Consider the following 72,089-nt stretch of genomic DNA (forward strand, 5'->3'; position numbering starts at 1 on the left):
TGAAGACCTTGCTCTTGATACCAAAAATGATAGAAGAATTAGGAGAAATGAAGATGTGAACTCCTCCAAGCTTCTTCTAGGCACGGATCTTCTTCAAAGGAGATGTAGACCGAATGGATGGAAGCTCAAAATGGATGAGAAGTTGCGGATTAGAAGACCTAATCCATAGAAGGAAGTATCCAAGCTCAAGCTACAAGGGATTGCACACTTCAAAGGGAAGGAAACTAGGTTTTCCTAAGGAATTTTGAAGGCACTCTCTAAAGCTCTCTCTCTTGGAATTTCGGTGACTCTTGAATGGCTGAATTCAATTCAGATATCTCATATATTCAAAAGTGTTTACAAAAGGTGGGAAAAGATACACTTATAGGAAGCAATTAGGTTAACTTTGGGCGGCAATTTCAAATCAACCAAATTGGCGCCTAGTTTGAATTTCAAGTTTGAATTTGAAATTCAAACTTTGGCTTCCAACGTGACTAATTCAGATGCTACCCTCATTTAGGAGTCATTTAGAAGTGATTTGAGGTGAATTTGGAGCTCACATGGCCGGATCCATCCCATGCAAACCATGTGACTCAAATTCAACTCAAATTACTTTTAAATGATGTCTAAATGAGACCTAATTCTCCTATTAATGTTTTCTTCATATAATCCTATTCTAATGACCGAAATACATTGGTCTAATGAATACAATGAATAGAAAAAAAATATAAGAAGAAGAATGAGCCCAATATTGGGTATCAAAAGCCCAAAGCTCAAGAAGCCCAAAATTAAGCCCAAAACACCTAAACCCTAATCTATGGTCAAAATACAAGACCAACATGAAAATAGATTCCTATACTAAGAAAGTACAATTAGACATGGTGTATAATCAATCAAGCCCAAGTGAGAAGCACCCTAGGCCCACCAAGCCCATTGGGCCCACTAAGCTCTGAAGCAGTCAAATCTTCAAGTAACCTCCTGGCCATAGCTCTAGTGGTTGGGCCTTTAGCCCATGCTCTTCCATCAATTTCACTTGTCATAGTTTCTTATATATCATGTCTCATTGTCATATATCATCGTGTTCCGGTCTCATATTCATTTTTCACATTGTCTCTGCATATTCACATGGTCTCATACAAGGAACTTTTCATTGCCATAACATCAGAGTAACATATAAATCGTGCCAGAAGATAGTCAACAACATACACATTTAAATTGCAATTCATTTCACATAAAACATAAAGGTACTAGGCAAGGTTTGTGCCTGACGCATCCTAGTGCGAACCTGCATTTCTCAACTTCGTGAAATCACATGTTTTCCACATTTAGACATGAAATCATTTAAATCAATCGGTCAAAATCCTCCAGATAACATCCATAACATGAATCCATACTTAATTTTGCAAAAATTACCTTAATTTTTATCACAAGATCATATTCCTAATTATTTCTCATAGGGTTTCGTATAAGAACCCACAAAGTACTCCAATTCATGTCAAAACTTATCTATTTTCGAAATGGAACATGTATCCGTACCTAGCAATCACCAAGGATCACAACAGGAAACTCAGAAGCCAAAATAGAAAACAAAATTTGTTTGTTCCTAAGAGCATGCATTAAGCAAGGGATTGGGGGCCAATTTCACTCTCAAACATATCCATTATTGAATTTGAACACATATTTGCACTTAAAATCATACAAGAAAAACAACAGAACAAGCAACAAGCAAAATAGAAAATATTCATTAAGTGTCTATTTCCATAGGCATACATTAGGCAAAGGATTGGAGGTCAATCTTGCTACCCACCGGTTACTCTCACACCTCGAGTGAGGTTTTTCACTCCCCTTTTATCTTGATGAGCAGAAGTCGAAGTATGAGCAGAATTTGGTTGTTCTTCTTCATGGAGCTTTCTTTGTTCTTCAAAAGCGTGAGAGAAAAGTGAAGTCAGAAAAGTGGTTACGTAAAAATGACTCCAACTCCTGGTAACTTCCCTTAACCCCTTTTCTCAATTAATAAATTAGATAATAAAAATACAATTTAGAAAATGTCCAAAGTGTCCTCCTTTCCCTCTCATAAACAATTAATATAATTAAACATACCTTATCCTTTTAATAAAATAACATAAAAATAATTTTTAATAAAATACATTTCTTAAAAATTGTCTTTATTTTGCTAATCAAAATAATGATTACAAATCATGTCTTATAAATAAAATATAACTTATATCATCAATTAAATAGTATCAAAACTCTAAAAGAATATATTAAAGTCTTCACAATTAAGTTTAATAAAAATTTTCATCTAGAAGAGATCATTGAGGGTGTGTTTGGAAACTAATTGAATTGAACTCAACTAAGAGTAGAAAAAACTACATTTACAATTTTTTTTTTACTTTTTTTTACATTGAAACTTGTATTTTTTTTCCATTGAACATAATTTTAAACTAATATTTATACATACATTAAATAGTGAAGTTGTACTTTATTGATGTGGTGTTATTTGGGAACATAACTAATATTAATGTAAGATTAATTAACTTAGACCTATTTAGAGGTTTGGTAGCCTTGAGAGCTAGATTCTAAATGCAAGTGTTCAGGCCCTAAAGGTTTTAGAATTTTTTTTAGTGAAATAACTCCAACCCATTGGATCATGCATGTAAGAATCACATAAAGATATTAGATTTACCTTTTGTAGCATACTCTAAAAGTAAGGTTATCTTACTTATTCTATTCAATAACTCATGTTCTATATCAAATTTCAACAATCTAACTATTCAATTTAAAGTTCTTAATGCATAGATCAAGTTTTTAAATATTTAAAAAAATTTGAAAATCATTTGATACTTTATTTCATTAATTCAAATGAACGTATAAAATGATTTTTTGATTATCTGTCAATTTGAATTAATGAAACGAAGTATCAAATAATTTTCAAATTTTTTAAAAATTTATAGACTTAATCTATGCATTAAGAACTTTAAATTGAATAGTTGGATCGTTGAAATTGGATATAGAACATGAGTTATTGAATAGAATAAGTCTAAGTAGACTTACTTCTATCTGTAGTAAACGGATCCCTCCTCATATATATATATATATATATATATATATATATGTGTGTGTGTGTCTGTGTGTGTGTGTATGTGTATACATATATACTTAAATATATTTTTAGTCCCTCATAAATTTAACAAACTTTTTTAGTTCTTGATTTATATTTCTATCAATAAGGTTAGTCCTTACAATTAAGTTTAATCGATATATCGTTGACGTGGTAATGACTATAACACATCAACACTTGCTACATGCCCTAGTATGGTGAGTTGATTGTCACATGTGTATGGTAATAAAATAATTATGAATTTTGAACTCAATTAAATAATATTTTTAAAATCAAAATTAGAAATATGAGAAACAAAAAGGAAACTGAGGAAGAGATTAAAATTAAGATCTAATTGAAAGAATTTAGGGATTTGAGGAAGTAACCATTGTGCTTTAGTGTGAAGAGATTGTTTGAATGGTGATTTTGTGTGTGTCCAAACATTTGAAAGATGTTATATTGAAGGCTTAAGAGATTATCCTCTAACCTTAGTAATGTCTCACTTCTTTTTGGAATCCTTCTAAAGATGAAAATTTTGTTTTGAATGTTGATGGAGGATGTTTTGCTACTACAAATAGAATGCTTAAGAAATTATCCCCTAACCTTGTTAATGTACATCCTTCCAAAGGTGAAGTAACTCTTTTGAATGTTTATGGGAGTAATTTTTTTAACATAGATAGAATTTTTCTCGTGGCCTTGCCCACTAAAGCATAATCCTTCTTTCTTTGAATTCCTAAATTCCTTCAATTGGATTACAATTTTAATCCCCTCAAAATTCATCCTTCTTCAATAACTGAATTCTTTTAATTCAATTGCATTTCTAATCTCTACAAAAACCTTCATTTTTCAAATTTCTAAATTTCTTCGATTAGATCTTAATTTCAATCTCTTTCTCACTTTCATTTTTCTTTTTCATATTAATAATTTGGATTTTAAAAGTATTATTTAATTAACTTCAAAATTCATAATCATTTTATTATTATACACATGGGACATAATAATCACCAAGACATATATAGGTGAAATATCTACTTATTCCAAAAGCAAGCATTGGTGAACTTACTCGATTAATAACTCATGTTCTACATTAAATTTCAATAATTTAATTATTAAATTAAAAATTCTTAATTTATTTATCAAATTTACAAATTTTTAAAAATTTGAAAATAATATGATACTTTTTTATATAAATTCAAATTGTACCGGGAGGACCTTATCGGTCACGTTGACCAACACGTGCCGTTCCGTCAGACACCCATGCGAACTGGACCATACCCAAGGCTTTGACGTTAGCATCGGCTCGGCTTATAGCCAAAGGCCGAGATTAGTCAACTGGCACATGTCAGCTCGGTTGAAGGCCGATGCAAACAGCATGAAGCATCCCCGCATACTATGTATCGGCTCGGTCCAATGCCGGTCCGATAGGAATACCAAAGTAAACGTTTATCGGCCCGATCAACAGCCGAAGACATGCAACCTCCCAAGCATTAGCCTGTCGGCTCGGCAATGTGCCGATAGGTTAAACGGGTTATAGCACAAATTACAGTTAACAAGGACAAGTGCATAATTAAGACATGATTAGCTGATTAGCATCGTATTACCTAATTTGGTAAGGATTAGAATAGGCCCACCACGCTCAGACCCATGTCAGGTATTATAAATAGGTCACACGTAACGAGGTACGTCACTGTTCATTAATTGCCTAGAATATCGTGCTTGTCCTAACTTGAGCGTCGGAGTGCCTTTTGCAGGTACCTCCCCCCTTTCTTGAAGAATCCGTTTCAAGCATCCGTTCGGCCCTTCAACACTAAGAAGACTACGAGTGTATCCTCAGGCAGGTACATTTTGGCGCCCACCGTGGGGCCCGAATCGATAGACGTGAAAGACTTTTTGAAGACATCATGGAAAAGACAAGAAGAAATAACGTTGAAGACCACCACTCCGAAGATGAGCACCCGTCCGGGGCAAACAACGCCGAAACGGTAGAGGAGACGAACTTGACCGACATGGTGCGCCAAATGAAAGAAGACATGGCCGCCATGAAACAACAACGGGAGAGAGACGCCGCCGAGATGGCCGCGTTGCGTGAAGAAAATGCTGCCCTCAAAAACCAATACCGTGATCCCACATGGAAATCCTCTGAGACGACCCACACTCAGGGGTCGTTCCACTCGCACGACCATCATACCTCCATCCCTCACACTTTTGTTGCTACCCCAGGCATTCATGCTTCAGTCGGTAGGCCGATGCAGCCAATGCCGGCCGGAGCACACCGACATCCCTTTACCCCAAACATCATGCAGTCTGCACTTCTTGACCATTGGAAGTCCTTGCCCCTCGACAAGTATGATGGTACCACCGACCCGGATGAGCACGTGGATGTGTTCTTGACTCAAGTTACTCTGAGCACAACTGATGATGCCGCCTTGTGCCGAATCTTCCCAACATCATTAAAAGGGCGAGCATTGAGTTGGTTTACTCGGCTTCCGACTAACTTGATTGATTCGTTCAGTACGTTAGCTTCCCAATTTACCATTCAATTCGCTACAAGCCGACCGCACCAGTTGACCTCTTTGGCGCTAGTTAGCATCCGTCAGGAGAAGAAGGAATCCCTTCGGGCGTTCATGAGCCGATTCAACAAAGCGGCACTGAAAATCCAAGACCTTAACCCGGCTGTCGCCCTGCACCACCTGACTACTGCCTTAAAGCCAGGTTCCTTTGCCAACAGCATCTGTAAGAAGCCACCAACCGACATGGATGACTTACGTCGGCGAGCCGACAAATACATGCAGATGGAAGAATTAGCTGAGTTCCGCAACCAAGCTAGAGCAGAAGTAACGACCAAGACTGAAAAGCCGGTTGAAAACAATTTTCGAAGCCGTCCGAAAGAACTGGTACCCCGAGAGAGACCCCCTCGTGGCCCAAAGTATTCCCAATATACACCACTCAACACCAGCCGATCAGCAATACTGGAACAAGCACTTGCTTCGGAAGTGCTGGCCGTTCCAAAACGAGCGTCGACCCCTCCCCGGGCCGACACGACCAAATCTTGCCGATATCACCGCAATCGCGGACATTCAACTGACGAATGTTCGGCCCTAAAGGATAAAATTGAAGATTTAATCAAGTAAGGACAGTTGCAAGGCTTCGTGGATCGTCCTAACCGTTCAAGATACACTGACCGGTCGCGGCAGCACGATCAAACCAAACAACGGAGGACAGAAGCACGTCCATACAGAGAACGCAGTCGGTCAAGAGATCGAAGAGAGGAAGAGCCTTCGACACAACCTCGGCGAGTCATCAACACGATAGCAGGAGGATTCGCTGGCGGAGGCTCATCCTCATCAGCTCAACGCAGGCACTTGCGCGCCGTTCGGCACGTGCATTCAGTAGAGACAGTTCGTCGTCCCCTACCCACCATCACTTTTACCAAGGACGACTTCAAAGGCATCAATCCGGACCAGGATGATCCGATGGTGATCAGTGTCGAAATTCACAACTGTATTGTGCGTAAGACGTTGGTTGATCAGGGAAGTTCAGCCGACGTTCTCTATTGGAACACATTCAAACAATTGGGTATTCCGGAGTCCGAGCTGTTCCCTTATGATGAACCTTTGGTTGGGTTCTCCGGTGAACGAGTCAAGACAAAAGGGTATATCAAGCTGTCCACCTGGTTTGGGTTCGATGGAGCTGAGTACCGAGACATTTCGGTTAAGTATGTGGTGGTGCATGCCAACACATCTTATAACATTCTACTCGGCCGACCATCTCTGAATCGGCTTGGAGCAATCGTGTCCACACCTCACCTGGCCATGAAGTTCCCGGCCGAATCAGGACGGATAGTCACTGTCCACGCTGACCAAAAAACTGCGCGAGAATGTTATTTTAGCAGCTTGCGATTGCCGAAAATGAAGAACGAAGCACCAAATGAACCGAGAGGGGTGCACTCGGTATCACAGCAATCGGCCATGGACCTCGATCCCCGGATTGATCAAGATGAGAGGGTCGAGCCCATTGAAGATAAACAACCATTCCAGGTGGGAGTGCCCGAATTCCAAGTCACTCACCTCGGAACTAATTTGTCCGAAGAAGAATGGCTGGCTATTAAACAAGTGGTCCTTGAAAACAAAGACTTGTTTGCTTAGCACCCGTCTGACATGCCCGGCATCGACCCCAATTTCCTTTGCCACAAGCTCTCCATTAGCAAGGAGGCTACGCCGATTGCTCAACGGCGCCAGAAGACCGGAGAAGAAAGAAAAGCTGCAATTGAAGTTGAAGTGAGCAAGTTGTTGGACGCTCGGTTCATCCGAGAAGTACACTACACGACCTGGCTAGCCAATGTCGTCATGGTCAGAAAACTGAATGGAAAGTGGCGCATGTGCACCGATTACACTAACTTAAATAAAGCCTGTCCAAAGGACGCCTACCCGCTACCAAACATCGATCGGCTCGTCGATGGGGCATCCGGCCACAAATTCTTGTCTTTCCTAGACGCATACTCCGGATACAACCAGATCCGGATGCATCCTCAAGATGAAGAAAAAACTGCCTTCATCACCGAAACGGCCAACTACTGTTACCGAGTGATGCCGTTCGGATTAAAGAACGCCGGGGCTACCTATCAGCGTTTAATGAACAAAATCTTTCATCATCAGATTGGCCGGAGCATGGAGGTGTATGTCGATGATATGGTCGTGAAGTCAAGCGATGTGTCGGCGCATACACAAGATTTGACCGACGTGTTCCAGGCGCTTCGGCAACACCAAATGAGACTTAACCCCGAGAAATGCGTGTTTGGAGTCTCGGGCGGCAAGTTTTTGGGGTTTATGTTATCCAACAGGGGCATTGAGGCAAACCCAGTCAAATGTCAGGCCATCCTGGATATGAAAAGCCCAACCACATTAAAGGAGGTTCAGAAGTTAGCCGGACGGCTTACCTCGCTGTCCTGATTCCTCCCTTGCTTAGCCGAGGTAGCTAAGCCAATTCTACTTCTACTCAAGAAAATGGAGCGATTCAAGTGGACCCAAGAGTGTGAAGAATCTTTTCGGCAGTTTAAAGAACGACTTAGCTTGCCCCCGATATTGTCTAAACCGGTCGGTGGCCTATACATGATTGTCTACCTGTCAGTTTCAAGTAGTTCAATCAGTGCCGTCATGATACAAGAAGACCGGGAAGGTCAACAACCTATCTATTTTATCAACTGGACGCTGCAAGATGCCGAGCGACGTTATCAGCTGTTGGAAAAAGTTGCCTTAGGGCTCATCTATACCGCTCGGCGGTTGAGACAATACTTTCAAAGCCACAAGATAGTGGTCAGAACTGACTGCCCGGTTGCAAAGGTCCTCCAGAAACCAGAAATCGCCGGCCGGATGATGGCATGGTCGGTTGATGATGGAAGAGCATGGGCTAAAGGCCCAACCACTAGAGCTATGGCCAGGAGGTTACTTGAAGATTTGACTGCTTTAGAGCTTAGTGGGCCCAATAGGCTTGGTGGGCCTAGGGTGCTTCTCACTTGGGCTTTGATTGATTGAACACCATGTTTAATTGTATTTTCTTAGTATAGGAATTTATTTTGATGTTGGTCTTGTATTTTGATCATAGATTAGGGTTTAGGTGTCTTGGGCTTAATTTTGGGCTTCTTGGGCTTTGGGCTTTTGATACCCAATATTAGGCTCATTCTTCTTCTTATAATTTTTCCTATTCATTGTATTCATTAGACCAATGTATTTCGGTCAATAGATTAGGTTTATAGATAGAATACATTAATAGGAGAAATAGGTTTCATTTATGCATCATTTAGAAGTAATTTGATTTGAATTTGAGTCACATGGATGGCATGGAGTGGTTCCGGCCATGTGAGCTCCAAATTCACTTCAAATGACTCCTAAATGACACTTAGATGAGGGTAGCATCCGTGTGAGCATATGAGTTGGCCAAAGTTTGAATTTCAAATTCAAATTTGAAATTCAAACTTGGCGCCAACTAGGTTTACCTAGGTGCCGCCCAAGTTAACCTAATTTTCCCTCCTATATATGTATCATTACTCACCTTGTAATGCACTTTTGAATATATGAGAATTTTTGAAATCATTCTTCAGCTAATTCCCTCAAGAGTCACCGAAATTCCAAGAGAGAAAACCAAAGAGAATGCCTTCAAAATCCTTAGGAAAACCTAATTTCCTTCCCTTTGAAGTGTGCAATCCTTTGATTGCTTGAGCTTGGATGCTTCCCTCTACTATTTCCGCGTGTGTTCTTCCTCCTAAAGGCGTCATCTACTTGAGTTATCTCCATTGAAGAAGGATCCGAGCCTAGAAGTAGCTTAGGAGAAGCTTGTTCATCACTTCTTCTACTCACTTCTATCAGTTGAGCTCTCAGAATTTGACATATCTTTCGAGCCAAGAGGGTCGGTTAAGTCGCAACATTTGGCTGATTTTGTTAACGAGCTCACTCCTCCGGGATGTTTTGAAGACGAACCGTGGACCATGCATGTTGATGGATCCTCTAATGCCCAAGGTAGTGGGGCTGGCGTAATTCTTGCTAGCCTTTTAGGAATCACAATCGAACAATCCCTTCGGTTCGGCTTCCGTACATCAAACAATCAGGCCGAGTACGAAGCCTTGATAGCTGGAATAAGACTAGCAACCGAGATGGGCGTCAAGAAAATCATATGCTGGACCGATTCGAAGATCGTGGCTGAACAAGTCAATGACAACTTCCAAGTCAAGGACTCCAATCTGTTGCAATACTACCACTTCTTCCAAAAGCTCAAGGACAACTTCACCGAGGTGCAGATTCGACACATATTGCGTAGCAACAATGAGCGAGCCTATCAGCTAGCTCGGCTCGCCAGCATCCGGAAGCCCGGGTAGTTGCGAACAACCATTCACCTTGAGATTCCTTCCCCAAGTGTGACGGTGGAGTGCATGGCAACTGATACTCAGGCACCGACCTGGATGACAGCCATCCAAAGCTTTATAGTCCGAGGGGAATTGCCAACCGACCCGATAGAAGCAAAAAAGATACGAACACAAGCGGCTCGGTACTCCATAGTAGCCCACGAGCTCTACAGGCGAGGATCTCCACCCCGTTGCTCAAATGCATTGACAACCTACAAGCGGATTATGTTATGCGGGAAGTCCATGAAGGTATTTGTGGTTCTCATTCCGGGGGGTGAACCTTGGTAGCCAAAGTCTTGCGTGCCGGATACTATTGGCCAACTTTGAAAGGAGATTATGCTGAATTCGTTAAAAAATGTGTACAATGTCAAAAGCATGGAAACCTCATCCACACTTCGGCCCGCTGAATTGCACAGTATCAGCTCCCCGTGGCCGTTTGCTTTATGGGATATAGACGTGCTCGGACCGTTCCCTGTAGCAAAAGGCCAGGTTAAATTCCTTCTCGTTGCGGTAGATTACTTTACAAAGTGGATCGAAGCTGAACCGCTCGCCTGCATCTCCGCAGGCAACGTTCAGAAGTTTGTGTGGAAAAATCTGGTTACCCGCTTTGGCATCCCGTATGCCATTGTGTCGGACAATGGCCTTCAATTCACCGACAAGAAGTTCAACGTTTTCCTTGAAAACATTGGCATTCGGCACCGATTCACATCAGTTGAGCATCCTCAGTCAAACGGGCAGGCCGAAGCAGCCAACAAGGTTATACTCACTGAGCTCAAGAAGAGACTCAGCTCGGCCAATGGAGCATGGGCCGAAGAGTTACCGGAAGTCTTTTGGGCATATCGATGCACACCGCAATCAACCACCAAGGAGACGCCTTTTCGCCTAACATACGGCGCGGACGCGATGATCCCAGTTAAAGTGGGGGAACCGTCCTTCAGGCGACAACACTTCCATGAAGAGTCTAATGATAGCTCACTCCAGGCCGAACTGGATGTTCTGGATGAAATGCGAGCGAAAACACAGATAGTGGCCGAGGCATGTAAACAACGCATGACCCGACGCTTTAATTCCAACCTAAAGCTGAGGACATTTCATGAGAGTGATCTCATTTGGAGAGCAACCGGCTCGGCAAGGTGCAATTCCTTTGAAGGAAAGCTTGCGGCCAACTGGGACGGACCGTTCCGGATACGACATGCCCTCCACAATGGAGCTTACAAGTTAGAAGAGCTATCGGGCAAGATCATACCGAGAACTTGGAACTCCACTCATCTGAAGACATATTACAACTGAACCAAACTTGTATTTACATTTCAACTACATGTAAAATGGTGCACTCTTTTCCTTGAACCGATCTTTTTTCCTCTTATAAAATTGTGAAAAGGGGTTTTTGGTCGGCAAGGTTTTTAACGAGGCATCAGTCTATTAATGAAAAAACATTCTGAGTATTCAAGCTTGTCATAATTTTTTTTCGTCTTTATGTTAATTTTACAAGTCTTCCCTCCCGAGATGTCTCTCGGCCAAGGATGTGGCTTTCATTAATTCTACAAGTCTTCCCTCCCGAGATGTCTCTCGGCCAAGGATGTGACTTTCATTGATTCTACAAGTCTTCCCTCCCGAGATGTCTCTCGACCAAGGATGTGACTTTCATTAATTCTACAAGTCTTCCCTCCCGAGATGTCTCTCGGCCAAGGATGTGACTTTCATTAATTCTACAAGTCTTCCCTCCCGAGATTTCTCTCGGCCAAGGATGTGACTTTCATTAATTCTACAAGTCTTCCCTCCCGAGATGTCTCTCGGCCAAGGATGTGGCTTTCATTAATTCTACAAGTCTTCCCTCCCGAGATGTCTCTCGGCCAAGGATGTGACTTTCATTAATTCTACAAGTCTTCCCACCCGAGATGTCTCTCGGCCAAGGATGTGACTTCCATTAATTTTACAAGTCTTCCCTCCCGAGTTCTCTCTCGGCTAAGGATGTGGATTAAGTTAATTTATACGTTTTCCCTCCCGGGATCTCTTTCGGCCAAGTATGCAACTTACGTAAAATTTTAAAACATATCATATTGCACCAGTATATGACAGTAAATAAGATTCAGATTCATTGACAAAGGTGCTATCGGCCTAAAAGGGTACATTAAAAAAGGGCACTATCGGCCCAACACTACAAAAAACAAGAAAAAAGCTTAAGACCTAACCTCCGGTTCCCCCTGAACCGGACCATCCTCAGGCGCACCCTCCTCGTACGCTGTCACCTCCTCATTCGGCCCAGCTAGCCATGTCGGGGCCTCCTCATCGGCTTGTTGGTCCGGAGGGATAGAGGTCAGGTCCACCAACTTCCCCTGGAAAAAGTCCTTGATCATGTCCAGGTAAAATTCAGGGGGAAGTCGCCGAAGAAGCACGCTTGCCGAGCCACCTGAGCAAAGCCAGCCTGATGCTGAGTCAGGACCTTGTTGCGCGCTTTCTCCTTGTAAGCTCCGAAAGCAACCCTCTCGGCCTCCAGCTCTTGGCTCAGAACAGCAACCTTCTCTGCCTCGCTTTTCAAAGCAACCTCAAGAAGTTAAACCTTCAGAGCCAGGTCATCAGCCGTGCGCCCTCGGCGATCCACCTCAGCCTGATATTTGTTGTTGGCCGTTTGGGCGTCAGTCAGCGCCGCCAGCGTCTCTTGGGGAGACTTCTCCTGTTCAGCTAGCTGCCGACGCAATCCATCGGCCTCGCCATTCAGCTCCATCACGATGCTTTGGGCTAAAGCCACAGCACGCACTTGGAACTCACAGAAGAAACTCCATTTCTGAGCAGAGGTCATACGACTCAGCACACCTTGACCTGATTCGGAGGTCAAGTCTTGGCTCAGAAAATCCTGAGCGTTGACGTTGCTGGCCAGAAAACTTGGCCCAGCCATGCTTTCCAGAACAGGGGGCTAGCCACTCGGCGCTGCTTGGCCCGACGGCTCTCTTCCTCGGCCCTTGGGTCAGGCCTTCTTTTTTCAGACTGGGGCCGAGTGGGTTTCTTCGGCCTGACTGTTGGCCCTACTCCACTACCTTGGGCAGACAGCTGATTCCCGTGCACGCCGGTCGGGGCCCTATTCGTAGTCGTAGCCGCCACTTGATTCCTAATCAGTGTGCGGATATCCAAATCGTCCTCTCCGTGATTTGCCATGATACTTGCACATCATTAGTCAAAATCAATGATAACACAAGAATTTAAAAAAGTAAGAAAGGTACTATACCAATCAGTTCTTCAACCACGTCAGCAAATTCACACAACCGGACCAGATGACGGCACGACAAAGGCCGAGGCAACTTCTCCAAAAAATTCAGACTCAATCTCTCCTCCGAGGACATTCGATATTTGGAAACTGTGTCGTACTTCCTCAGCTTCCAGGTCCAATACAATGGAAACAAAGATCTCCCTTCGGCATCAAAAAAATACTTGTTCCCTGGCTTTGACTGAATCATCACCTTCATAAATCCTACTTTAAAATTTTTATAAGAGGTGGTGAAAGGTTGTAGCAGGCAATCACTGTGCCGAACCGGGGACAACCACTTAATCTTCTTCGTGGGCCGAGATGAATAGAAGTGTAGGAACAGATGAGGAGTGGGCCGGATGCCAAGAGCCAAGCATAGCTGCCTAAACCCTTGCATCGCCGCCCACGTGTTGGGGTGAAGCTGGCTCGACGCCACGTCCAGTAGGCGCAATATACCGATAAAATAATCGTCAAAAGGTAGAGTGATCTTCAAATCCCGGAACATGTAATCATACACATGGAAAAACTGGTATTTGCTCGACCCTCGGTCCAAATACACGAAATTCGGGTTCAGCCCTCCATCACCTCTACATGGTTGAAAGAAGATAGCGGAGGGCTCCTCTTCCTCGGGAAAGGTCAAGAACTTCGCTGCCGATACGAAACGAATCAAGGAGTTCTTATCAGTATATCAGGAATATACGCTGCCAACCTCCCCGTGCACCCACGAATATCCAGGAGTTGATATGGGAGCAAAATTCCTAGACGATCCACCACCTCGGCTCGGCCGATGAAGAGTGACTCCCACTTTGCGACCGTTCGGACCTGGATGCGGACCCTGCACAATCCTCTCCATTGGAAGCCGAGGCCGATACGACGTCTCGGTCCGGCGTCTCCCTCAACCCAGAATCACCCTCGTCCTCGGAGGAGTCAACATGAACAACATTTAAATCTGCCATTACGTACCTGAGTGTTGAACTTGACCAATTTTTGGTGAAGAATATGCGAATGCAGCAACTCAAACGATCTCGGCTCGAAGCAAGTAATAAATGCGTATGTTTGAGGACCCCCCCAACACGCCTATTTATAGGCAGTCTCCGCAAGTTACCAAGAGTCACACCCCTCTGCATACCGTTGGATCACTTAGATCCAACGGTTCACGACGTGTAACCCTTCGCGTACGTCATTAATACCCAACGGTTATAACCCTTGGTATTCCGACAACGGTTACGTCTCCCCATATTCCATTAAGTCATAACTCCTCGCGTGCGTCATTTATGACCCTTCGTTTCCCTGAAGCAGTTGTAACCCTTGGCCTACCCTCAAAAAAGGTAACAAACGAAGTGGCACATTTACCCTTTGCGTCGTTATCTCCTCAAGGCTGGGGGCTTGTGTACCGGGAGGACCTTATCGGTCACGTTGACCAACACGTGTCGTTCCGTCAGACACTCATGCGAATTGGACCATACCCAAGGCTTTGACGTTAGCATCGGCTCGGCTTATAGCCGAAGGCCGAGATTAGTCAACTAGCACATGTCGGCTCGGCTGAAGGCCGATGCAAACAGCATGAAGCATCCCCGCATACTATGTATCGGCTCGGTCCAATGCCAGTCTGATAGGAATACCAAAGTAAACGTTTATCGGCCCGATCAACAGCCGAAGACATGCAACCTCCCAAGCATTAGCCTGTCGGCTCGGCAATGTGCCGATAGGTTAAACGGGTTATAGCACAAATTACAGTTAACAAGGACAAGTGCATAATTAAGACATGATTAGCTGATTAGCATCGTATTACCTAATTTGGTAAGGATTAGAATAGGCCCACCACGCTCAGACCCATGTCAGGTATTATAAATAGGTCACACGTAACGAGGTACGTCACTGTTCATTAATTGCCTAGAATATCGTGCTTGTCCTAACTTGAGCGTCGGAGTGCCTTTTGCAGGTACCTCCCCCCTTTCTTGAAGAATCCGTTTCAAGCATCCGTTCGGCCCTTCAACACTAAGAAGACTACGAGTGTATCCTCAGGCAGGTACACAAATCAACGTATAAAATATTTATATCATTATTAGTCAATTTGAATAAATATAATAAAATTTTAAATAATTTTAAATTTTTTTAAAAATTTATACTTAATTTATGCATTAAAAACTTAATTCCAAATGCATGACGAACAATTACAGACGCCAGTTTCTCTTTTGGTATCGAGTGATGTTCTACTTTTCAAATCAAAATTGCTTTGTGGAGGTTGCTGCCGACGAAGCATGAGATATCATTATAGGTGTTTGGGAGTTATTGATTTCAAACTTTCGGGTGTTTCTGTAGATTTTAGGTTTTGCAGATATGATTTGGGTTGGGAATGTGAAGGTTTTATTTGGTTTGAATGTTTATATCTGATTTGAAAAAGAGAATTTACAAATTTTTTTTTTGGTTCGTCCCTGGAGTATCCACCGCTGACAGCAGTGACTAATCTCCTTGCTACGTTGGAGGCACCTCAAAGGGTGGGATAGCTGGCCCCAAGATTTAACGCAGCTGCATACACAAGGTAGGATTCGAACCCCTGACCTTGCTTAAGCGTGGATCAACCCCTACCGCTAAACCACACGCTTGTGTTTTAGAGAATTTACAAATTTAAGGATGAAGAAGGAAAAAGAAAAAAAAGGAGAAGAAAGAGAAAAAGGAAAGTTTGAAAATCATTCTCCACAATCGTGTTTAGTAGTTGGATAGGAAATAAAAAAGGGAAGATGGAAAGGAAAAAAAAATGTTTAATCTATACTTATTATAAAAAAATATATTTTAATAATTAATTTTTTATCTCTATTTTTTAATAAATATATATATCCTTGAAGTAAAAAAAAATTAATTATTATATTTTTTATAATTTTTAATATTTACTTGTATATAATTATTAGAAACACCTCGAATTTTCTAATTTATTATTAAAAAATATAATAAATTTACATAAATATTTACAATTAATTATTCAAATAGAGTGACATAAATTAAACATTAATATTAATTAAATAAGAATTATATTTAAATTAATTCATTTAAGAATAAAAAGAGTAAATTGATATATAAAAAATAAACAATAGATCAAATGAATAATTTAACTTAAATCATATTATAAAACAAAAAATAATTTTATGTTTTTTACGAAAACCATTTAAAAAGTAATTTCATAAGAATTAAAATAAACAAAAGCGATCTATTACACGAAATAAAAATATATTGAAGTCTAAAAATTATATAGCTGATAAGGGTGTGATATGGTTGGAAGCCATCACCGTTAATCCGTCCCTCTCATCGGTCAACACAATATTTTCTCTGCTAAACGCACTGTCTAACCGCCACCGGTAACTGCTCATTCTTTTTTATTTATTTATTTATTTGCTTTGTTTGAGGTTTTTGTTTGTTTTTAAGGTTTGTATTATCTAAAGTTATTGCTCATTCGAACTTCGCTTTGTTAGATAATAGTGTGAAATCCCAACTACTTTTAAGTTCAATTATTATTATTATTATTTTTTTTTAAAGTTCAGTTATTATTATTCGGTCGTATTGATTTTGGGGTTTAGAATTTGAATAATGCTTTTGATATATTTTATTTTCATTGATGTTAGAAGAAGAACGAAGCAAATTTTGACCAGATTTAAATTTGGGTTGTTTGGTTTTATTTACTTATTTTTAATTATTTTTCTGTTCTGGGTCTCGCTCATGCTATGAAAAATATCACCAAAATGCGTGTTGGAGTTGGACTGATAAGAAACGAAAAGAAAAACTTAGCTGCATATATGTTTGCTATTTTTATGTTCTAATTCCTAAGAATTTTCCCCATGATTATAATTGTTCATTGCTTTTATGCCTAAAAGATGGGGGTTTTGATTGAATTCTGTGTATATTTTACACTCATTTATTTTATTTTTATGAAGAGTCATATTAATTGAAATTTCTCTTATTTGCTATTTTACTCAAATGTTGTTTCTTTGAATTCTTGTTTGATGATTCTTTTATTTAAAACGCATGATTTGATACTATTTAATGAGTGATTAGATTATATAATAAGTAGGAAAGATCATAAGATTGAAATATGTCCTTTATCACTGCAATAGAAAAATTGATAGGACTGTTTGAGTACAGAATTGATCTGCGTGTTATGAAAATCTGTGGTGAACCATGAAAAACAGATTGTGGATCTGCCCATTTATAGACGTGTGCAGAACATTGAATACATGTTTAGCGGTTGAAACTTGTTTTCATTTCAGAATATATGAAGTAATGATAGGCAGTTAAACAAAGGAAGCTTAATTGATTATTCGGTAGATGGAACTTCCTCTAAGGCAATTGATGAACACCGCAAGAAAACTGTTAACCCAAACCACACTTTAACCAAGCCAATCCATTGGATGTAAAAATTCACTTTACTAAACCTGGTTCTTAAACTCAACTGTTTTTAATGTTTGTTATGGGTTAGGGGATCCATTGTTTACACTGGTTTAGTTTAATAGTTTATTTGCTATGAGCTGATATAGAAATAACACTGAGAGTAACACTTTTATAGAACACCCTATAAAATGTAAAATAGAGCAAACCCCAAGATTTTGATCAATATTGCATATGAGACATGACAATCGGAGGGAAATAGGTATTGGTGTGACTTGCACTTACCTTAAAATTCATTATGTGCTGATTGCCTGATTTAGTATTTGGAAAAATATGTATGCTTTGTTGTGTTGAATGACAATCTTCTCTTACTGAGCTTGACTATTTTTTTTCCCTTCATCTTTGTGTTTTCATTGTGCTTATATGTTTCTCCTTGGTATTGTCCTTTTTTCCTACTGATTTTATGTATGTACTTATTTTTTGCTAAATTTGAATGGGGCATTTAATGTGCTCTCTTCTTTTGGTTTTAATCATAGTGAAAAAAATCAGAAAATATGAAAGAGGGATGGATCTGATCCTCAGCATTATTAGCATTCTTGTCTGGATTCTATTGAAATGAAATAGATTTAGCTAATTAATAAATTAGCCAACCCTTTTCAGATGAAAAGAAGATAGGAAGAACAGTCAATTAGAGTAACCAGGTGCACCTGAAAGAGTATTAATTTATTCCAGTAAAATTCCTTTATCATTAAGTTTTATTGTAAAGGTTGTTAAGCGCTGGTATCAAATGCATGAAACCAATATGATGAATTGATGATAGATAGAGACCCCTTGTTACTAAGGTGTATGCTTGGTGATATAGGGGATCATGACTCTAAGAAGAGTAACAGAATGATTGAATAGTTGACAGTTTCACAGTTGTAATCAGAGTTTGTTAAGCAGTTAATGGGTGGTAGTTACAGGAATTATTAATAGAGAAGAAAGTGGGATGATATCACATTTTGTAAATGGAATGATATCACATGTTGTAAATTGATTTGAGGAGAGAACTGGTCTCTTAAAAACCAGTACTGTACCATTAATTACCCTTATAAAATCTTCAACCACACTGGTTAACATTTGGGAAATTAGGGTTCTGCAATAATACCAATTTTCATTCCTTTTATTTTTTCTGATCCAGTTTCTATCACATGATCAGAGTCTTAGTTCCTAAATTATTTTTGGAAGGTTATTTGGACTTATTTAGATGAACAATTACCAAGTATGAAAAATAAAGTATAATTTGGAAATCCATCTAGTTGGCTAATTTCAGATTTTGGTTCAAGAGTCTTGGTTACACATACTAACAGATGAATGGAAGGGGGAAAATTTAAAAGTTATATTAAAAAATGGCAAGACTTAGATTTGACCTGGGATTCTGCTGCTCTGTGTCTAAGTAATATTCTAAGTAGCAGCATCTTCACACATGGTGCTATTTTCTCTCACATTAAACGACTCTGATACTTAAAATAAAATTTTCAAACTTAACCCAATATATGACAACTGAGAGGACAATGCACCTCTTTCTAACAAAATAACTTCAGGATTTGTCCTTTAGAAGCCCTGTGTAACTACAGTACTACATACAACAGTTTGAGTTAACCACAAGCAACAGAAATGAACTAATCTACAAGTAGATATGAACTAGTTATCTAGCACTTGAGTGTGTAACTCTAACAGCTCTTAAGATATATGTTTAAACAAGATTTGGTAAGCTAGTGCACATGGTAAATGTACTTCAGTTTGCATTTTAGTCATGTCACGTTCAACTATCATTTTAGTTTTTGCCATGTGAAAACCACTATCGCCCTTAATGCACCATGTCAGCGTCTTTGATGTCATTAATTAATCTATGATAATGGAATGACTAATTTGATTGACAATTTACAATTCTAGGGGCTATTTTAACATTTTAATAATTTTAGTGATTAAATTGATATCACTGTACAATTTTAGTGATTAAAAAGTGCCATTGCAGTAGTAATATTATTGTGACTCACAGGTGTGTTCCTGAGATAATATATCCAAAAAAAAAAGTCAAAATGAGAAAAATAAGAAAAAAAATAAAACAAAAGGAAAAAGGAAAAAATATATAACATTCCAAAAAAAGGTGAAATCATGAAAAATAAGTTAAAGGAAAAAATATAAAATAATAAAGAAAATAAAACATTATTATTGTTGTTTTTGTTATCTAAGATAAATAGGGGAAGAAAACAACAGGTGAACATCACTGTACATGTTCTGTTAATTGGAGTTGGGTGTTTCTTGGTTAGCTTTTCGCAATTTTTCATATTTCTTCCTATCAAAACCCTAATTCCCCCAATTTCAGTTTTCAGCCTGCAAAAACCTCTCTTTCTCTCTCTAACTTCTCATTGGTTTTCTTCATTCAACAGCTTGATCCTCAGGTTCTTTCTTCTTCTTCTTCATCTTTTTCTCAATTTTCTCAATTTACACTTATACCTATGAACATTAATTGACCAGCGAATTCTGAATCTTGTTAGCATTTTCCTTTTCATAACAATCAACAAGCCTGCTTTGTAAAAGTCCACGATAGCCTTGATGCTATTCTACTTTTGATTGTTTTAATTTTACATATTATATATATCTCCTATACCATACTATTGTTTTTATTAATTATATGATCCTGAGATATCTCCTAATATACACACTCCAATTGTTTCATGTTAAATCCCTAGGATATATTAAACAACTCACTTCTTAGTAATCTTGCCTTCTGCCACAGCCAGTATGCTTTATTTATATTTGATTGATGCATTGTTTTGGTAATGTTACAAGTGAATGGATAGTTTTTATTATGACTTAACCCTTTCGTTTTAATTTGCTCTTTTGTATGTTATAGATTTATAGGTCTTTGATGTTGACATTATAAGCTGGAGATATTGCACAAGCTTCACCATTTTCTTGGGCAATTATGAGAAGCTGTAATCAATCTGAAGGATGAACCCTGGACTAGTTAGTCTACTTTGATTTTCTAAGGAAGAAAGGGTTTTAATAACATTAGATTTTTGTTCATAGTCATATTTTCTGATTTCCGGTAGAAAATGGCTGCTGAAGATGATAAGAATCTTGTTGAAATTTTGGAAAACCTGAACCCGGTAGATGTTGCTAAATACATGAATTTTGTCAGTGCCCCCCAAGCTGGTGCTATAGCTACATTTTCAGGCACAACACGTGATAGCTTTGAAGGAAAAACAGTCTTGGAGCTGAGATATGAAGCTTATGTTCCAATGGCAATACGCTGCATCAAGTCAATCTGTTCATCTGCAAGAGCATCCTGGAATCTACATTCCATTGCTGTTGCTCATCGTCTAGGCACAGTGCCGGTGGGTGAAACAAGTGTCTTTGTCGCAGTCTCATCCGTCCACAGGGCTGATGCACTAGAGGCTTGTAGATTTCTGATAGATGAGGTAAAAGCAACAGTTCCTATTTGGAAAAAGGAGGTCTATTCAAATGGGGAGGTTTGGAAGGAGAACAATGAGTTCCTAGAGAGGAGGTTCGAGCTTGGAAACAAAGATGTAAATTGTTGTGGAAAAAAGGCAGAAACTAAAGAGCACATTAAAAAGCCCTGCTGTGGGACTAAGGTCAGGGTTGATGATGAAGGTAGCTAAGGCTAATATCAATGTTGAGAATCAAATATACAAGAGGGTAATTAAATAATTGTAGCTTGAAGAATGTCTCTGTTCCTCCCTTCCGTTTTGCTCAATCTGTTGATTGTATTTAAACTTTGAAGGTAATAAGTTTTCTTATCAATAATTGAGATAGATAGGTCACTGAGATATCTCATTCTGTCATTTTGTTAGTTTATTGTGAACAACTGTGACGATGAAAGCAAGCATTTGATAGTAAATGATTAATTCCAACTCATAATGAGTTCAATGATATGTAGTAAAACTAAAGATTATATATGTTTTTAATTTTTGAACTTTTGTCAATTTTCACTTTTAAGTTTTTGAACTTTTTTTCTCATTAATATTTTAGTTTCTATCATGGTGAAAAATTTTAAAGACTAAAATCAAATAAAATTTGTTAAAAAACTTAAAACAAGAACCGACAAAAATTTATGAACTAAAAATATATTTAATTTTAGAATTGAAGTAACACCTGTGTTATAAGAATGTTGGAGAATATTTAAGGTTACCTTTCTCCGGGATGTTTCCTAGGGGTGAGAAAACAGAGATTTCCCAATACAATCTGGTTTTTTGTTTTCTATGCTTGGTCATTAACTTTTCTAACTTGAATTAGAGTGGAAATGACTGAAGTTAGTTAGCTTGTATCAAAGCATGCCCCTTTAAAAATGGAGTCATGCATCAAATTCTTATCTTATGCAGTGTGTACTTGTTTTAAGGGATCTTCACTTTTCAAAGCACATTAAATGGGAATCCTCATCTTAACATGCCCCCGATGGAAACACAAACACAACTATAGTCTAATTGAAAAACAAATATACCAAGAAACCAGTAGTATAATGTAATGCATGTTTTTAAATTGATTGAAAACAACTCATGCATGTCAGGTATATTTTACATATGTATGGGGTTATATTTAGAGACTTTATCACACCTTTTGCTACTCATGTTTCATGATTTTATATATTTTGTCATCCAACTTTTAAGATCATATATTTTTAAATATGATTTTTAAAATTTTGTATATTTTGTTGATGTTAATTGAATAGAACCGATGACCTTATTTAAGTAGATCAACCAATAACTTGTTGATAAACAAACTTATGAATAAACTCAGGAGAAATAATAATTTATTTTTCTAACATGAAAAATTGTTAATTTTAAAAAAATTATTTGAACTAGTTACAAAAAATAAAAATTATATTCTTAAAATAAAGAAAACAAATAATTCACTCTATTAATACTGAGTTCAATTCCTCGTGAATAAAAGTAAGCAAAATATGTTTAATTTTTTTTAATATAAACGAAGTGTATATTTGATATATATTTTTCAGAAAAATATTTTTTTTTATGAAATTCTCTCAAATAGTTAAAAGATAACAATAATTTTCTCAAAATAATTTGAACAAATTATAATCCAAACACATGAAGAGAGTGTGTTAAATGAGAATGATCATTTTATATGAGAATAAAAATGATCAAGCTCAACCTTTAGATTTAAATAGACAACTTATATGCATATGTTATATAGGGACCATATTGTGTGAGAATGGTCATCTTATATGAGTATTAGGGATGCTAGAATAACCCAAATTTGTAATATCAATGTTGTCTCGAAGAGTTTTTGCATACTAACGAGATTGAATAAGAGATTATTTATTAAATAGATTGTTGCCACAACCTTTTTTTTTGTTTGTACATGTATAGTTATACATCTATTAGTATATTTTTTAAGGTATCATAGGAAAAGTAATTAATATTTTTTGATATTCTAAAATGACAAATTATTTAAGAGATAAAATCAATCCTTATATCTTAAATACAAACCTTTATCTTACACAAAAGTTCTTTTAGAAATTTTTCTTGAGAGGGTTTGTAGAGATTCTTTTAATTTTTTTTATCTAATTTGATTTTTTAATTTTTTATTATTATTTATAAATTAAATATTAATATTTTAAAATAAATTATCAATAAATAAATTTTTTTGTTACAATATGAATTATTTATCATAAATTTAAAATATAATTTATATGTTTAAAAATATTATGTATCCCAATGTTAAACATAATTTATATAGTCAAACATAATATATATATATATATAATTAATTAATTATAAATTTTAGTTATATAATAAACATGTTTATGCATTACATGTGCTAAAATACTAGTATTCTAGAAAGTGTGTGATAAAATGATTATAAAAAACAATTATACAAAAAAAAACTTCTCAAAAAGATTTTTTAAGAAACAGAATTTAGTTCTAAAAAAATTATAAATTTATTTATTTTTAGAATGAAAATTTTAGACAAACCATATTATAAAAAGTATAAATATTTTTATTATATTATAAAAGATATCTTTGATATTTTTTTTAAACATATGAGCCCATAAAGAAAAGCAATTAGATAAGTTTAATTTTTACGCGTTAATATAAAATTACTGACTAGAAATCACTGTGATATAAGATTTTTAAATAAATATTATAAAAATTAATAACATTATAAGTTTTTTTGTTTTTGATAAAAAAAGGTTTGGTCTGAGAAATTTGGATTTTTAAAAGGGAAAATAAGTTCGGACTAAATCAGCCAAATTTAAAAAAAAAAATCAAATTGAATGGATTTTTTCTTCCTCTTTCCTTCTTTGAGCTATTAAACATGAAAAATAAAAGAAACACATAAAAAAATATATAATTATATTCATAACAAAATCAAATATTTTAACCTTACTGTAAGGGATATGAACTTTCTAGAACTTGCTGCAATCATACCACATTTCATTTAATCTTACTGTAAATTTTTCAGCGGGTCAAACTTCTCTCGGATGTTACGTTTCTTCTAACTTTGTGGCCAAATCAAGAGAACTTTCAAGGGTCGGCCAAAGTCCAGCAGTATTAGAACAAAGATGAACATTAGAGAATAACATAATCGTGTAAAATATTGTTCCTATTGTCACACTCCTGATCACACTAGGAAGACATATCCAAATATTGGTTATGAATTCAGTTTCTCCCACCATTGATTTTTATTATTGTAATGAATTTTAATAAATTTATTTAGTTATATTTATAATGTTAATATTCAATAAATTTAATCACTTGATGGTAATCGCTGAGTTTTGGTATTTGATAAGTAAAAATCGAAAAAAAAGCTGAATATGAATTTATAGGCTAGAACGGCCCATTCCGGATTTAGAAAGGCCCGTTTTGGTTTCACTTTTTACGTGCTAATTTTGAATCATGAACGAGATGTTTTGATCCATTCGCCATGTCCTATTTTTTAATCTGGAACGATCCGTTCTAAAATCAGAACGGCCCATTCTGAACGTGAACAATAAAACTGTGCTAGTTGGAGAAATAAATTTGCACAGTTGCTATTTGAGTAAATTTTTTTAAAATGGTATTATTTGAGTAAAAAACTCAAGGATTGATAGATATTTAAAATATATAAATTATATAAATAATTTATATTATAATGTATTATTATTTTTTATTTTTTTGAAATATTAAAATTTAATTTATAAATAATTATAATAAATAAAAAATTAAAAATTCCTAAAAACTCTATAGTGTAAGAAAACTTTTAAAAATTGTTATCATACAATATAAAAGTTCATAATTAATATATAGTTTTGGGGGCATTAATTAAATTAAATTCTTTTTTCAAAAAACAAAAATTAAATTCTAAATAAATTCAATGTTTTAATGTATACATATTAAATTTATTTATTTATTTTTTAAAATATCAGTGCAAAACTGCGGAGTGCAAACATAGGTCGTTCGTTAGGTTTTCTTCTTCCATTACAAAGTACAAGCTGTCTGCAGCAGAGACATCCACATAACTCTCCACCGTGGAAGCACGATTTCTTCCTTCCTCGTACGTGTTTTATGAGTTTTTACTATGTTGTCTTCTGCCTTAGAATCTGTGCTTTGTTTCTTTGTCCACAAATCAGAATCCAGATAAAGTGTTTTCTTTTTATTTTCTCATTACTTCATTCGCATGTGTTATTTTTGTTGATCTGGGTATTAAAGGGAAGCCCATTTAGCCTTACTGATTATACATGCTTATGAAATTGATGGGAACCTATTCAAAGGGACTTGAGATTTTCTAAGGTTTTTCAGTACACTGCCCAAGTGGTAAAAATAACACCACACACACATGTTGGCTCTAATATACTCTTGATTCTTAGGTGTGACCCTTTTGAAAGTATTTTAGTAAATGCAAAGTTATAACTTCTGGGTTGGAAAATCAATCCAAAATTCTAGATGTTAATGTAAGAGAGTAGAAATTTAAGAGGTGCATTAGGAGAGGGTAGGTGGAGAGATGGGACAATTGAAGTCCACTAAATTGCATTCATGAATGGAGTTTTGAACCACGGTTATAAAGAATGAGACCTTGTGAAAAGAGAACTCACCACCCAAGTGAGATGGAGGGTCATGTAATAGAAAGTGTTTCTCTAGGTTGTGCAAAAAGCTTGTAACAGGGTGGATTTTTCTCGTGCTTGTCCAGAAAACTTGTAATGGAGAGGGTTTATCCATTTTGCCCAAAAAACTTGTAATGGGTGGCGTTTTCTCAACTTTGTGAAAACTTGTAATTGTATCTAAGATGATTGAAATGTTCATTGGATATATGCTTGAGGTGCTGAACTACATTACATTTGTGTCCTTTCACTATTTCTATTTGTGGTGTTGTATTGTGTGTCCCATTCCCATATCCTTGGTCTTCACCGTTGCACACGAGACCTAGTGGAAGTATTTAGCAATCATAACTACTATATATTTAAATGAAGGTTGGGTCCTTCTAGTGGAATGAGCTAGTCCTGTACAATTTGGTGAATCAAGGTTCAAGTTCCAATTGGGAGAAGTGTCTACATTTAGTGTTCAACAGTGTCTCAAACATCATTGTTTCCAAAGGAGGTTATATGCAGGAAACCAAAGAAAATACTGTTATAAATTCCAACTAATTATTTATATGGAATATGTTAAGTTATATGTTTGGCCTTTGGGAGTTTGTTAAAAATCTAAAGTTGTAACCTGCTAATATACTCCTTTTTTAAAACAAGTGGGAGTATATTAACATCCTCCATTCATGTGTGTGTGTCCATTTGTGCATTTTTCAAGGAGGATATATTAAGTTAAAAAAGCATTCATCCTCCACACTAACATAGGAAATAGTGGAAATTTGCATATAGTTGTGGAAAACTTTATCTAATAGCTTTTTCTTGGTATCATAATATTGGACCAACAAAATTTATCAGAAAGGCAGTTTCTCAACTTGGCATGAGATTCCTTGATTGCACTTCTAATTTGGTTACTTAATGCTTCTTTGTAGAAATTTCAAAGAATACAATGGCTCACAGGCGTTGCCTCTTAATAAGAGGGAACCTCATGAATCGGAAGTGTCACCCATCTTTTAGTTATGTTCTCCACAGTGATGACTGGAGACGTGAATGCCCTGATGAAAAGTCACCTTCAGAAGGCATTAGTAATTCTAACCAAAGAAGGATGTTTGGGAACTCAGTTGATGGATCAATCTGGTTTGTTGCCTATTCTGGACATAGAATGCAATCAAACAGATTCCTTTCAGCGTACTCTGGATATAATTTCTGTCGACATATGTCAACAGTTAATCAGGGTTCTGATAAGATTGACATAATGACTGACATAGCAGATGTTCTCAAAGACACAACTGTGGAAGCTGTAACTTCTCAGGCTCCCATTGTCAAAGAAGTTGCAATTGCTGCTGCTGATTCTTTTTTACCTGTGAAGGCCTTGCAGTATATTATAGATGCTGTGCATTCCTACACTGGATTAAACTGGTGAGATTATACTTATTTACCTCTATGATTTCAAAAAGAGATAAAAGTAATACTAATTTTAAAATTTGCCTTAATTCTGTGGAATTTGTTAATTATTTCAGAATTGGCACTCATGCATGTCAAGTTGTCATTGGTGGATGTTTTGCTTTTAAGAGAGATTGTAGGTTTTAATTATTACTTTCTGTGGTTTCTCAGTTACTGAGTTTGATTTATCATGCAAAATAGATTTACCCCCAAATAGTTTTAAGATTCTCTATGTACCATTATACCTAAAGAGTACTCTTTTATGGGAGAACAGAATTACTTTGTGGAGTATATTTTTCTTTCATGATGAGTGCATGGTATAGCCGTATAGGTCATTAGGTTATTCCTGTATCTTAAAATACTGAATGTCAATTAAATGTAAATGCATTTTATTATTTGGGAATGATGTCTGAATTGGCATCTCAACTCCTTTCATGACATTTCATAGTTTACTGAAATTTATGGTGTGTTTGGATGAGGGATTTTACAAATTCAAGGAATTTTAAATTCTTGGTATTTGAATTAATTTGATTTCAATTTCTATCATTCTTAAAATATTTTGTTTGGATAAGTCAATTCAAATTTTTAAAATTTTAAATTGTTAAGTTGGATATAATAATTTAATTCTACCATGGTAAAATTGATTTTAAAAATATATTTATATGTTGAGATTTTTCAATTAAATTTTATAAAAATAAATATTAGCTAATTTTTAAATATTTAATAATTTTAAAATTTAATATTAGTTAATATTTAATAATTCTAAAAATATTTTTGAATATTCAATAATTAAAAACATGAAGAGATAAGAGATAAGATAAAATATATAAGTGAAATAAGAAGAAGAAAAATATGAGAAATTTCAAATTCTTACTTTTTTGGGAGAATTTGAAATTCTACTATTTTAAAGAATTTCACAAATGCTTGGATTTCAAATTCTTTGTAAATTTCCCATCCAAACAAAGCATTTTATCTTAAGGAATTTGAAATTCTTCAAATAAATGAATTACCCTATATAAATTCCCCATCCAAACACACCATTAGGGTTTTTGGATTGTGCTAGTGAGATTGTTCTTGGATCGGTACCATGTATGATAAATATTCTGGGATCTCCAGTGGTCTGTATCTTCACATTTCAACAAAGATTTGGTGGCACATGGACCTTGAAAGGAAACACATCACCTTATTACTTCATTGTTTCAGGTGGGCAGCCATAGTTCTAACAACTCTCTTCATTCGGAGTGCAACAGTTCCACTCATAATAAATCAACTTAAGGCCACTTCTAAGCTTACAGTATGTTGTGCAGCTTGTAGTTTTATCACTTTTTCTTGCTAAATTGTTGTAATTGCAATAATTTTTTCTTGTTCCTCCTGCCTTCATATGTCTTGGTTGGAGTGGACAAATGTTAAACATTTGGAGGGAACTGGTTCCGCTATGTTCCCTTTCCCCTCTTTGAATTAAGATATTCCTAAGATGGATTGGTGGGTTAATTCCCTTGTTCCCAGCTCTACTCTCTCCCTTTCTCTTCCCCCTCTATCCCTGAAGGTCCACAATCTTGTTGTAGTTGTTATATCAATAATGAACTTCTATATTCCAATCTGTCCTGTTACCTAACTGTTTAATGTGTTGCACAGCTAATGAGGCCGCACATGGAAAAGATAAAGCAAGAGATTGAAGATAAGGTAATGATATTATATATCATCCAGTCCGTTTTTCTCCTCCTTTTGTCACTTTTAACGATTGCTAATAGTGGATATATGCCATGCTATTGGTAATAGTGGCATAATCAGGTTATCTTATGTGTCAATGATCTGTTTACCAAGTTACTGATTAATGGAGAAAATTAATGGTAGCAATTAAAACCATGTATTTTCAAAAAATAAGGGATCAAATGGAATTTTTTTACAGGCACTAAAAGCCAAATTGACTAATTTTTCAGGGACAGAAAATATACTTGAGCCTAAAATTTTTGCTTACATACAGTGGATTCATGCTTCTGCAGCCCCTGGGTACTGATACTCTTGTGAAATATTGTGTAATTGTGGATTCATCAAGATTATAACATATACTAAATAAATAATGCCTATACTAAGCATACAACTTTTTTAGTGTGTAAGATTGAGGTTTGTAGATGTTATGTTCTGTTCTGCATAAAAATGTCGGTGACCTTATCATTCAGTTATTACACTTTGTATTTCTACACAACATTCACCTTGGTTGCTGGATGTGCATTCCTTGTTTGTGCCTGTTGAGATTGCTGGTATTTTCCTTTTCTAAACATGTATATTTATTAATAACTTTGAAATTTCCCTCTCCTTTTGCATGTCCTGTTAGAGAAATTTATTAAGTTTTGGATATTCTTATTTGTATGATGTAGGCATAATTTTCTTATACCAGAAACACCATTTTCTCTAATCACAGTAAGTATTCATTTTTAGGCTATGGATCCCGTAGCTGTTGCTGAAGGTCAGAAAAAAATGAAGAATCTGTTTAAGGAGTAAGTGGTTTTTCAATTTGCATGTAAAGGATATCTATGCCATTATTTTTGTGGACTCTTTAGGCTATAACTGGTGCTAGTCATGTTTGATCCTGTCAATCTGATTTAGTTACTGTTTAGTCATATAATGTATTAGTGGAGCAATCTGAGTTGACTTGTGATTTGCCTTAACTGAAATCAATGAACATTCAATGGACATTTGATACAAAGGGAAATTTTCATGCTTGGAAATCAGGATTTCCTAAAATCATGAATATTGTTAATCATGATTCCTAAGAACAACTAAAGTTTGTTTGGTTGGATATAAATATTCTTGGGAATGGAACATTTATATATGTTTTATGGGAATCAAATATTTTGGTGTTTAGTTTTGATGGAACCTTTTTTCTATAACTTTATTTATCACTTTTAATGGTAACACGATATTTTTATCACAGTAAAATTTTTCTCCTAACTCAATGAAGTTAGATTTTCACCTTCCTTATGGGAACAATTTTGGGAGAAACATAGCTAATAAAGATTATAGGAAAAAAATGTTTCTTGATACTGTTATTTTTTAACTAATAAATCAAACATGAGAAATAAATATTCCCAACTTCAAATTCATGGGAAACTTAAACGCCCCCTCACTACCCCATGTTACCTTGTATGGAGTGGTAAAATGGCCCCATCTACTTTTTTATTTATTAGATGAAAAATGTCTGATAGCATGCCTCTCATTAGGAGGTATATGTCAGGAGGAATAGATATGGGGTTGTGTTGGAGAGAGAAGGGGGGGGGGGGGTGTTTGAAATATTGTAAAGGGGTTGGAAAGCAGTTAGACAGGTAATAGCCAACTAACATAATTTGTTATACATTGTTAGAGACTAGAACACTGTAAATAGAAAGAGAAGAGGAGAGAGGGTGGGTGGGTGGAAGAAGTTAGTGAAGGAATGGGGAGTAGTTTACTAGCTCTCAAATCATCCTCAAGAGTGTTTTCTGTTTCTTCTGGTTACATTGACAAAGGGGTGTTAATACAAATTACTTGTTACTGAGTTTTGTTCGTCTTTGGTGCAATGTAACAAGTCCCACATCGGGGAGGTCTCCTTACCAAGGAGGCCTTATAAGGCGGGAGGTTCTCCAACCTCTTGGGCCGGCTTTTGAGGGATGGTTCCCCTCCTTAGCCTTATGCTCGTTACAATGATGCTTTCATTGAGAGCCAGCCAAATCGAGAAGGACTACCCACGGAGGGTTCTGACCATCGGAGGGTTCTGACCGGCAAGAAGGCCGAGTGAAGTACCGGTGAGTGAAGTACCGTGGAGTACAGCCATCGAGGACGCTGGCTTTCGAAGGGGGTGGTAATGTAACAAGTCCCACATCGGGGAGGTCTCCTTACCAAGGAGGCCTTATAAGGCGAGAGGTTCTCCAACCTCTTGGGCCGGCTTTTGAGGGATGGTTCCCCTCCTTAGCCTTATGCTCGTTACATGCAACTCAGGAATTTAGAGGCAAATCGAGAGGTGCAGACTTGTAATGCAGGATTTAGCTAAGGGGGGAAAATCAACCAAATAAGAATGAATAAATGAATGATAGAGTTTAGAATGAATATTGAATTCTCAATCATCTCTAATGTGGTTTCAAATGCTATTTATACATGCGTTGGATCTTATGGCCAACTAACTAGTTAACCACCTAAAGAGATGTGGTCTTTCTCAACTAACTACACCAAATAAAAATCTATAGGAAATTACAATTACAATTAGAGAGTACTGTATCAATCTTCTCTTCCTCCACCTAAAGATAGTTTAATTGAAATTTTTACTTTTATCCTTTTAACTTCCTTTACACCTCGCTTTCATAAAAACAGATTTGGAAAAATTAACTAAACATTTTTTTTAAAAATACCCACGTGTCATTTTGTTCCCGATTTCTAGGTAATGTTATTCTTAGGAATAAAAGTTGAAACAAATGTCTCCTCAATGTTGTATTTGAAGATATATACGCAAATAAATTATATATATATATATATATGTATATTTTTTTTTTTTGCTTTGTTTTGTAATCATTGTATACATTTTAGAAAACTAGTTATTACTATTATTTAAGAACTTTGACGTAACTAACATATGGTTCACGGGAACCTAGTGTTGTAAGTACTAATTCAAACTTGATGAATCTTTTCTTTCACTAGATGTTAATTTTCTCTTTGTGGTTGTGATAATGTAGATATGGTACGAGTCCATTTACTCCATTGAAGGGACTCTTTATTCAAGGTCCGGTCTTTATCAGTTTTTTCCTTGCGGTAAGCTTGCTTTCAATTTGATATTTTCTCTAATTGTAGGAGTTTGAGCAATCTATACATCGTTTTTATTTATTCAGATTCTTTTGTTTAACAATAGATAAGAAACATGGCTGAAAAGATGCCATCTTTCAAGCATGGGGGAGCCTACTGGTTTGTTGATCTCACAACTCCAGATGCCTTGTACGTTTTGCCAGTTCTTACTGGATTGTCATTCTTAATAACAGTAGAGGTGACCCTTTTTTGTTTCTTTTCAAAGTCTTTCATTTCAATTCACTTTATAAATCGACCTTCTGAGTTCTTGTCTGAATGTTTGCATTGCCTAACTTTTCTGCTTAGAATTTATCCTGACAATGCACTAAAACACCAGATAACATAGTTTGGAATTTGATGAGGCAAGAGTGCCGTTATCTGTTATATTTTGGTCCCAATTTAAATTGATTGATTTTACGCTATTCCTCAGTGCAATATGCAAGAAGGCTTGGAGGGAAATCCTGTTGCTGGAACCATGAAAAAATTCTCTAGGGGTCTTGCAGTTCTTACAGTTCCTTTCACCATGGGATTTCCAAAGGTAGATTTTCTTATCTTATCTTGTTTGGGAAAGAATAAGTTCCCTCTACTTTCCATCATGATCAAACATCTCTTTTTTATTTTTATTTTTTTTGTTTATGGGTGTTTTAATATAAAATAATACATTAAAATACATAATAAATAACTGTTTTGTATAATTACAAGTGTTGGTCTAGTTTAAATTTGAATTTATATTACTTTGTTTATTATTATTGTTAAATTCAATTAATTTTATATAAAATCGAGAAGAAATAATATTAAACAATTTTACTTTGGAACAATATATTGTATCATTGGAGTTATTAGTTATTAAAATGGAGAAAATACATTATAGAATTTATTTGATGAACGTAAGTTTTAGTTCTGTTAAATGGTTGAACTGAGTAATTCAATGTTGAAAGAGGTATCTACCATGGAGACCTTTAATCATTTGTTATTTTTAGTGAAACAAATAATTTGTAATGATTTAATCATTTTCTTTGGTGATGATTAATTTCCACTAAAGAATTTGACTGATCACGTATAGTGGAGTCTTTCTTTGTAATTAAGTTTTTAATTTAATTTTATATCCCCTTTTTGGCGTACACATTTATTGGGCCATTTTCTCCTTATAAGTTATAACTACTTGTTCCAATTTTTTAATTTTTAATTTTTATTTTAATTTAGTTTCTTTTGCTCTCATTTTACTTCACTATTAACATCTCACATGTATTCTTTTAAGTCCTTATATTATCTCCTTTTATTTTAGTTTGATTTTTTAAAAAATAAAAAGGTATGAAGTGTCTCTTTTCCCCTATTTATGTTAAACAAAATATTCAAAAAATTATATATCACTAACCTAAAATACATTATTGTATATTTTTTCAGAGTTTAATTTCTATACATTGTTGGTGTATATTTTTTTACATCGTCAAATAATCATAAATCTTGGTAGTTATAACTTTTTGTTTTTGACACCAAGTAGGTATAACTTTTAAGGTAGTTATTTTATAAACTTATCATATATGACAATTTGTAATTGAATGATAATGTAAAAAATAGTGCATAAACTATTAAAATTATAAGACTTGGAATAATATATAAAGCACATGTTATGAAAATTATTTAGTCAATTGGTATTGTTAATTCAGTTTTTAATTTTTCTTGTTGATTAATCACTTAATTTTAATTTCAACCATTAATTATTAATTAAAATAAAATATTATGAATTATTTTAAATTTAACTACATGTTTATAAAATCAATAGTTTGGAAATATATCTAACCTTTAATAATGTTTTATGTTATTATTAAGGTATTTATATATCTAGCTTTTCTTTTATATTATTTTTATTTGTTTTAAATTGACTACATTTTTATATCTATAAAATCATTAATTTTGAAATATATCTATGTTTTGTAATATTATAATATTTAATAATAATATTATTATATTATTCATATATCTAGCTTTTATCAATAAAATCCTTATTTTTAATTATATTGTTCATAAAATGTATCTTGAAGTAATTAAATTTAAAAATAAAATAACTTATTTCTTAATTACTTAAAATAAAATATTATTTTTTTATCATTTTAAATTTAACTACATATTTATAAAATTATTATTTTTGAAATATACTAATTTTTTTTATCATCTATTGGTTTTGAGATGTATATTATTAGCCGACAATTATCAAAATTGTATAATAAATAACATCATGTGAACAATTTTAATTTTTCATAAATTTTAAATATGATCAACGACTATTATAAAGTTCAAATCTTCATCAATGATTCATATTACTTCTAGTTTACATATATATATATATATATATATATTCAAATCTTCATCAATGATTCATATTACTTCTAGTTTATATATATATATATATATATATATATATATATATATATATTTAGGATTGCATTGTTTTTACTCTTTCGATAGCATGCATCCACCAACTTTGGTTGGCACAAGTGGGGAGAGACTCATGTCATCTAACCAAGTGGTCAAGGTTTGAATCCTGACTCTTGCGAATGCAGAAAACTAAATCTAGGAGGAGATGCTCACCTATTTGGTATTTGTGTCAAACCTTCAATGGAGATTGTCCCGTGTTCAACAGGGAATATACCTTGATAATGAAACCAAAAAAGATAGCGTGTCTCCTATGCATGACATATAGCACGTACATATGTCATATACAATTTTGACAGATAGATAAGATAGGTTTGCATTGCCTTTAAGTAATAGTAGCTTTTATTTTCAAATTTTAATTATGATCGTCTTTTGGAAACTACTTTTAATTTGATTGTAATCACAAACCTACATCAAACATTTTTTTTTGTTATGAAAAAATTCTTGTCTGTTGGTGTTTTTTTTTGGTGGGGATTTGGTGTTCTGAATGGAGCGTAACAGCATAATTTCAAACCAGATATTTTTCCCTTCCCATCTTCTGTGAGACTGGCACAAATTTATTTATCTTGACTTCTATGCTCTCCGGTGATATTGGAGAGCAAAGTTGAGAGGATAGGTTTGCTCATTTTGTTTGGTTGCTTAATCCTGTTCTCTATGACGAATTTTGTCCTCATGACTTGTGCTTCTCTACAGTTTTTTTAATGGAAAGATCATAATAATCAGAAAAGTTAAAGTAACATTCTATTCCAATAAAAAAAATCTAAAAATATGCTATATTTTTTCTATTAAAAAAGAAGTCTTACCTTAGTAATTACCAAACTGAAATTGTAGGTTTTATATATAGCCGATTGAGAAACCAAAGGGCGTTTTTGCCTATTTGCTTTTGTTTGTCATTCTATGTAGTTTTAACTTGTGTTTGTTTATATTTGTGCAGGCTATATTTTGTTACTGGATTACATCAAATTTGTTTTCACTTGTGTATGGACTTGGTAAGGCATTTCAGTTTTCAAGTTTTTCATATGCAATATTTCTTTCTCTTTTTCACCATTTACTATTTGAATAAACAAACAAATGATTTTTTTTTCTTCATAAAATACATCTCATTGGAGGCATTGATTATTTGATTCCTCCACGAGATTAATAATTGCATTTGGCTAGTGGATAATTCCAGTAAATTTTAATTGAAGAATCCTTGCTAGCATCTTGGTATTCAACTATTCTTGCCAAATAAATGCATGTATATATGATGATCTAAAACCCTCCAAAATGAATTGTCATTCCTTGTTTTGTTGGTTGACTTTGGATAAGTTGGCAAGATTATTCACAGCCGGCAATCAGTCATTGTTTCCTCTGTAAAATATCTTCTTGCACTATAAACTGCATTAAAAGTTGGTGTAGTCTATATTTTACTTTATCCACCCAAAATTTCTGCTATCTTCATAAGAGGTTTGTTCCTTTAGACTCAGGACAATCGTAATACTTATGGAAGTTGGAAACTAAAATATAAAATATTTTCTCAAACTAATAGATACTGAAAACATTATGTTTGGAATATTTTCTTTAGTTCATGTGGTACTGTGGCCAAAGTTCTGTTCATGTTATTTTTGGAATTGAGACTTGAATTAGAGGAGTAGAGTGCTTTTAACAAAGGAAATAATTGATAGTAGGTTTGAAAGCCTCAAGTTTGGTGTTGTTTCACTATGTCTAAGTTTTTTATTTTTAGTATTAGGACATATTTGGATAAACTTTTTTAGAAACATTTCTATTCTATAAGTTTAAATTAGTTTATGCATAAGTTAAAAATAAGATTTTTGAGAAGCTAGCAAGAGAAAATTTCTACAAATTAAATATATGCATAACCCAATTTTAGTTCCTGGAGAAATTTATTTCATTTTTCTTTCTTATTTTTCTCTCCTAAAAATGCTTCTTGAGAAGTTTACCTAAGCATACCCTTAAAGATCTTGGACTCCATTTTCAACTGTATGCTGCCAAACGTTTTCTGTTATATGTTTTGTGTTAGTGATTTTTTAATCCCAATAAGCTCTTGTTTTAAATTTTACAGTCCTTAAAGCTCCTGGTGTAAAGGAAGCTTTGGGCATTCCTAAACTACCCGATGCAGCACCCACCAGTGCTCCACAATCCCCCTTTTCTCTGTTTCCAGCACTGAAAAAAGCTAAATCAGCAACCAATGGACCAACCTCATTGCCAGTTGAACCATCAAAACATCCAAAGAAAAACACATCTTCTCCTGATGCCAGTCAAAGGCATAAAAAGACATCTTCTCCTGATGTCAGTCAAAGGCTTAAACGTTTAGAGAAACAAGTGAAAGGAAGAAAGAAAAACAAGAACTGAGGAAAAGTTGAATTGTTCCTAGCTACATCATCTACTATCTAATATATCGATGTACTAAAATTTTGTTATCATTTATTTCAGGGAGTCTGTTAGAATCTGAATGCTAGAATTAGAATCAATTTTTTTGGGAATTATTTCTGATTTTAATTCTAAGGATTTGTTGCTAATACATAGCATGATTTGTTCCCAAAATAAACAGATCTGTCTGATGTAACTCATTCCACATTCTTTGTAGTTTCCCCTTCTAGTTACCGATTCTCAGGGATTGTTAAATTCCCATTGTAGGGTATTCAAATGTGTAATGATCCTATCGGAAATAACGAAGATCATTGTATTTTCTTCCTGTTAATCCAAAGCTGCCATGGTTGGTTTACTGCCAACTTTATTTTCCAACTTTTCTAAGATACTTATTTAGTACTTTGCGATAAGTCATTTAGTAATTTAGCAAAATAGGAACTAAATGAGGGTTTATGTGGCTCAGGAATTAAAGTAACCAATCTTAAGGGCTAATTTCGAGATTTACCACTATTATTATGTTTGGGGTGAAGAACATAGAACCTAAGAACGAGTCTAACTCTGGCGGAGCAGTACCCAAGTGGCGAGAGTTATGATGGAGGTCACTTGCAATACTCAAGTCACTAAGAATTCAAGTTGGGTAAAATATGTAAGCCCGGAAAACCAAATGTTTTCCTTCAAGCTTGGAAACCTAACGTTCACCAAATGAACTCATCAAGATATCAACTTCAAAATGAATCCTTAACTTGATTTTTTTGTCCCAACAATAATGAATAAAATTATGGACAATGAGGAAATCAATCAGCGTGGAAAAAGAAGAGACTTTACAGCAACAAAACAAGCTTAATCAATTAGATATGAATTAACCAACAATATATCATATGCATCTCACTAATCCTATTCCTCAGCACAAGACTGTTAAAACCTGTATTATCCCATCTACAATTAAAAAACACAATGTTAGTTTATTCAATTTGTTCAAATCTATCAATTGCCATAATGCAATAAGTGAAATTGACTAGCCTGGACTAAAATTATATTGTATACATTATTTTTTAACCTAATGATCATCACTATAATTCTTCACCAAAATATTAAGTGCATGTGCATCAAATTGGATAAAGTATGTAATTAACTATCATCCTCGTTACATTCAATGGAATTACTATTCCTAATAGTAAAAATCACAGAACATACAAGATTAAGAAAAGGAACATAATATATATATATATATATATATATATATATATAATATATATATATATATATATATGTATATATATATACATATATATGTATGGGTGTGTGTGTACGTGTCTATATATATAGCATGCATATATAAGTAAAATAACTGAATTAATATAAACCAGAAATATACATATGTATATAGTAATTCTAAAATAATCCTATGTCCTTGAGTTGATTAAGCACACCTATACAAGCTACAGGTAGTAGCAGCACTGCCATCAACAAAAGATCATGCCATTTGCCTGTAGTAGCTCTTCAAGCTTAGTCATGATCTGCTTTCATACAACGTATGATCATTACAGTCTAAATCACCATGGAAACATTAACATAAGCTAGAGTTCCAAAACATGTATATATAGAATGCAATCCTATAATATACAACATCACACCACAACCATACATGAAAACTACAACACTCCAAGTAAATATGTATCTCATTCAAGCCATGTTACACAAGACATCCAACAATGCATATGAACACACCATAACATATATCATATGCAAACACTTCAACTAATGTGTCATTACGCATTCATTTATTGAGGTCTTTTAACAACATGAGCAATCTAAGTGATTTTCACTCTATTGAACCAACCTAATTGTTTTCACGCTTGAAGTACTGGCTTAATCATAACAAAATGGGATACCTATCCCTCCTCTAGTTTCTCGAGTCTCATCATTTATACTAAAAAAGTTCAGTTCCATCGTTAGGAGTGATACGACTAAGTATAGACATACCATGACCTTGGTATGCATTATCAACTCATATGTGGAGTTAGTCCACTGACCATTCTCATGGAACCACACAACCTTTCTAGGTACTTGGTTAAGGGTTGTAGCCTTCGACCTCTTACTTTACACAACCACTAACTAAGGACCTAGAGGGGACTCAACACATATCAAAAACCTACTCTATGAGACATACCTATTGAAGGAGGATTTTCCAATAGTGGCCTACTTGAGCACCACTCTAAGATATCCTATGTAGGATCTTCAATTTTGAAAATAATTTCCTCTCCTTAAATCCTAAGTTAACCAATCATGCTTTAATTTTATGTTGCATTTTCAACATCTACACCTTATCATAAATCTACCATATAAATCACATCTAGTTAACATATATAAAGATTAACAACAACATCATCCACACATAGCATATCAAGGCTCTACAAATCATTCATCATACAACACACACACACACACACACACACACCACACACACACACACACACACACACACACACACACACACACACACACACACATATATATATATATATATTGTCACCATTTTTCAACACTATACAAACATCTACACATATCATATCTAATCAACATATATAGAACAATCATCACATATCATATAATCATCTATATATGCCATATCCAATCAACATATATATAACAATCGTCATACATCATAAACATTCACCAAAACACCAATATATCATCCTACCATTCCCACACTCAGTCGAACTTACCTCGCTCTCGACACCATCAAGGTAGGAAACTCTCTGTTTGCTCACGTCTGATGCCATCCAAACCATGCCCAACATAACCGAGGTGAAGAACCCTTAGGACCTCGTGCTTGGTGTGACAAAATCCATGCCCGACCTCATATCAGGCAGAGAGTTTCTGTCTGACTAACACTCGATGTCGTCCTAACAAAGAGCTCTAGCTTGACTACACTAGGTGCAACTCAACCTTGAGCCTGATGCCACCAAGTCAAAGACCCCCTAAAGGTCTTACCCCAGCATCATTCACACAATGCCTGACACCGTCCTAACTTGAGATGAGTCTCTCCCTCACGTCTATCACCATCGATCTTATGTTCGATGTTATCGAGAAAAAAGCCTTTGGTTGGAACTATGCCTGATGCCATGAAGGCATGCCTAATGACGCATTAGAAATCTATAGATGCAGACTTCAAAATCACCTCAATCCACCTGAAAAATAAGAAATCCACAACATGCAAAGCATCTAATATTGCACACACATCATATATGACATGAAATTGAGCTAAAATAACACATGCATTACAATTCACATTAATCATCCAGAATCCACACCCATGAACTCAAACACCAAGAGCTCAACATATATTCATCAATTCCCCCTCATATTTTGCTCAACAACTACGTATTCAATACAATCTAAGCACCTACAACTCAATAATCCATTGATGAATTAAGTTTAAATTCCCTTATCTCAATCTTCAAGTAACTGGGATCCAAAAAGGAGGAAGGGGAAGGAAGAATCACTCCTAGCAATAAATGTCACACTCCAGAGGAACCTAGAAGGAAAAAAGGGAAGAAAAGTAATAGTTTCTTAGAGAGATCACTCTCCCTTTCTAAGGTCTTTAGGAAGTTGAGTTTATGAGACTCAACTCTCAGAAGAACCCTTATATACCTTTCCTCCTTAGGGTCAATTAGACTTCTGGCTAGAGGTACTCATACTTACCTAACTTACCTGAGTATAGTGTTACAAATTACATATAAACATTCTTTCAAGAGATTATATTGATATTCCTTAGACATTTCATTAACTCTTAATTATTTAAAAATATTAATATTATAATTTGTATAATAGAAGTTATTGTGAATGTTTTTTTAAACCAAGAAGTTATTGTGAATGTTAAAAAATAAAGAATGTGTAATCTTACCAAACTTCGAAAAATATTCGTGTAATTTAAATAATATATTCTTCACGAGTCACAAGTGAAACTTTTAGACACTACAGGATTGTGTCTGAAAAATTTTAGGCTTAAAACAAATTTTATATATTAAGTTTTATTCTTATTATATAATTAACCAATTTTATTTTATTTTTAATTTATAAACAATAAATTTTTAATTAAATTTAACAATTAAGAAGTTTTCCCATCTCATACAATGATAATTCATTCTCATCAATTCACTATTTTCCAACATAGTTTGAAATTAAATCTAAAAAATTTTAATTTTGAAAAAAATGATAATGGTAGTAATTGTAAATTATTTTTATTACAATATTCTTTCAAATCTTATTTATTGAAATTCAAATATATATATTTTAAAATTAATTTCAAATTAATTTAATTTTTTTTCAAATAATTTATGAATAAAATAAAATAAATAATTGTGATATTTTTACAAAATAATCAAAATTAGAAAATATTTTAATAGAAGAACCAAAATAATTAATTTTTAGATAAATATCCATGCTTCCTATTATCTTATCACTATCATTTTTATTGATATTTTATATAAATCATATTAGTTTCGTGAAATTTAATCTTTATATTTATTTAATATCATTTTTATCAAAGTTTAAAGTATATTTATGTAATATAGTTTTTATTTTTTCAAATTAATAATTCTATAATAATATTTATGTATATACACTTAAATAATTGTATAATCTTATATGACAAAGAATTAATTATAAATAATATAATAATATATATAAATATTTAAATTAAAATTAATTATTTTAATATATATATATATAGAGGAGGGTTCAAACGACATCGGTGTAACTTTTACTAAGTGTTACACCGTTCAATAATTTTATATTAAATGTGAATTTTGTAAATCCAACTGTTAGATTGAAAATTCATATAACTTTATATGTATATATCAAATTTTGTTAAAATTGAACAACAACTTGAGGGTAATCAAAATGTTCATATTTTAGTATATTTTGAAATAAATATATTACGTCAATTTTGTTTTATAAGAATGAAGTATCAAATCATCTTGAATTAATATAAAATTTTGTATATATGATCTAATTGTAAAGAACTTTCAATCTAACGGTTGAATTTACAAAATTCACATTTAATATAAAGTTATTGAACAGTGTAACACTTAGTAAAAATTACACCGGTGTCGTTTGAACCTTCCTTATATATATATATATATATATATAATACAAATTTGGTCAAGTCCTAAGGCAATAACCTTGCCTTAACATTCCTTTTATATTCATGTGAGCATTTGTATATAGGTTATTATGTCAAAAATGTGTCTTACCCATGCTAAACAAATATGATTGTTGTCCCTTACGCTCCTTTTTCTATTATTTATGTTATATTATATTTTTTTGTATTTTAATTTTTCTCTATATCTATCTCTTAGATATATATCTAATAATTGCTATTGAGTTACAATGGTCCAAAAAATAACTCTTGAGTGATATTGAACCTTCTATTTATGTGATTCTTGTTTAAGGGTGTGGCAGAAATTTTAATGAGCGAAGGCAGCCATGCCCCCTCCCAATTATTTTCCCCTTTTAAGTACTATATATTTCTTAATATATTATATTAAAAATAATTTAACTAATAGTTTTGGCCCTCAAAATATTTTCTCAGCTGTTTTGCAAAATAGAGAGTTCTTCCAACAAGTGTAGCAATATGCAGAGGAGATTATGCAATAATCACTTAATCATTGTCTCATGATATATTGCGTAATTGACTTTTACTCATTTTCTAGAAAGAAAAAAAAATAGAATTAATGAGAAGAATTTTTCCAATCCACTTTGTTTTGCGAATTATTACAAACTTCCATGAATCTCTCAGTCCTCATTAACTACTTTTGTACATTTGGATTATGGAATGGACTAATGGAGTTTGCATTATAAAACATAGCATATAAAATTCATAATTGATTTGAAACCATAGATGGAATATCCTGTCACCTATATGAGATCAGATTCCATTAACATGGCAGAAACACATTTTGCCACGTGGGAATTACTACCACTTTACAAGTAACATTTAGAACTTCAAGTTTGCTAAGTCCCACATCGACTTATTCGATAGAGTGACGAGTCTTTATATATCTTGAACCGTGCATGAGAATAAAATCCGAGCAAAGTAACGTTTGTTTGTAACCCATGTGGGGGAATTAAAGTGGTGGTAGATGTTAGCATGGTTCAAGAACCATGAGGCAGAAAAATACCCTTAGCCCGTCTCGTCTTATATGGTATTGTGCAGTGGCTTTGAAGGGAATGCGTCTTGGATGGCTCGGGTCTCAACCCCCTGCCCCAGTCGCTAGACGTGTGGCTTGGCTTGACCTAAGTTCGTTGCCTTAACAGAGCAACGTTCCCATTTAATGAGGTAAAGGGGGTAACATCAACAAGTTGCTGTGGTACATTCGAGGGGCATATGGTGAAAAGCCACATTCGACTACCACTTTTTGCAAAAATCTTCTTCACTTGCATATTGTGTCCAAACCCTAATGTATGTATATATTAGTAGTAGAATTCTGCCTTCGCATGATCGATTGTATTTTTAAAATTTAAATAAGAATACATATTATTTTAAAGGTACAACTTTGTCTTAATTTAAAAAATAGAAATTTCTTTTTGATGAGTAAATACTGATGTCCAAAATGTGTGTAACATACAATGAGTTCCAATTTTTTTTGGGTATCATATGTCAAATGAACAAAACTTATACTTTTGTAGATTGGACACAATATGACATATAAATAACAATATATGAGATATGAAAACAAAAAATTCAAGAATTAGATTTTTAATAATCTATTTGGATTGTTGGGGAGAAGTGTGAAATTTTTACGTAAATAATATTTTTTTAAACCAAATTCTAAGCTTCAATATTTTTTTTTGTTATCAGAATTCGGTTTCTCGGGAACCGAATTCTGAGTTGTTTTAATTTTTTTTTCTGGGTTTGTGGCCCATTCTGGGCAAATGTTGGAAGTGGAACGACCCGTTCCGGAAGAGAAACAGATCGTTCTGCTTAAACACATTGTCTTTTTTTTGAAATTAAAACGGGTTAAGAACGGGTCGTTCCAGAATTAAGTTTTAACACATAAATTGACCCCTGAAACAGCCTGTTTGAAAGAATGATTTTAGTTATTTTTTTTAAGCTAGAACGAGCCGTTCTTGTTTTAGAACGGCCCGTTCCAGAATAGAAATTTAAACATTTTTTTGAATTTGGAACAGCCCGTTCCAGGAGACGTTTTTAGGAATTAAAACGTGGTTTGGAACGGGCCGTTCTAGTTTTGGAACGGCCCGTTCTGGGCAAACAGTGAATACGCTGCTTTTCCTATAAATAATATAACGACCCAGCTGGTCACTACACTCGGCACAGTACACCGGAAACACCAGACAGATAGAACAAGCATATAAATATAGGATCTAGAATATATATATATAAAAAGTCCCAATCTGACTAGAGTTAGAGTGTACAAAATAAGATACATCATCAACTGCTACACCGAGTAGCTAAACAAAAAAAAAAAAAAAACAAAACATCCCAAGAGGATTCAGCTCCGACTGCCAACTACAGCCCAACTACCAGCCACCGACCTATCCCTACTCTGCTCCCATACATAGTATGATCATCGCAGTCCAAACGTCATGGAGACAACAAATGGTAAGCTAGTGTAAAGAAAATCAACATACATATTTAAATATATGAATAGAAACATCTACAGCTATCAGCACCGCTCAGCGGCTATAACAGCACCATAACAGTGGCTAACAACACCGACATAGCGACTATAACAGCACCACAATAGTGGCTAACAGCACCGACATAGCGGCTAACAACACTGACATAGCGGCTAACAACACCGACATAGCGGCTATAATAGCACCACAATAGTAGCTAACAGCACCGACATAGCGGCTAACAACACCGACATAGCGGCTATAACAGCACCACCATCGTGGCTAACAACACCGACATAACGGCTATAACATAGCATACAGCTCACAACACAGCACAACACAGCACAACAATATCATATAATACATCATTGAAAATCATCAATAACAGCCCAGCTCAACACAACATTATACATCAAATTCAACTTAGTAACAACTAGTCAGCACAGCATAAACATCAAATTCAGCTAGTTCAGCATAGAACAACCTCTTTCGGCTAATTCAGCAAGGTTTAACAGCTAATTGTACATCAAATCAACATCCTTATACGCGCCCGGTGCACCCATGGTTGCGCCCAACGTGGCACATCTAGAGGGCACCAGGGGCTAGCGCGCCCGGCGCAAGCGTGATCGCGCCCGGCGTACCTCAGCCAGAGAGCCCAAGGCTCTCTCGCGCCTAGCGCAATACCCAATTGTGGCCAGCGCATACCAGGTAGAGACTCAAGGGGTCTCATGCGCCCGACGTGGCCTAACTCGCGCCCAGTGTGGGAAAGACATTGACCTACCAAGGTCTCGCGCTCGACGCAATTCGCATTGCGCCCAACGCCCTCTTGGCAGAGACTCCCAAGGAGCCTCCGCGCCCAGTGAGTCCAAACGCGTGCCCAACGCGGCACCAAATATCCCAAAACATGCCACAACTGTCATCGCGCCCGGCGCAGATCAAGTCACGCCCAGCGAGGGCCAGCCAGAGACTCCCATTTCCAATCGCGCCCGGTGCATACATCATTGCGCCCAACGGGATTGCTCAAATGGAGTCTTCTGGTGGTCTCGCGCCCGGCACGAAGAACAGCGCCCAGCGCGAAGCTCAACAGTATTTCCCCAAGTTCAAAAATTTTAACCAAAACCTGCAAAACTCAACAGCAATCCCACATGCAAACCATTCAAGATGCCCCATTTTAAATCAACAGCTCAAAAACACTTCCTTTTTACACATGCAACCATAAAACAAGTGAGAGACCCAAAATTCATCAAAACCCCCAAAAACCCCAAAGTTCATTTTCAGCAATTCAACCAAGAATTAGTAACACCAGCCAACAATTTTGAGTTCCTAGAACTCGTTCACAACCAAGATCAGCAAGACCTAGCTTCCCTTACCTCGGTTCAACGGCTCCGAGCTTCGGGAAGAAGGGAATGATGAAGAAGAAGAAAAGCTCCACGAAGAAGAAAGAAACCCACGCCTCAGCTAGTTCTCAACACAAAGAATCAGCACCTTGAATCCACACCCAGAGAGAAAGGTCAGTCAAGAAAGGAAATGGGGAGTGAGTGAGAGTTGAGAGTGAAGAGAGCTTGGGGAAAGAAAAGGGGTAAGGGTCTCACAAATAGGCCCTCTACCCTTCATTATTTCCACACTATTTCAGCTTTCACTCCTTTATTCCTTCCGTCTACCCCTTTTGAATCACTTTCTTAGAATCACGTTCATTTCCTTTAAACCTTTCATAAAATGGCTTCTTCAATCTACGTTATTGTTCATTCTGATGGTTCCATTAACCAATGTCCGAATGAAAGAATCACTTTCTCCTCTCCATCTACAAAATTAGTTCGTATCAAGAGAGGAATTACTCTAGAAAGGCTTCAAAGAGTCATCCACACAAAGCTACATCGACAAGATTCTGAGAGGGTGGCTAGCATACATTTTCGGTACCTTATTAGACTTGGCCCAGGGGTTAGTAACTATACCTGTGTTGAGTTGACGGATGATGAAGACATTGAGGCACTTTTCAATGTTCTCGATTTTAATCAACTTCAATCAGGTATTGAATTATATGCTACATTTACTACAATTGAATCACATGCACCACAAGTTTCACCTTCACGTTCACCTTACGAAATTTATCAAAGTTACCAGAACACTAACCCATCTGGCCCTTCTTATGATATCCCCTCCAACTACGACATTGAGTTATACACATAACTTTTAATTGGTCCAATCATGGACCTTAATCAAATACCTTCTCAGCCATTTGACCAAGCTACACCTTCTGCTTCTCAACCCAATGTTCAAACCAACATTGAAGATCATCTTATTGTTGGTCTCCCAACAGAAAATGTCTTTGATCCTTTTAGCGAGGACGAAGACGAAATTCTCTCTACACATCAATATGATGATGAAGAAACCCTCCCAGTTCCAAATAATCCACCACTAGAACCAGTAGCCATATACAACCCACCTCCACACTTTTTAGAGTTTCCCAATGAAATCCAACAAGAAACTGAGTATAGCCATTTGTTGGAGCGTGATATGGTTGTGTATCCACCTAGAACACTATTTGTTGGCCAACGCTTCCAAACAAAAGAACAAATGCAGGACGCCATAAATAGATTTCACATTGTCAACCATTGCACTTACAAGGTTAAACACTCAAGCACTAGTAGGCTTGTTATGGAATGCGTTCACCACGACTGTGCCTGGAGATGTCGTGGCATATTGCGCATCAGGGAACAACATTGGGAAATCATGATCCTTGAGGGGCCCCACACGTGTTTCCCCACTTATCTCCCAAGATCATAATAAATTGGGATCACAAATGATTGTTCAAAGCATTGGTGAAATTATTGAGGTTGATCCATCGACATCCATTTCAACCATCATAGCCCACATCAAGTCCACCATGGGTTATACAATTAGTTACAGAAAGAGATGGTTGTCCAAGCAACATGCCATTGAGAATATCTTTGGAAACAGGGAGGAGTCGTACAACAAGTTACCAGGTATGTTGCAAGCAATGCAAATGTATGTTCCAGGTTTTATTTGGAAATTAAATACGCAACCAGCTTACCAAGGTGGCATATTGGACGCGGGGAGTGTTATATTCAAAAGGTTATTTTGGACCTTTAAACCATGCATTGATGGTTTTGCCTTCTGCAAACCAATTGTACAAGTGGATGGTACCTTTTTATACGAGAGATACAAAGGTACGCTATTGATCGCAGTTGCGCAAGATGGTCGCAACAACGTAATTCCTATTGCATTTGCTGTTGTTGAAGGTGAAACTAGCGATGCATGATTTTTTTTTCTTAAGAACTTAAGGCGGTATGTAACACTGCAAGATGGGTTGTGCCTTATTTCTGATCGTCATGAAGCTATTCGAAGTGCATACTCAAGAAATGGAAGTGGCTGGACGGAAAAAAATTTCTGTCCATGTCTATTGTATTCGACATATTGCACAAAATTTCATGTGACGATTCAAAAATGCAACACTGAAGAAGGATGTTGTCAATATGGGTAATTTTATTATTACTTTTTTTAAAGAATTTGATTATTACTTTTCATTATTTAATAATTTTTGTTTTTTTGCAGCCTACGGGATGACTGAATCTAGATTCTTTTACTATTACAACATAGTAAGAGATACTAATGTTGAAGCAACTCAATGGTTAGACAACATTCCTAGGGAAAAATGGACACTGGCATGGGACAATGGACGACGTTGGGGACACATGACAACAAACCTAGCTGAGTCAATTAATTTCGTATTGAAGAAAACACGAAATTTGCTAATTTGTTCCATGGTAATGGCCACATACACTCGTTGCAACAAGTTTTTCGTTCAAAGAGGTAGGGAAGTGGATGCAATGATTAATGCTGGACATGTCTACTCGAAAATTGCAAATAAAACTATTCAAGATGCTCAGTCTAAGGCAAATACTCATAGAGTTATCACCTTTGACAAATCAAGCAGTAGATTTCTAGTGGAAGAAACGCAACATTCCAGAGAAGTTCGACCAGTTGGGAGATTTGCAGTAAGGCTTGATGAATTGTGGTGTGATTGTGGCAAGTTCTAGAAAGTTCATATCTCTTGCTCACATGTACTTGCTTCATGCTTACATGCACATCACGACTATGAAAGCTACATATCTCCTATATATACCTTACAACAAGTTGCAAAGGTATACGAAGGACAATTTGGAGAGCTTCGACATAAAGATTATTGGCCTACTTACACTGGCCCAACTTTGTGGCCAAATCCAGAACTGAAGAGAACTTCCAAGGGTCGACCAAAGTCCACCAGGATTAGAACAAAGATGGATATTAGAGAACAACATAGTCATGTAAAAAATTGTTCTTATTATCACACTCCTGGTCACACTAGGAAGACATGTCCGAATATTAGTCATGGATGTAGTTCCCGCCACCATTGATCTTTATTTTTGTAATAAGTTGTAATAAATTTATTTAGTTATGTAATATTAAAGTTAATTACTTGGTGTTAGTGTCGGATACTACATTGTGTTTGTGTTGAAATCGTATATTGTGTTCGCTACAATGCTTATAATTATAATAGTTTATAACCTTCTTAGTGCATTAAATGTAAAAATGCATAACATTAAAATTCATATTACATTGATAAAGAGACATAGTACATTAAAATAAAAAAACAATAACATTAACATAGAGTGATTTATATACATTTTTCAATCTCCGTAATGGTGTCCAGTTCCACAATGAGGGCGATGTCTATTACGACCTGGATTACGCCATGGAGGTTGTTGCTCAGCAGGATTTGGTTCATCATCAACCACCGGATGTTGAAATGGTGCTGAAGAACTTCCAGGTTCATTACCGAATTCTGGTCAATAAAGAGATCGCATGTATGATTGTGCTGAAGATGGAGTTCTAAAATCTACTCCAAATAAATTTGTAAAAAAATCCTCTGAAGTTGTTGCAAATGAATGTCGTCTGTCAATTATGTTTTCTTCAGGAGTGACGTAGTGACGATTTGATACATGCTGACGAGTCTCTTCATGCGATCGCATGGAAGTTGCACCAGTCTCAAATGTTGTGGAAATCTTTCGTTATTGATGGGTCCTTGGATCTTGTAGTAGTCGTGGCACAGATAAAAAATAGATGGAATTGGCCATGTACCATTCCATGTATTCTTGTGTGTGAAACAGTGGGCCTTGCATTGGATGACCCATCAATGTGTGCTCACGTCTATTGTTCCATATGTCGATCCATTGAGCATGTCTTGTAACCCAATTTTCATCTTGTCTTCCCCTCATGTCAATGTTGTGCAGGTTATCCAAATTATTCGGTGGAGAAGGGACATCCTGGAAGAGACGAAATTGCAATTTCACTCTATCAGATTGATGCCATTCAACAATTGCAAAACAAATAATGGAGGTACATGTGTCCATAGCTGAGCATCTGTATATGCTTGCATCGATATTGCTGTTTGCAACACTGCATATGGAGCCCATAAAAACTACAAAAAAAATTAAACTTTTTTAGTTAACATAATATGCTAAACAAAAGAAAATAAAAAAAATAATAAAACTTTGATTTTAAAGAGTTACCTGATCATTCTGAATATGATCAAACCTTGATCTATATCCAACAACATCATTATGAGGTACATTTTGAAAGTTTAAAATTCTGCCCCCGCTCCATTTATAGAATAGAGGGAATGTTGATGGTATCCTGGAAATAGGCGCAATATATGGCATGCAATGCCATGCCCAAGACTGTAACAAAGATGCACAACCACCCATTGTTTTGCTGCTAACATTTGTAGCTCTACACATTTCCCTATATAACATAGCCAAACAAGCCGACCCCCAACTATATCGTCTTGTTCTTCTAAGATTTATTAATAAAGATAAATACATAAGATGTACCTTATTGCCTGTTTTGTCAGGCATCAAAACACCTCCTATTAAACCTAATATATATGCTCTACAATGTGCATGAAGTTGTTCTTGAGATGGTTCCTCTGGTAATTCTAACATATTTTCTCTTAACCACTTTAACTTAATCATAGAGCCAATTAGTGACTCACCTTTAACTGGCACGATTCCGAGATACGTGGAGCACATTTCCTCCTAGTCATATAATGTTGGGCCAATGACTGGTAAACCATCAACTCTTAGGCCAAGTTGAAGTGCAACATCCTCTAGTGTTATGGTGCACTCTCCAGTTGGAAATGGAAGGTATGAGTCTCAGGTCTCCATCTTTCAACCAAAGTTGTGATTAATGCGTGATCTACTTTCATATGTCTGAGGTTTGCAACCCTAGAAAAACCAACTTGCTCTAGTATAGGAACAATTAAAGGGTGGGGTTCTGGCATTGAATGATAGTAAGAACAAATAATATTCTCAGTCTCCTGCAATAATTAACAAAATTAGTACTAATTTGTTACAAGTTCATTGAAATTTAAAGTAAATAACGAAAGTGCTAAACTTACCGTTCTACCAATGAAGGCATACTTATGCTCATTTTGCTTCCACAATAACATTTTTGATATTTGGTTAATGAAAATTAAACCAAAAAAAAGAATTTCTTACTATGAAGGTGATTCAGAGGCAGTACAGGGAAGGAATAAAGGAGTGAAACTGAGCTAAAACCGTGTCGAAAGAATGAAGGGTACGGGGCCTATTTATAGGAAAAGCAGCGTATTCACTGTTTTCCCAGAACGGGCCGTTCCAAAACCAGAACGGCCCGTTCCAAACCACGTTTTAATTCCTAAAAACATCTTCTGGAACGGGTCGTTCCAAATTCGAAAAAATGTTTAAATTTCTATTCTGGAATGGGCCGTTCTAAAACAAGAATGGCTCGTTCCAGCTTAAAGAAAATAACTAAAATCATTCTTTCAAATGGGCCGTTTTAGGGGTCAATTTATGCGTTAAAACTTAATTATGGAATGGCCTCTTCTTAGCCCGTTTTAATTTCAAAAAAAAGACTCTGTGTGTTTAAGCAGAATGACCCGTTCTACTTTTGAAACGGGCCGTTCCACTTCCTACATTTGCCCAGAATGGGCCACAAACACGGAAATTTTTTTTTTAAACAACTCAGAATTCGGTTCCCCGGGAACCGAATTCTGATAACAAAAAAAAATATTGAGGTCTCAAGATCAAAGTCAGACATTTTTTTGTCTCAATGAAAGTACGTATTGGATTTGTTAAAAGAATTTGTGATGATAACATGTAAACCAACAAAATCTCCAATTGAAGGGGGATTGAAGTTGTGTGTTGAAGAAGAGCGAACTCCAACTAACAAGGGAAGATGTTAGAGACTTGTAGGAAGATTAATGTATCCCACACGCACTAGACCAAATTTAGCTTATGCTCTTAGTATGGTTAGTCAGTTCATGCACAATCTAGGTGAAAAACACATGGATGTTGTCATACGATTCTTAAGATACATAAATGTTGTTCCTAGAAAAGGAATTATGTTCAAGAAGAACTCCAACTGCTAAGACGTGATAGTTTATACTTATGCAAATTGGGCAGGTGTTCTTAATGATAGAAGATCAACCTTTGGATACTTCACATTTGTAGGAGGTAACCTTGTCACATGGAGAAGCAAGAAGTAGAGTGTTGTAATTAAATCCAGTGCAAAAGTTGAACTCAAAGGAGTGGTTATTGGACTCTATGAAGGTTTATGGCTCATACTACTTCAAGATTTAGGGTATGTACATACATGTCCCATTGTATTGTGATAATAAAGTTGCGTCTGACATTGCCCACAACCTTGTCCAACATGATCATATGATGCATGTGGAGGTCGATAGATTTTTTATCAAAGAAAAGCTTGATGAGAATATTTTAGAATTGCTTAATACTCGAACTGAAGATTAGTCAGCAGATATTCTTTCCAAAGTTGTGACAAGTTAGATTTTTGGGAGATTGTTAGACAAGTTGAAAACGTATGACATTTATCATTTACCAACTTGAGGGAAAGTGTTGAGATGAAGATATCTGATTAGTTAAATTATAGGTTTGCATATTTGTATAAAATATTATATAATTAGGACTTCCTTAATTTTGGCTGTGATTAATAAACTCCCTTATTTCGCCCCTGATTTGTAGAAGTAAAATATTATAAAAATAGAGTATGTTGTATATTGAAAGCACGAATAAAAATCAATATTAAATTTATTTTGTTTTTCAATTATTGTACATAATGTTCTAGTGTGTCCATACAACCTAAACTTTTAAAATTAAATGAAATCCTTCATACTCCACTCTAAACCAATGGTCCCTAAACCATACACAGTCCACTGCTGGTTGTTTTAAGTTTATCTCCACACATATGCGAATCATCCTCGCATCCATCATTCAAATATCTATTCGAATTGGTTTTCCAATTGTTGCAACCAATGCAAGTAAAATACTTTCATCATAGTATTTCATACACACAATTGTTGAATTAAAGATTTTGAATGTATAAATCAATTCTATAATTTTTTTTAAAATTTGAAAAATCATATGATATTTTATTATACAAATACAAATCAACATATAAAATATTTTTATAATTATTTATTAATTTAAATAAATAAAATAAAATATTAAATAATTATATCTTAAAAATAATAATTATATTAACGTATTAAATATTTTTATCACGTCAATTTATTCAACTTAAATTAAAAAAAAATCTCCTAAGAATAATATTCCTAAGAATGAAACGCCACACATACGAACACGCAAATTTCTTTTGGTATTTAATAATAAGAAAAAACGTATACATAACCTTATGTTGCAAAGCAAAAGGAAAAAAAAAAAATTAAAACTCCCAAATTACATCTACAAATTAAATAGTTCATTATATATCTGAAAATGACAACCATCTATCAATCATTTCATATACCTCCTTAGGCTTAGTCTCTTGCGCCACATGACCCGCTCCCTGCAAAAGGTACATAAGTTTAAATTTAATAAAATTATAAATGCAAAAATATTTCTTTATAAAGGAAAAGTATATAGAGTCAATTTAAATATTTTGTTTTTTTTAATGATTAGGCACCTTATCTATATTAAATTCTAGTTATTATTACAATAAGTCATTCCGTTAACTAGTTATTTACTCGTTGGTGATATTAATCCTATGTAGTTTGAATAATATGCTAGTTAATATATGGTGAAAAAAATGTTAAACTTACATAATGCATAAACAAAATTACGACTTTGCGATGAGATTTGAAGTAAAAATAAATAAATGAAAACATAGACTTGATTTTCATTATTATTATTGTAATATTTTTTATTAGTTAAAAAAGTATAACACACATAAACATGTTAAAATCTCTGAATAATATTTTGGAAGAATACCGCAACACATGGGGCCAAAAGTTACTTCTGGTAGTGATTATTGTGCCTTTTAGGAATAATATAAATAATTATTAAAAAATTTACTGATAATTAAATTATGATTGTCATTTTTTGAGTCAATAAAAATATTAATAAAAATTATTGCAAATGTTGGTTAAAATTCATATTATTGTTTCAAAAACCAAGTATTTTTAGATTTTGTCTATTATAAATCAACCTTTTATAAGCTAATGTTCAGTTGTCACAAAAGTTATAGTCTAAGATGTGTCTTATTGGTCATTAACTCATTGCCACTATATATTCCTAAATTCATATTTGTGGTAGTCGTGAGAGACGTGTGTGGTAAGGTTATCACTCTTAGAGTTCACTAGATTTAAAATGTTGTTACACTTCTTTAGAAATTATTAGTATATAAATTTTTTATATTTCTAAAATTTAATTTCTATAAATAGGGATTCAATGACGTATACAAAGTCATTATTATTAAATTATGAAAATTGACAAAATTTTGAGGGATGTGTGCTTAGAGAAATTAATTGTGGACTCAAGACAAAAGGCACACTTTTTTTTCATTGTTGAAGCGAATCAATATCCAACGAATGAGTTTGATAGAAATTAGACTCGAGACAAAGAATGTTTTATCTGCATGCACAACATTTTATATTTATCTTTGTTGTTATCTTTATAATGCATATTGATTAAAAAAAATAGGGGGGAAAAATAGCACTGCACACAAGTATTATCTAAGCTAATTTCAAATGCCTTATTTGGAAGCAATATGTGAAAAGAATTTATGTTAGCAAGCAGGTGCAACTACATGTGTCAAGAGATTTGTTAATATTTATATTCAATAACAACTCAAAAAAGTATAATTAAGAAGGGATGTGAAAGGATGATTGTCGTGAGTCTTAAAGACTTGTATTCAGGAATAATTAAGAGTGCATGACATATTTTGTTAGTGATGATAGTATATCTATGAGTGTTCACAAGTATTAATTAACTTATAAATATGATTTTTCCTATAAAAAATTATTCTTTAAATCCGTGAATATATATATATATATATATATATATATATATATATATATATATATATAAGTAAACTTTCACAATGTTATAGCTAGTAAAAATAACAAAGATTAATGTAAGTGGTTAATTTTTTTCTACAAGTTGTTTTACCTTCTATATTAGTCACAAGGTAATTACATCAAAATTGTAACATACCTCTATATATAAAGCCTCTTGCGTCTTTTCTTTTTTCACATCAAGAATATGAGGTTATTTAGTATTAGAGTATAGCATTTTACTCTGTTGTATCTTTTCTATTTTTACCTATATATGTATGGATTGTTGTATTGCAAGTAAACTATTCAGTTAGTTAATTAACTTCTCTTGTAAGCCTTTGTTACGTTGTTTGTTGTTAGTTAATTAGTTAGCTTCCTTTGTAAGTTTGTCATGGATATTTCTGCATCTATATAAGGATGCATCTCTCTCTTGTATATATCATTAGTGAAAATTCATTTTCACCAGATTAATAATACAGATTTAGTTTTCTCATATTTAGTGTTGTATTTTCTTTATTTTCCTCTTAATATGGTATCATATTTAGCCTTCTTGTAGCTTCCGCATCTTCTTTCTTCTTTGTCATGACTAAAGAGTTTCAAGATCCATGCCAAAACAAGTAATATTTATTATCTTCACCCAAAGAAAATCTAGGATGTGTTCTTGCTGCTCCACCTCTCAATGACACTAATTATTACAATTGGAGCAAATCTATGAAGCAAGCTTTCTCTTCCAAAAAAAAACTCAAGTTCATTAATGGAAGTCTACCAGATTCGGCAAAAGCATATTCTCACTATGAATCATGGGAGTGATGCAATAATATGGTAGTTTATTGGGTTACTAGAACTCTCCATATATTTCTCAAAGCACCATTTGTATAGATAGTGCCTAAGAACTTTGGTTGAATCTTCAAGAAAGGTTCACCAAAGAAAACATTTTTGAATCTCTAACCTTTTTTAAGACCTTCACTATATTAGACAAGGTGATAGATCTTTATCTGCCTATTTTATTGATATGAAATTTTTTTGGTTGAATTAGGGCATGTTCAGCCTAAACACACTTGTTGTTGCCAAGTTTCTTGCACTTGTCAACTCAGCAAATCTGTCAAGTTCTACAAAGATTGACTATGTGATTTTATTTCTCAAAGGATTTAATGACCCCTACAATAATGTGTTAAGATGGATCCTCCTTATGGACTTGTTACCATCCATCAACAAAGCCTTTTATTTGGCCATTGAACAAGAAACTCAACCACTACAAAACTCTTCTAACATCACTGTATTTGCTATAATATAATTCCTCCCAACAAAGAGGTCATAGTAGAACCAATCCAAAGCAAGCAAGGTTATGTAGTTATTGTTTTTCTACAAATCACACCATCGAGATATGCTACCTCAAACATGCACTACAAGAAAAATGCTGATTTTTGACAGAAATTTTTGATGGAAATAAGTAAATTTCCGATGGATTTTTCTTTTTTCTGACGGATTTCAATTCGTCGGAAAAAGTGGCGTCGGAAAAAAAAATCCGTCGAAAAAATCCGTCAGAAAAATTTGTCAGAAATTTTCGACGGAAAAATCCGTCGAAATTGCTTCAAAATTTCCGATGAAAAAATCCGTAAAAATTATAATTTTTTTTAATTTTAATAAATTTATTAATGTAACAACTCTTATATTTGGCCTCTCAAGGGTTCTATTTCACAATATTTCACTGTTTAGCGTGTTTTATCCTTATTTGTGCAATTTCTGAGAAACTTCCCAGAAGGTCACCCATCCCAGTACTCTTCCAGGTCAAGCACGCTTAACTGTGAAGTTCTGATGAGTAAGCTACCGAAATGTCTATGTATGTTGTCAGTATAACTTGTACAAATTAATTCATTTAAGTCATCCTCAAATATACAATCTCATATTTGTACTATAATAATAATATATAATAATTTTATATTACGAATAATAATTATAATAATAATATATTTAATTATTCTTTATTTATATGTACTTACTTTTATAATTAACATCTACTTATTTTTATTTAAAATTATAATTTATATTATTTAATTTTATAATTTATAATGATAATATAATTTATACAATTATAAATATTTATTTATTACATACTTATAAATTAAATTTTAATATTTTAAATAAATTATTAATTAATTTAATATATTTATTTACCTTAAATCAAACATATAAAATTCAAAAAATGTATTTATCCTTATTTTTTTTTTCTAATTATCAACTATTAATAAAATACTAACTTAAAATCTTATCTAATTATATATAATATTTTCATATCAAATTTAAAACCAGATATTAGTTATACAAAAATATTAAGATCATATAGTAAATTATCATTAAGATTTTAGTTAAATAATTTAAAATAATTAATGTTTCAATTATATTGTTAATTAGCAAATAATTTATTCCAAAACTAATTAATTTTTTTATATTAATTATTAGTAAAATTTAATAACTTTTAATTTAACAATTAATTGGATCGATGAAATTCAACACACACCATGAGTTATTGAGCGGAATAACTTTACCAAGAGTTATTTTGTAAGTTATCCTAAATCAAACATATAAAATTCAAAAAATGTATTTATCCATGTTTTATTTTTTAATTATCAACCATTAATAAAATACTAACTTAAAATCTTATCTAATTATATCATAATATTTTCATATCAAATTTAAAACCAGTTCTTACATTTTCGACAAATATAAATTTGTCTGAAATATTCTATCAATAATATAGCTTTTCCTACAAAAATTTTCTCATCGAAAATATAAATTTTTCGACAGATTTAATTTTGTTTTATAAGAAATCTTCTTCGATTAATATAATTAACATTTTGTATATATGATGTAAGAGTAAAAGATTTTCAATTTAACGGTTGAATTTACAAAATTCACATTTAATATAAAGTTATTGAGCGGTGTAACACTTAGTAAAATTTATACCATTGTAATTATAACCCCCCACATATATATATATATATATATATATATATATATATATATATATATATATATTAAATGTGACTTTTACAAAGTATTACACCGCTCAATAACTTTATATTAATCCAAGATGATTTGATACTTCATTTTTATAAAACAAAATTGATGTAATATATTTATTTCAAAATACACTAAAATATGAACACTTGGATTATCTTCCAGTTGTTGTTCAATTTTAACAAAATTTGATACGTATAAAGTGATATGAACTTTCAATTTAACGGTTGGATTTACAAAATTCACATTTAATATAAAGTTATAGAGCAGCATAATACTTAGTAAAAGTTACACCGGTATAATTATAACCTCCTATATTATATATATATATATATATATACATACATATATATACAGGGACAGATGCACGTTTGGAATAGTGAGGCACTTGCCCTCACTACTATTTGACATATACATAATTTTTTATCTAAAAAAATAATAATTTTAAAAAATAAAAATTATATTCTAATAAAATAAATATATAGATTCAGAAAAAATGTTTATTTATTTGATATCTGTCAAATTTTTGAAAGAAATTAATTCTCATGTAATAATTTTTTTTCTTAATAATGAATTAATTTTTTAAAAAGTTTAATTATAATATATATATGTATATATATATATATATGTCTTAATATTCACATATATAATGTAATATATTAAAACAAATAATTTTTTGATAAAATAAAATTTGTAGCATCCATGTTTATCTTCTTTTTTTTTTATTATTTATTGTATACGTTGATTGAAAAAATCAAAATAGTAAAATTGTATACATTGATTAAAAAAATCAAAATAAGAAAAATTATAAGATTTATGTTCCATTTAGAATTGTTATTATAAGATATATTTTAAAATAAATTATCATCTAAAAATATATATTAGATATTAAAAACATATTTATATCATAAATAAATTAAACTTTATTTTTATAAATTTTACATATTTATTTTTATATTTTTAATAGTGTTAAATTATTATAAAATAAGTCTTTATGATTGTAGTTCTACCCAAACATTTAAAAATTGTCTATGATAGATAAATAAGTCATACTTAAAATATATATTTTTAAAGAAAGTTAGGTTCAAACCAAGTAAATTATAATAAAATATAGTATGACCTAATTTATTTTCATTTTTAATACTAATCATAGATATAAAAAACTTGTAATAAATAATTATAATATATATTTATACCTTTAAAAGATATATAAATTTTTTAATACTACAAATATATATAATAAATTAAAATTAAGAAATTAAAATAATAAATTAAAAATAAGAAATTAAAAAAATAAATTAAAAATAATAATTAAAAATAATAATTAAAAATAAGATTTCCGACGGATTTATATTTCCGTCAGAAATTTCTGACGGATTTATATTTCCGTCGAAAATTTCTAACAGATTCATATCCGTTAGAAATTTTCCGTAAAAAATTTACATTTTTCTTATAGTGATGACTTCCGCATGGCTTTAGAACCAAGACTCAAAGCACCACCTTACAAATTTCAATTGATTCCAATACCAATACCAATAATAGACTCCACAACAAAAACAACCAACTACTTATAACACAAATGAGCAACCTTTTCAGCTATATCGAGATGACTATCAATACTTGATTTCCTTCCTTCATTCTTCTAAGAAAAACTTTTTAACTTCTGTGAATGTAATGAGTAAGCAAAGCAATTCTAATTCTAATGCTCATTTGGTTTCAAGTGTAATGGAATCAGACAATTCTTGGCCTCCTAGTTCTATTTGTATCACAGACTTGGAGCTTCTAACCTTGTTTGCCCTTCCATTAATTATTTCTCCTCTTTTTTAAAATCACTCTTATTTTTGTCAAATGACCCAATGGTTCACTGCCTATGCGTATCACTTTGGAACAAAACATTTTTCATTTGATTTTTATCTTAAAGATGTTTTGCACATACCAAAATTTCATTTCAGTTTAATTTTTGTTAACAAATTGACTAATTAATTCTCTTATAAGTTGATTTTCTGACCAAATTCTTATGTTATAGATGGGTTGCATACCCTGAAGATGATTGGGCATGCTGAGATTAATAACAACCTCTACATTCTTAATAAAACTTCTAATTCCTTCTTTTGTATGCTAATAATGTTTTATAGTGCGTAAATTCTACCAATAATAACGATGATTTATCCCATAGTATTTTTTATTTGTGATACTATAGTTAGGCCACCCTTCTCATAATGTTTTGTAGGAACTTTGTTCTAGTTTCCCATGTATTCTCTTTGATAAAAGAACTTGAGTGTGATTGTTGCCACATGGATAAACAATGAAAATTACCTTTTCCCTAAAGCACCACTCACACATATTACCCACATGATCTTTTAGATATGGATATATAGAGCCCTCTAAACATTTGAGCCTATTCAAGGACGCCATTATAGAATTGGCACTTACACCAATTTGATGTCTAGAATGTCCTCCTTCATGGCAACTTAGATGAAGAAGTTTATATGTAGCTACCACCAGAAATCACTCCCACCAAGCCTCACCAAGTTTGTAGATTGCTCAAGTCAATTTATGGGTTAAAATAGTCTAGTAGACAATGGTTTGTTAAACTATCTCCTACTGTCACTTCCAAAGGATATTGTCAATCTCCCAATCATTCATGGACATTGTTTTCAAAATTAGGTTATTTAAAGTTTTTTCTTGGCCTTGAAATTGCACGAAATAAGGTAAACATACACATTTTCCATTTCCGTAGAAAATATGCTTTAGACAACTTGGTTGAATATGGATTGTTAGTTGTAAAACATATTTCTACACTAATTATCAAAGGAACAAAATTAATCAAGAAGGAACAACTCTTGATGTTCTAGCAACATTATAGAAGATTAACCGGCAAACTTGTATATTTAACCACCACAAGACCTGATAATAGTTTTGTGATTCAACAACTAAGTCATTTTATGACTACACTTACATATCTTCTCATCATGAGGCATGTATATAAGTCTTTTTGTATATTTTCTTTTTCAGATCAATAATATGAGGTCATATTCAGTGTTATATTTTTTCCCCCTCATAAGTCGTAATAGATTCCTTTCTCAAATTTCAATTTTTATGCATATTTTGTATAGAAAATGATATGAATTTCTCCTACATTTTGGCTCGACTCTCAACAAAAACACAAAGAAATTTCATCTAACAAACTCGTAATAATAATATTCAATTTATGAGTACCTACCTTCACAATGGCGTACGTTAGACAATACTCACTTTTCTTGTGTTCCTCTGCATATCTGTGTATAAATTTGTTAAATTAATAATTTGATTAAATTTTTTAAGTAAAAGTATTCAATATTCATGAAACTAACCCTGCCACTTCACCATCAACGAACCATGGATGCCAAGCCATATCCAATTTCAATTTGAGCGACTTGACAATAGAAAGTGAACTAAGATATGGTAACGCTAGGTCAAGATCGGCGCTGTAAAAATGAATTTAATAAGAATGTATCAATAATATATACAGTCATTTATTTCATATTTTCTATTACGTATCATAAGTTTGTTAATTTTTATAATATAATTACTTTAAAAGCTGTATCTAAGATGAATTTTGATTAAGAGTTTATTTGGATAAATTTGTCTTAACATACTTATGAGAAGAAAAATAGAAATAAATTTTTTTAATAGTTAAAAATAACTTAAGCATAAATTAATTTAATAGAAATTCTCTTATATTAGTTTCTTTAATATTTTTTTATTTATATATAATTTAATTTTAATTTATATATGAAAAAACTTTTTTTTTATTGTTTTATTCCTTTAAGTGACTAATAAAAAAAATTATCCAAACCAACTCTAACTAACGGTCTAAAAATATTTATAGTAACATTGCATAAAATTATAGTCTTATAAGTTTAAATTTTAATTTTCATACATTAGTGTGAATAATTTATTTTTCTTGTTGAGAAATTCTAAAAACATACTTATGTCATACTATTTTGAACACATTTCTTTCTATTTGTTAAAATTTATTAAAAATTACAAAATTTTGTTAAACTCGTATTCTAAATAATGATTTTTCCTAATATCATAATTTGTCATGGGCAATGAAATTCATTCCCATATATTATTTAAAGATATTATCTTCTAAATTAACGGAATATTTTTTTTGCTTAACTTTACCGAAGTTCTTTTAACTTGTAAGTATGCTCACGTACGTAAGATTGCAACTATTAAAGGGAAAATTTAAAGAACTTACCAGTAAATTAGAGATCGCAAGTTTGTGTTTGTAAGATTTTGAAGGTATTCAACGACACTAGGAACGTTCAATGTAAATGCAGAACTGTGATTGCATCTTCGGAACTCCTCTTTAGTTCCCTGTGTTGACATTACATTTGTTTGAATTAATGATTATTGTGCTAATTAATTTTGATATGCAATTTTTATTTTGTTCATATCTAATTATTAAAGGAATGTTTATTACTGTTTACCTCTCTAACTCGAAGAGCCTTTAGAACATGTGGGTCATTTGCCCATAATTCTCCAACCGCGTATTCGTCATCCTAGATCAATATATTAATCGTAAAAATCATGAACTTATGAATTATTATAATATAAATTTAATTCATCTAATTATCAAATTATATAATATTATACTCAATATCGTGCATATTTAATTTCACATAATTATAAAATTATTCAATAATTTATCACATTATTTTATTTTTTAAGTATAATATGTATTTTTAAAATTTATGTAAATATTCATTTTTAGATATCAAATTTAGAAGAGTTTAAATAATGTGAAATTTGATATACACAATTTTAAATATAATATTATATAATTCAACAGTTTAATTGGTTAAATTTAATTATATTATATAAAAAGTTATTGAATTAATATTTGGTATAAGTTTTTAGATTTTCAGTTGATATCAATAGATCCAGACTTATGTGATATATATATATATATATATATACTTACTACCTGCACATACATACATACAGAAAAAGTAAATTATATTGTTGTAACTTTTATAATTATTATATTGTCTAATAACTTTATATTATAAGTGAATTTCGTCAATTCTATTTGTTAAATTATAACTTTATATTACCTTGAATGTAAATGTCAATTTATTTTTAAATTGAACAATAATAAGATGATAATTAAATTATTCATATTTTATTATATTTTGAAATGTATATATTAATTTAATTTTAATTTATATGAATGGGGTATCAAATTATTTTATATTAATATAAAATTTTGTATATATAATATAGGATAAAGAAACATCCAATTTAATGGTGGATTTTGAAAATAATTTTTCAACTCATTTCTTATTATGAGAGATGATAGAACTTAATAATAGCCTTTAAATTATAGATAAAAAAATAATTAATGATTGAGATTGAAACTTAATTATAAACATTTATCCATAAAATCATTGTTATTGTCACCTCCACGAATATCACCATCAACACCACTCATTGACATTACCAACATCACCACTATCATCATTGTTACTATTAGCACCATCATATGGAAGTGACGATGGTAATGGTGACAACAGCGATAATATTAATAATAATGACAATAGAAGTGATGACACTAATGGGGTATCAAATTATTTTATATTAATATAAAACTTTGTATATATAATATAGGATAAAGAAACATCCAATTTAATGGTAGATTTTAAAAATAATCATTCAAACTGAAAGTTAACTATGAGAGCATTTCTTATTATGGGAGATGACAAAACTTAATAATAACCTTTAAATTATAGATAAAAATAATTAATAATTAAAATTGAAACTTAATTATAAACATTCATCCATAAAATCATTATTGGTGTTGCCTCCACGGATATCATCATCAATACCATTCATTGACAATACCAACATCAATACACTACATCAAAATTAGTTTTTTGTGGCAATAATTAATTTATTATTTAGCGGTCTTATAAATGGCCATTATTTTTTTTACCAGCATTTAAATAATGACTGGTGTATCTAGTGTCGCTAATACTATTACCGACATTTATATAAAATACCGGTAAAGATCTACTAAATTGTCGAAAAAACTTATTTTTTTTAGTGGCAATTCTAGTAGCCATTTTAAAGGCTATTAAAAGTTATTTTTTTCAATTGTCTCATTTACTTTAAATAATTTATTCTTATAATTTCCTTTTATAAATTCATAACTTATATACTTTTTTATCTCTACTCGATGTGGGATTTGTAAGATGAGAGTTGTCTTTTATTTATATATTTTTTAATTGTCTTGTCTTTTAAGAGATGTGAGATTTATAAGGTGAAAGTTGTACTCTAATTGTTTTATAGCACTATTGAACTTGGTAACAATGGGTGATTTGATACCAATTTAGAATAGTGAATTAGGAGTCAATCCTATAAAATGAACCTGTAAGGTGATAGTTATTACTCACTTATATATTATTTAATTATCTTATCTTTAATCGATGTGGGACTTAAGTTTTTTCTAATAAATAATTGTCACTAATAGTAAACTTTAGTATAATATAAATATATTTTTAGTGGCTATTATATATTAGTCATTAATATTTTTATATATGGCGACAATTAAATTATTACCATTAAATAATTGTCATTAATAACAAATTTTGTTGTAGTGTTATTATCATCATTATTACAGTTATCACTAACATATGGAAGTGATGATAATAATGGTAACATCAACAACAATATTGATAATAATGATAGTATAAGTGATAGTAGTAATGATAGTGGTAATAGACATAAAGACGATGATAATAATGATCTTATAAATGAGTGTCTATATATAATTAAATTTTAATCTTAATCATTCATTATTTTTATCTATAATTTAAAAAATTATTATTTAATTTTTTGATCTTTGATAATAAATTTTGTTCTCATTAGATATGGTTACACACAGACACTATATATATATATATAAATAAGGAGAAATTCTTTTATTCCAGGAATAAAACTATCTAGAGTTACTCCGTTCAATAACTCATGTTCAACATTAAATTTTAACGATCCAACCGTTCAATTTAAAGTTTTTAATGCATAGATCAAATCTGTAAATTTTTAGAAAATTTGAAAATTATTTGATACTTCGTTTCATTAATTCAAATTGACGGATAATCATAAAATCACTTTATACATTGATTTGAATTAATGAAACGAAGTATCAAATGATCATCAAATTTTCTAAAAATTTACAGATTTGATATATGCATTAAGAACTTTAAATTGAATGGTTGGATCATTAAAATTTGATGTAGAACATGAGTTATTGAATGAAGTAACTCTAGGTAATTTTATTCCTAGAGTAAAAGGATCTCTCCTCTCTCTATATATATAGAGAGAAAGGGAGTGAGTGAGTGAGTGGGAATGAGTATGCATACCCGACACCTAAATTTGGTTTGGCGGATATTTTTAAACTCTTCGGAAAGAATTCTTTGATTCTCCTTAGATGCAAGCTTGCAACTTCGTCGCAAAATTTGGTATTCATCTATGTAACGAATTAACTACAGCAAATATTATAGCGTTAGAAAAATATATTTGAAATTATAAACTAACTTGTAGTGAAAAATGTAGATGTTTTCCCACCTCATAGTAGGCTTCATAATCTGACATACAATTTTTGTTGTTAGGATCAAGATTGACATAATCACCATTGCAATTAGATTTAATTGACTGAAAAGCAAAATGGCACCAAATTTAAGTTAAGCAATTTCTAAGAATACCAATAACTAATATATATATATATATATATATATATATATATGATAAACAATTAACTATAATTATTTTAAAGCTATTAAATTAACCTCATACAATTCATCCGATATAAGTGTCCGTTGGTGAGCAAATTCAACTTTTGTGTTATTGTCCAGGAAAGTGTCGATGCTTGGACTTGAAAGCACAAAGCCCTATAGTAAAATTCAAGAGAAAAATCCAAAAATTTTAATAGAACATATTTGATACTATTATCACGGCATCCATGAAATGCTAACAACGTAAAAAACATAAGCATATTTTTGTACTTGGAAGTTCAGGATTGGTGAGCGTCCTGCTTTATAATCTGCAAAATCAGTAAACAATATATTGATAAAAATTGAAGTAATTTGAACTGATTAAATTATATTTCTTTTTTCCTTAAGAGATGTTTAAATTACACACTATCTAATATTTTAAAATATACAATTCATTTTATTAAAAGAAAATTCTGTTATAAGCACTTGAATTCATTTTAATATAAAACGGATTTTTATTATATTCATAATGCTCCCATCTTGATTTTAAGGTTTTTTTAACATCATATATCAATTTTGTGACCTTAAAAAGTAAAACAAATATTTTAGATGATATTTAAAACTTCATTCTACCTTCTAAAAGTGTTAAATCAATAACCAAAAGGTTAAACTAATTGTCGGTGACATCTGAATTTGTAAAGCAAAAAAAAAAAAAAAGCAACATTGAAAGGCACATTCACATTTTTTTAATTTAAAAACTCATTTATGTTAAGTGTAATTAACATTAATCTATCAAAAGAAGAGAAAAATGTTTTTTAATTAGTGGGAATCGAATTCAGTATAAAATATTACACCAATTCACACACACTAGTCAACTAGGTGAGCTAAACTCCCTTGATAAAAGAGAAGAATATATTTGAAAATAAGATGAGAGAAAGCATATTTTAAGTATTTTTACAAGAGAAGTGAAATTTACTCATTATGATCATTTTATTGGTAGAATCATATATATTGTAAAAATCCATATATAATTAATACTTGCCTTCGTATATTTTGTGAGCAAGGGGAAGAACAACTTTGCCTGAATAAGAACCACCACCAATGTAAAAGGGGTTCGATCTGAATTCAGGGTAATCCACCTGCCACTGAGTTAAAGAGAGGAAGTGATGAGGGAAAGATAAAGACTTAAATTTTAGCATCATGTGTAGATAACGAAAACAATAATAAATTAATAATGACCCTTTATTAAGAATATCAAATCAAATTTAATTAAGAGAATGTTTTCTTACTATAAAAAATACTATCAAATTAATCACAAACTGTGGTTAACAATATTTTTTTTTAATACATAGTCTACACATTGCTGTAAAATTAATAATCAAAGACTAATATAGTAAATTTGACCTTGCATGACTTATCATAAAACATGTTTTATATATCATTGGATAAAAAAATTTAGTTATAAAGTAATGTGATTAACATAATATTTACAAAATAATTATTGTAAATATTAGTAAAATTTTTAATCATATATGACAAATTGTGATTAAATTACATTGTAATAATAATTTATGCCGTGAATACATATACTATATTTTATAATTATAACACCAAAAGAAAAATATCAATAATGCAAACCTTTTGGAGAAAATCATAGATGTGTTCCACCAATTGCTTGTCATTGCTATAATAGCCTTCTTGTGTTTTTGAGTAAGAGTATCCCGTTCCAACGGGTGCATCGACATATAATATGTTGAGTACCTTAAAAAAAATTACAAAATTACAGTTGATCAGTTTCAAAAGGATTTAATATTGTATCAATACTCAAATTTCTAGTATGACATTCCTTGTTCCAAGGTGGTATATATGTCACCAATTGTGATTTTGTCATCCTAATAATATTTATTTTAAGAATAAGTCTATCTAAACTTACTTAAAGTTACTCTGTTCAATAATTCATGTTCTACATCAAATTTTTACGATTTAATCGTTGAATTTAAAGTTCTTAATGTATAGATCAAGTCAACAAATTTTTAAAAGAATTTGAAAGTTATTTGATATTTCATTTCATTAATTCAAATTGACAAATAATCATAAAATCATTTTATACATTGATTTTAATTAATGAAACGAAGTATCAAAGGATTTTCAATTTTTTTTTAAATTTGTATATTTGATCTATACATTAAGAACTTTAAATTCAACGGTTAGATCATTGAAATTTGATGTAGAACATGAGTAAGTCTATTTAAACTTGAGCAAGTCTATCTAAACTTACTTTATTCAATAACTCATGTTTTATATAAAATTTCAACGATCCAACTGTTGAATTTAAAGTTCTTAATGCATAAATCAAGTCTACAAATTTTTAGAAATTTTGAAAATAATTCATACTTCATTTCATTAATTCAAATTGACAAATAATCATAAAATTATTTTATATATTGATTTGAATTAATGAAACGAAGTATCAAATGATTTTTCAAATTTTTAAAAAAATTACAAATTTGATTTATGCATTAAGAACTTTAAATTCATCGATTGGATCGTTGAAATTTGATGTAAAACATGAGTTATTAAAAGAAATAATTTTAGTTAGACTTACTCATAGAGTAAACGAATAAAAAGAAAAAAAAATCCCCATACATTATCTCAAGGATAAACTACATTTACACTTCAAGGATTCATGAAATTACACGCACATTTCTTAATTTTTTATGTTTATAGCATTTTTTTTACATCAATGTATAATTTTTTTAAAACAATTAAGGGATTAATGTAATATTTAAGAGATGTCAGTGTAATATTTTTTAAATAATTACGTGACTAGTGTAAAGTCAAGAAAATAAGAGTTTGTGTGCAATTTTACATAAAATTAAAGAATGTTTTATTCTCATCTCTTTTATAAATAGGCATTTTAAACATTAAACTTATTCTGATTGATGTAACACTTGTATGCAAATGTACCTTTGAAAGGGGAAAAAAATATATAAAATGTCTAATTGAATGGGTGGAAATTTCACTTTCTAAATTGTGCATTTTAATTTCTAATATAAAAATAAATTATTTTTAATATAAATTATTAAATATTATTTTCATTATTGATGTAATGTTTAAGATATTTATTTGACATGATACTAATTAATTGTCTTGAGTTGTTTTTAAGAATTAAAAGTATCAAGAAGTTATGGACTTTAATAAAAGAAGCTAACACTTCAATTAAAGTATTAAACTATGTTCAAAAAAGAATTATATTTGTCTATAATACGTAAATTATATATATAGACTATACATGCAACAATTGCAACTCCAAAAAAAATTAAAATTACTTAAATTCTACCTCAAATTATAAAATAAAATAAAAAAAAAAGTTTGGCAGAGTTCTTGAAAAAAAAATGTTAAAATGACTTCATTATAAAATTTTATTATTTTACAACTCAAAAGACTAGAAAAATAATATGAATATATTAATAATTAACATTATACTAAAACTTTCTGATTTTAAATTAGGATCAACATATTAATAGGAGGTTAGAGTAATATATTTAAAGTGTTAGATTTAATATTTATTGTGCTTCTAATTTTACCCATCATTTTCTATGTAGGAAGAAATTTTACTTCTATATTTAGTTAACGCATTAGAAACGTATACTATACATAGAAGAATTTGTTTGGATATAAGTTAAAAGTATTTTTTAGAATTTTTTTATTAAAAATAAAAAATATTTTTTTAGAGAAATTCTTTATTAAAAAAAAAAAAAAAAAAACGTTTATAAGCTTGTAGTTTCTCACCTTTGTCCAAGTGTTCGGATTCAATAGAAGTGTTGGAGAGCTCCCATTAAAATCCTCATAATTAAAAATTAATGGCCCTACAATTTAACCAACCGAATTCAGCCACGTAAGGAAAACCAATTATTAACCGAATTAGAATGGACGTGATGAGGACCCTTCATTCATAATATTAATATCAACATTATTGTGATGGTATTTTAAATATATACACATCCAAATAAACGTGTGTTCAAGATTTTCAACGTACAATACTTGAATCTGTGTTTGCTAAATCACTCTGTCAGTTTATAATTAATTACTTTAACTAGCTTTTTATAATCTAGTTTAAACAAAATGCACCAATTATTCTACCTTTAATCTCATATTCCAAATGATCGAGTTATTCTGAATATGTTAGTCACCTACTTAAGTTTATATATCAACTTATTTCTGTCACCTATTTATACTAACATAACTTAATTACACTTTAGTTCCATTTAAATATTAAAATTGTGAAAGACTAAAACGACTATTAAATCTCATGAACTTATATATGTTATGCAACATATGTCAACATCTAGGGACCAAAAAAGTTTTTCATGACCGTAATTCCTTTTTCACTTTGTGAACTTTATTTTGAATATATGATTATAATAGATTCAATTTGAACTAAGATTTTGGTTGTTGAATGGGGGTCCACGCAGATCTACCCAAAGAATATCACATTTAGTGTCAAACTGATATTCTATTAGTGTTAGAGAATGTCAAATTAACGTTATGAAAAATACAAACTTGAATTAGATCCTAAATTTTTCGTACCAACCTATAATGACACTAAATTGCATATTTTAATATAAGAGAGTATAATATTATAATATTCTTTTGTTTTTAGGAGAAGAAAACGTAAATTACTCTTATAATAAATAATTAAAAAATTTATTAACAATAATATTTAATTAGTTGGCTATGTAAAAATGTTATATACTATCATCACCATTAAAATTAAATAAAAATAATAATTTTAAAATTAAAATTTCTCAATCTCAAAAGTTAACTTATGAGATGATGAAAATTGTTCAAGTATATTTTGACTATATTTATATTCATCATAAAATTTCTACAATAACAAGTAATTAATTTTTTTCAACTAGTATTTTTAAAAATAAGAAAAGCATTAGCAAGAAAAGAATGATATATAATAGGAAAACATGATTGGAACATTATTAAAAACAATGATATGAAAACACTACTAATTAAGATTATTACCATTTTCATAGAAGAAAGCAGAATGTGCAGAGCAACCTGGACCTCCAACGAGCCAAAGAAGAAAAGGGTCATTCAAGGGACTCCTTTGAGATTCAACAAAGTAATAATATAGCTGCACTTCTTCTCTTTCTCCCACACCAATGTATCTATATATGATTATTATATGTTATATGTTGCTCACAACATTTTAACTTTATATTATAATATACCACAAGAAATTAATACACACACACACAAAAAAAAAAAAAAAAAAGGTTTCTAACTGACCCAGTATTCAATGTGAATGGAAGATCCCCAAAACCTGGTAAATTCTTGACGATGAAATGCGAAGAGGTGACATGGAACAAAAGCAGCACAGAAACAAAAACCCACCATGAGTTCCAAACCCTAACCATTCTCTCCCACTATGCTTATGGCACCAAAAATGAATAACCAAGAAGACGAGAGACCCTTAATGAGGGCACTAATTAAACTAATAACGAGGAAAGCATTTCACAAAGTCAAAGCTCTTGATAGGATCAGATCACATATAATGTTTAATAGTCTTTAATTCAATTATTGTTTCATTGTTTAGAGATTATTAATTCCTTGCACCAAGTACGAAGGCCAACAAGTTGATCTGAGTTGCTTAACATTTTTTTTTTAATTAGATTGTTTGTCCGTAATGTAAGTCTTGGTTGGATTCCTTTACTTTACGCAAAGTTATGCATAAAATATTGGAAAAGTTGCACTTATTTCCTCTTGAAATATTTTTAAATATAACATAACTCTTCATTAATTTTTTTAAAATTACACACCTCTCATAGAATAATGTGATTATTGAAGTAATAAAAAAAATAAAAATCAATTCATATTCTATTAATCATGCATTTATTCTTCATTTCTTAATTATATCCAATGTTCTGTTTTTTTTTTAATGAAAATTTTCACTTTAATTTTGAAGTTGATATATTTTTTAAATTATAACAAACATGATATTTAAGATATAATTTGAGAGTTAAAATTGAGTAAGAGATAAAATTTCATTCAATTATTGACACTTGCATTAATAATTTATTTTATCTTAATTGTGTACAAATGGTACTACCTTATATAAGAGGTTGTATGTGTACTTAGATAAATAAATAAAAAAAAGATTAGTATTCATTTAAAAACTAAATGGGAGGTATATATTAGTTAAAAAGACCTTAGAGAGATCATTGCAATTTTTCTTTAAATATATTTAAAAGTAGAATATTAAAAGTTGACAATATTGAAAAGTTGGAGATTGAAAGTAAACTTTTATACATTTGTAAGGATAAAAGGATGTTTAATCATTGGAGCAAAATATGGATACAATGTCGACTTTTAAAATCATTCATAAAACAATCAATTTAAAAAGAGATGAAATGACAATTTTATAATTAATTGCGTTACTTTTAAAATTGGTTGGCTTATGACTAATTTTAAAAGTCAATACATAATCAGTTATAGAAGTAACCGATTTCATATGCAGGGCATAAGAGATTGG

At 32.5% G+C, this 72,089-nt stretch overlaps 4 protein-coding genes across 6 annotated transcripts; 3 read left to right on the forward strand and 1 right to left on the reverse strand.

The window, feature by feature from the left end:
• The first annotated feature begins 9,560 nt into the window (after positions 1-9,560).
• Positions 9,561-9,947, forward strand: LOC145954953 (uncharacterized). The gene has a single exon (XM_083069647.1). The coding sequence runs from the start codon at positions 9,561-9,563 to the stop codon at positions 9,945-9,947; it is 387 nt and encodes a 128-aa protein (XP_082925773.1).
• Positions 9,948-16,411: 6,464 nt separating this feature from the next.
• On the forward strand, positions 16,412-21,574 carry LOC109805337 (molybdopterin biosynthesis MoaE family protein). Of its 2 annotated transcripts, XM_083068282.1 has the most exons (3): positions 16,495-16,568; positions 19,961-20,036; positions 20,492-21,574. In XM_083068282.1, the coding sequence occupies exon 3, from the start codon at positions 20,694-20,696 to the stop codon at positions 21,258-21,260; it is 567 nt and encodes a 188-aa protein (XP_082924408.1). In that variant the 5' UTR covers positions 16,495-16,568; positions 19,961-20,036; positions 20,492-20,693; the 3' UTR covers positions 21,261-21,574. The 2 variants fall into 2 exon arrangements, with proteins under 2 accessions (XP_020222966.1, XP_082924408.1); XM_020367377.3 differs by lacking the exon at positions 19,961-20,036 and having other exon boundaries at positions 16,412-16,568.
• Positions 21,575-25,002: 3,428 nt separating this feature from the next.
• LOC109805156 (mitochondrial inner membrane protein OXA1) lies at positions 25,003-37,102 on the forward strand. The gene is made up of 10 exons (XM_020367154.3): positions 25,003-25,152; positions 26,608-27,094; positions 28,322-28,412; positions 28,754-28,801; positions 29,558-29,616; positions 31,819-31,894; positions 31,992-32,123; positions 32,355-32,462; positions 35,292-35,346; positions 36,420-37,102. Exons 2-10 carry the CDS (start codon positions 26,625-26,627, stop codon positions 36,707-36,709), a joined length of 1,329 nt encoding a protein of 442 aa, XP_020222743.1. The 5' UTR covers positions 25,003-25,152; positions 26,608-26,624; the 3' UTR covers positions 36,710-37,102.
• Positions 37,103-53,067: 15,965 nt separating this feature from the next.
• Positions 53,068-71,076, reverse strand: LOC109804935 (serine carboxypeptidase-like 17). Of its 2 annotated transcripts, XM_029272755.2 has the most exons (14): positions 70,847-71,076; positions 70,580-70,725; positions 69,335-69,411; positions 67,181-67,303; positions 66,585-66,687; positions 65,834-65,871; positions 65,618-65,719; positions 65,397-65,483; positions 65,192-65,314; positions 62,258-62,329; positions 62,026-62,144; positions 61,133-61,246; positions 61,003-61,057; positions 53,068-53,275 (listed from the first exon to the last, which is right to left on the reverse strand). In XM_029272755.2, the coding sequence occupies exons 1-14, from the start codon at positions 70,972-70,974 to the stop codon at positions 53,192-53,194; spliced, it is 1,371 nt and encodes a 456-aa protein (XP_029128588.1). In that variant the 5' UTR covers positions 70,975-71,076; the 3' UTR covers positions 53,068-53,191. The 2 variants fall into 2 exon arrangements, with proteins under 2 accessions (XP_029128588.1, XP_029128589.1); XM_029272756.2 differs by lacking the exon at positions 69,335-69,411 and having other exon boundaries at positions 70,847-70,987.
• Positions 71,077-72,089: the final 1,013 nt, after the last annotated feature.

The sequence above is a fragment of the Cajanus cajan genome, chromosome 2 (assembly GCF_000230855.2).
Source record: "Cajanus cajan strain Asha chromosome 2, NIPB_CcT2T_4, whole genome shotgun sequence".
Taxonomy (NCBI): Eukaryota; Viridiplantae; Streptophyta; class Magnoliopsida; order Fabales; family Fabaceae; genus Cajanus; species Cajanus cajan.

Bases quoted from the DNA above. Each gene is read 5' to 3' on its own strand.
- LOC109804935 (XM_029272755.2), bottom strand. From the start codon at position 70,974: ATGGTTAGGGTTTGGAACTCATGGTGGGTTTTTGTTTCTGTGCTGCTT. The intron at 67,304-69,334 runs GTGAGAAACTAC...ATTTTTTTTAAG, and splicing joins ATCCGAACACTTGGACAAAG to GTACTCAACATATTATATGT. The intron at 65,315-65,396 runs GTGGGAAAACAT...TATTTGCTGTAG, and splicing joins ATTATGAAGCCTACTATGAG to TTAATTCGTTACATAGATGA.
- LOC109805156 (XM_020367154.3), top strand. From the start codon at position 26,625: ATGGCTCACAGGCGTTGCCTCTTAATAAGAGGGAACCTCATGAATCGG. The intron at 27,095-28,321 runs GTGAGATTATAC...TCATTGTTTCAG, and splicing joins TCCTACACTGGATTAAACTG to GTGGGCAGCCATAGTTCTAA. The intron at 29,617-31,818 runs GTAAGTGGTTTT...GTGATAATGTAG, and splicing joins ATGAAGAATCTGTTTAAGGA to ATATGGTACGAGTCCATTTA.
- LOC145954953 (XM_083069647.1), top strand. From the start codon at position 9,561: ATGCATGTTGATGGATCCTCTAATGCCCAAGGTAGTGGGGCTGGCGTA.
- LOC109805337 (XM_020367377.3), top strand. From the start codon at position 20,694: ATGGCTGCTGAAGATGATAAGAATCTTGTTGAAATTTTGGAAAACCTG.